The sequence below is a fragment of the Carcharhinus amblyrhynchos genome, chromosome 9 (assembly GCF_965287045.1).
Source record: "Carcharhinus amblyrhynchos chromosome 9, sCarAmb.v2.hapA, whole genome shotgun sequence".
Taxonomy (NCBI): domain Eukaryota; kingdom Metazoa; phylum Chordata; class Chondrichthyes; order Carcharhiniformes; family Carcharhinidae; genus Carcharhinus; species Carcharhinus amblyrhynchos.
This window is the reverse complement of record NC_137332.1, coordinates 102,676,175-102,734,052: the sequence shown is the minus strand read 5'-3', so window position 1 is coordinate 102,734,052 and position 57,878 is coordinate 102,676,175. Positions and strand designations below refer to the sequence as shown.

The 57,878-nt window shown below is 47.8% G+C and overlaps 4 protein-coding genes across 4 annotated transcripts; 2 read left to right on the top strand and 2 right to left on the bottom strand.

The window, feature by feature from the left end:
- The first annotated feature begins 1,070 nt into the window (after positions 1-1,070).
- LOC145348512 (histone H2B 7-like) lies at positions 1,071-1,919 on the top strand. Its single transcript, XM_080196701.1, has one exon. It carries the CDS (start codon positions 1,089-1,091, stop codon positions 1,464-1,466), a length of 378 nt encoding a protein of 125 aa, XP_080052827.1. The 5' UTR covers positions 1,071-1,088; the 3' UTR covers positions 1,467-1,919.
- An 18,130-nt stretch (positions 1,920-20,049) lies between these two features.
- On the bottom strand, positions 20,050-20,460 carry LOC145348511 (histone H3-like). Its single transcript, XM_080196700.1, has one exon. It carries the CDS (start codon positions 20,458-20,460, stop codon positions 20,050-20,052), a length of 411 nt encoding a protein of 136 aa, XP_080052826.1.
- A 4,748-nt stretch (positions 20,461-25,208) lies between these two features.
- LOC145348510 (zinc-binding protein A33-like) lies at positions 25,209-34,637 on the top strand. Its single transcript, XM_080196699.1, has 6 exons — positions 25,209-25,806; positions 27,323-27,418; positions 28,459-28,692; positions 30,277-30,299; positions 30,396-30,511; positions 33,025-34,637. The coding sequence occupies exons 1-6, from the start codon at positions 25,390-25,392 to the stop codon at positions 33,633-33,635; spliced, it is 1,497 nt and encodes a 498-aa protein (XP_080052825.1). The 5' UTR covers positions 25,209-25,389; the 3' UTR covers positions 33,636-34,637.
- Positions 34,638-46,239: 11,602 nt separating this feature from the next.
- On the bottom strand, positions 46,240-55,904 carry LOC145348152 (zinc-binding protein A33-like). The gene is made up of 6 exons (XM_080196326.1): positions 55,375-55,904; positions 53,912-54,007; positions 53,571-53,804; positions 52,366-52,388; positions 52,133-52,251; positions 46,240-47,039 (listed from the first exon to the last, which is right to left on the bottom strand). Exons 1-6 carry the CDS (start codon positions 55,798-55,800, stop codon positions 46,483-46,485), a joined length of 1,455 nt encoding a protein of 484 aa, XP_080052452.1. The 5' UTR covers positions 55,801-55,904; the 3' UTR covers positions 46,240-46,482.
- Positions 55,905-57,878: the final 1,974 nt, after the last annotated feature.

The window sequence follows — 57,878 nt, the reverse complement described above, 5'->3', positions numbered from 1 at the left end:
CTCCTCCAGCCTCTGAAATATCTTTGCTCCTCTCACTCTGCTATATAAAAAGATTGTGGGCCACAAAATAACTAGGGGCATAGATTTACAGTAAGGATCAGGAGATTTAAGAAGCATAGACGAGCATTTGAAACACCTTTGTTTACAAGGCTATGGATCAAGTATTAGAAAATGGAATTAGAATAGATAAGTGGTTGATGAGTGGTGTAGACATGATGGGCCTAAAGGTCTCTTTTTCTGTTCTGTAAAACCCCATGCCTCTTGCCTCTCCCCAACATTACTCGCTCCACCATTGGTAGCCACACCTTCAATTCACACCTTGACTCCACAGCTCTGGAATTGCCACCCTCCACCTCCCTGCCTTGCTTTGCTCCTACTTAAGACAAGGCTGTTGGTCATCTCGCCTTAATATTTCCTGAACATATCAAAAATGTCATTTTTTGTTTTATGATGCTCCTGTCCCATTACTTCAAAGGTGCTATATAAATAGAATACACATCTGCCAGTTCTGATGGAAGTCTTGGTGTTTCCAGGATTTCGTATTTTATTTTTAAAAATTCTAATTAATCCCTTGAAAGTAAGTAAATAAAAGATGGCAAAAAGATCAAATGAAACTAACCTCTTCAGTCCCTCGGCATAAAAGCGAATTACTATGAATGCTGGAATCTGAAACCAAAAGAGAACATGCTGGAAAATCTCAACAGGTCTGGCAGCATCTGTAAGGAGAAGAAGGTTAATGTTTCGAGTCCAGATGACCCTTTGTCAAAGCTTTGATGAGATTTTCCAGCATGTTCTCTTTTGTCTTCAATGCCTCTCCCTGACAGGGAGGTCTGGCATGGCTGAGCAATGGCACTTGGTTCAAATGTAACCTTTCCCAGTGTATCAGTTTGTGATGGAGGGAAAACGTAACCGGCTTTAATCCTAAGGGACAGCCAATCAGGCAGTGGCCTGGCCGGTGGCCAATCCGAAATAATGGATGTTTCCTTATCCCTCATTTGCATGGCTGGGTCTATATAAAGCGGCGCGGCGAGCTGCACAGTATCAGTCCCGCCGTTAGTCGGACAGGAGTCAGGACGGCGGCTGTAGCGATGCCGGAGGGCGGGACCAAGGTGATCGCCAAGAAGGGGGCGAAGAAGGCGGCCTCGAAATCGCACCACAAGGGCGACAAGAAGCGCAAGCGGGCTCGCAGGGAAAGCTACGGTATCTATGTGTACAAGGTGCTGAAGCAGGTGCATCCAGACACCGGTATTTCTTCCAAGGCCATGAGCATCATGAATTCCTTCGTCAATGATGTGTTCGACCGCATCGCCTGCGAGGCTTCCCGCCTGGCGCACTACAGCCGGCGCCACACCATGTCTTCCCGGGAGATCCAGACCGCCGTGCGCCTGTTGGTGCCCGGCGAATTGGCCAAACACGCAGTCTCTGAGGGTACAAAGGCGGTCACCAAGTACACCAGCTCCAAGTGAAGCGGGACAGGCCAGCAGCCAGGTCAAACAACGGCTCTTTTCAGAGCCAATATCACCCATTTTGCGCTCGGGAGAGCTCGAACCAATATCTATATCATCGTGCATGTAGAATATTTTTGCTGTATCGAATTCCGAATTGTGGCAAATGCAGCACAATCGGTCAAGTTTAACTGCCCTGAAGCTCGGACAGGGCAGCACCTATCAGCCCTGACCCTCAGGCAGGGCAGCACCCCCTCCACCCTGACCCTCAGGCAGGGCAGCACCCCCTCCACCCTGACCCTCAGGGCAGCACTTCCCTCAACCCGGACCCTCAGACAGGGCAGCACCACCTCAGCATTGATCCTCAAAGTGCAGTTCCCCTCTTCAGCCCTGAGTCTTGGACAGGGCAGCACTCCCTCAACCCGGACCCTTGGATAGGGCAGCACCATCTCAGCCCTGACCCTCAAACAGGGCAACACCCCCTCAGCATTGACCCTCAGACAGGGCAACACCCCCACCCCCCCAGTATTGACCCTCAGACGGTGCAGCACCTCCTCAGCCCTGAACCTCTGATATGGCAGAACCCTCTCAGCCCTGAACTTTATACAGTGCAGCACTGTCTCCACACTGACCCTCAGACAGGGCAGCACCCTCTCAGCCCTGAACCTCATACAGGGCAGCACCCCCTCAGCATTGGCCCTAGGTTAGGACAGACCCCCTCAGTCTGGGCAGAACCACCTCAGCTCTGAACCACAGACAGTGCAACACCCCCTCAGCTTTGACCCTCAGACAGGGCAACACCTAGTCAACCCCAAGGGCAGCTCTGACCCATTGCCACGGCAGCACCCTGTTCGCGATGACACACCGACTGCAACAGCCAAAATAATCCTGCCTTTACTGTAGGGACAGAACTGTAACTTCAGAGAAAAGATGTTGGTTAATATTTTACCTTCACGCAGTTACCACATTCAACTTCCCAGTTTCATACTATCACACCAATTTAAGACTACACTAGAACAGCATGCCAAATGATTAGCCAAATATTGTTGTGGAGAAAGTGAGGGAAACTATTCGGCTCCCAGATAATTTGAAAAGCGCCTTGGATGTGTTCCTTTTGTTTTCACAGAATGTTTGCTACTTTTAGCAAGTACTAGCAGTCTTGCGTTTCTCTGAATAACTAAGTCACCGATTTCTGTTGTAATTCTGGTAAATCTTCCTGCCTGTGCTGTCCCAGAACTGGATGTCAAGATCCAATGGATTTTCTGGTCCCTGCGCAATGAACAGAGTTGTGGCTGAGTGCCAAATTATCCATCCTCGCTTGTAGCAGGGAGTGAGGAGCTGGAAAATTCCAGCCCCCGCCACCCCCCTCCCCCAGGTGTACCTAACCTGGAAGAGAAATTAGGCAAGATTTCTTTACATGTGAGGGATGATAAAAATTTGAACCTTTGCTTAGCTGGAGATTATGAACTTGTGGAGCCAAGGCAAGTGGATGGATTTGCAGATCAAATACCTCACTGAATACCAGAACTGTGAAGATCCTGTTTCAGCGGGAAAGGTGTGAACATCAGAAATTCAGCCTGATTTTGGACCTGATCGTAACCTCAAATCTGCATCTCGTCTATTCCCAGTCGTCTGTTCCGCCTGCCCCCTTGATGGATAGTTAAACCAATCCACCTCTGCTGTAAAAATATTCAGGCTCGTGACTCCACTGCTTTCCAGGAAGAGCGTTCCGGAGACTCAGTACTGAGTGAAAAATAAATCACCTTATCTCTGTTTTAAATGGACGATTACTTATTTTTAAACAGTGACCCCAGCCACGCATCCCCCCCCCTCCCCAGTTCTAGATCCTCAGACAAGAGGAAATGACCTTTCCATCTCCACCCTGTCAAACACCCCTCAGAGTCTTAACAAGTTAACTATTTGAGCAAGCTTTTGGACAAATGACATTGCGTTGTATGTCCTTAAGTGGCTGGGTGCTAAGTTGTGAATTGAGACATTGTACCTCGTTACTCAGATCAATGGGAGGTTAAGGGAGGTAAGGGTTGGTGCAGACTCGATGGGCCGAATGGCCTCCTACTGCACTGCAGGGACTCTATGAAGTTCTAGAATGAGAACCAGACATCCTAGAGAGGTGGAATAATAAAAGGCATCTTCACATTAAGTGTGCAACTCCTGCTCTCTTAAAGACACGCGCACACATTGGCCGAGATGAAAAGATGGGATATTATTTCACTGAATGGTAGTGGAAGAGGGTTGAATGTATGCTAGCACTTTGAATATCCCCCCTCCCAGTCAAAATGGGGGGTGGGAAGGGGGAGTTAGGGGGTGTTCCAACTACATGTTTCTTTGTGTATTTGCAAACCTCACACCCATTTTCAGCAATCTGAGTGCCAGGAAGAGTTTCAGAGTTCAAACGGATCTGGAGCATTGAAGACCTTTTAAAACTTTGAATGGAAACATCAGGATAGAGGTTGGTTTTTTTAGAGGGTTGTTTTTCAAACTGGAGGCCTGTGACCAGCAGTGTGTCTCAGGGATCAGTACTGGGTCCACTGTTACTTGTCATTTATATTAATGATTTGGATGAGAATACAGGAGGCATAGTTAGTAAGTTTGCAGATGACACCATGATTGGTGGCGTAGTGGACAGTGAAGAAAGTTGTCTCCAATTACAATGGGATCTTGATCAATTGGGCCAGTGGACTGACAAATGGCAGATGGAGTTTAATTTTGATAAATACGAGGTGATGCATTTTGGTAGATTGAAGCAGGGCAGGACTTACTCAGTTATGGTAGGGCATTGGGGGGATTTACAGAACAAAGAGATCTAGGGGTCCAGTTCATAGCTCCTTGAAAGTGGAGTCACAGATGGACAGAATGGTGAAGAAGGCATTCGGCATGCTTGGTTTCATCGGTCATAACATTGAATACAGGAGTTGGGACGTTTTGCTGAAGTTGTACAAGACATTGGTAAGGCCACACTTGGAATACTGTGTACAGTTCTTATTATAGAAAGGATATTATTAAATTAGAAAGAGTGCAGAAGAGATTTATTAGGATGCGACTGGGACTTGATTTCAGTTACAAGGAGAAGCAGGATAGACTGGGACTTTTTTCACTGGAGCATAGAAGGCTGAGGGGGTGATCTTATGGAGGTCTATAAAATAATGAGGAGCATAGAACAGCTATAGCCAATATCTTTTCCAAAGGTAGGGGCTTCTAAAACTAGAGGGCATAGGTTTAAGGTAAGATGGGAGAGGTACAAAAGTTTCCAGAGGGCAATTTTTTCACACACAGGGTGGTGAGTGCATGGAACAAGTGGCCAGAGGTAATAGTAGAGGTGGGTGCAAAATTGTCTTTTAATAAGCATTTAGACAGTTACATGAATAAAATGGGTATAGAGAGATATGGGCCAAATGTAGACAATTAGGACTAGCTTAGGGGTTAAAAAAAGGGCAGCATGGACAAGTTGGGCCGAAGGGCCTGTCTCCATTCTGTAAACCTCTATGATTCTATAGATGCAAACTGGTGCAGTTAGTGAAGGTATCTTTCACAGCAACATTCAAGGGCCAAAGCTGAAAACACCATGTAAGAAATGAATAAGTCTTGTTACTTTTTGTAAATAGACAACTGTCGTAATTTTAGGAAGTTAACTTAGTAAGATTCAGTGTAGACATAAAGGGAGATTAAAAGGTGATGGAATTTGAATACAGGTCACCAGTTTGTAATGAACGATGGAGATGTATTCTTGGGGTCGTCCTGTTGCCTGAGACAACCAACCCTGTGCAAAATCTACTCCAACTGCAGTCTATGGGGGTTGATGTCAAGGAAGATCTCCAGGTGGTGAAAAGCCAGCAAGCTTTGCTTTTTGTTTTGGAGGCCTCCAAGTTCATCTTCCCATTCAGGGTCTGCTCCGTGGAGCAGGATGAAACGTGCTCATGTTTCTTCTTCTACAAGGTGCATGGAGAAACCTCTGATCAGCAGCCTGAAGGAAGGAGACGGCTCAGTAAGGTCATCACAGTCTGACATGCTGAGGATCTGCAAATCCTTCTATTCTGGACTGTATGACCTGAAGCCACAGACAGCATGGCCTCCCAGTCTTTCCTGTCATCTATCATGGAGGTTGTAGACGACAGCGAGCGGGAGAGCCTGGACAGAGCGTTATCTCTGGATGAGTTGACAAAGGCAGTCGAGTTCTTTCAGAGGGGTAAAACTCCCAGAAGCGATGAGAGTATGCTTCTGGAAGGCAGCATGTCAGAATCCATGAGGAAAGACATCATTACCCTCATCTACAAGCAGAAGGGGGAAAGGGAAAAGAAATTAGAAATTGGCGACCCATTTCACTGAACATGGATACAAAATTCTGGCCAAGGTCATTGCCAACCGGGTTAAGTCTGCTATGGGGTCAGTGATCCATCCTGATCAAACCTGTGCTGTATCCGGCAGGAAGATCTCTGATAGCCTCGCACTACTCAGGGATACGTTTGCCTATGTGCAGGACAGGCAGGTAGATACCTACCTCATCAGCCTAGACCAGGAGAGGCGTTTTGACAGAATATCGCACAGCTACACGATGGATGTGCTCTCCAAAATAGGCTTTGGGGAGGGAATCCACAATTGGATCCAACTGCTCTACACAGACATGTGTAGGTGGGGAATGGGGAACATTTAAATGGGAAGGGTACACGTATTTTAGCTGGGAGGTTAGCTGGAGTGTTTCGGCAGGGTTTGAACTAATATGGAGGAGGGGTGGGGAGGAGACAGACAGCTCAGGCACTGGGAATGGGAGTGAGTTGGGTGACAGGGTAAGTCTAGATGAGAGGAAAATCTCCCAGGAGAATGAGGATCCGAGTGGACCTGGGGGTCTTCAGTGCATCTGTTTTAATGTGAGGAGTGTGACGGGTAAGACAGATGAACTTAAGGCCTTGATGTTCGCGAGGAATTTAGATGTGGTGGCAGTGACGGAGACATGGTTAAAGGAAGGGCAGGACTGGCAGCTAAATATTCCTGGGTATAAGTGTTTTAGGCGTGATAGGGGAAGGTCGAAAAGAGGAGGGGGAGTGCGCTCTTAGTTAGGGAGCAGATCACAGCAATGCAGAGGGAGGATAACATGGAAGGGTTGGAAATTGAGTCTCTGTGGGTGGAGTTGAGGAATAGGAAGGGAGCCATTACTATGCTAGGAGTGCACTATAGGCCGCCCGATAGTCCGCGGGCAGTGGAAGAGGGTATATGTAGAGACATTTTGGACAAGTGTAGGAAGAACAGGGTTGTTGTAATGGGAGATTTTAATCTCCCTGGGGTGGATTGGAAGGTGCCTAGAGCTGAGGGTTCGGATGGGGAGGAATTCGTAAGATGTGTATTGGAAGGGTCCTTGGAGCAGTATGTAGATAGCCCGACTAGAGAGGGGGCTATACTGGATTTAGTTCTGGGCAATGAGCCGGGTCAGGTGGTTGAGGTTGCAGTGGGTGACCATGTGGCTAATAGTGACCACAACTCCGTCTACTTTAGGATACGAATGGAAAAAGATGAGTGCTGTCCTAAGGGGAGGGTGCTAAATTGGGGGAAGGCTAGATTTACCAGATTAGGCAAGAGCTTAGGGATACAGACTGGGATAGGCTGTTGGAGGGCAAGTCCACGTTAGGCTTGTGGGAGTCTTTCAAGGGAAAACTGCAATGGGTGCAGGAAAGGCATGTGCCGGTTAGGAGGAAGGATGGGAAAGGTAGGATTAGAGAGCCGTGGATTACTTGAGATATAGAAGACCTGGTTAGGAAGAAACGAGAGGCGTATGTCAGGTCTAAGCAGCTGGGAATGGAGAGAGTGTTGGAGGAGTATAGAGAGAGTAGGAGGGATCTCAGAAGGGGAGTTAGGAGGGTAAAAAGGGGGCATGAAATGGCTTTGGCAGGTAGGATTAAGGAAAATCCAAAGGCGTTTTACTCCTATGTTAGGAGCAAAAGGGTGGCTAGGGGAAAAATCAGTCCTCTCAGGGACAGACAAGGGGAATTGTGCTTGGAGTCTGAGGGAATGGGGGAGATCCTGAATGAATACTTTGCGTCGGTATTCACGAAGGAGAGGGGCTTGATGTCTGGTACGGTCATCGAGGGAGCAGTAGACCAATTGAAGGATCTATCGATTACGAGGGAAGAAGTATTAGGGCTTTTAGGTAGCATTAAAATTGATAAATCTCCAGGGCCCGATGGCATTTATCCTAGGCTGCTTAGGGAGGCGAGGGATGAGATTGTTGGGCCTCTGACGCAAATCTTTGTCTCTTCTTTGGACACAGGTGAGGTCCCAGAGGACTGGAGGATAGCGAACATGGTACAGTTGTTTAAAAAGGGTAGGAGGGATAACTCGGGTAACTATAGGCCGGTGAGTTTAACTTCATGGTAGGCAAGTTGATGGAAAGGATTCTTAGGAATAGGATGTATAAGCACTTAGAGTATTGCGATCTGATTAAGGATACGCAGCATGGCTTTGTAAAGGGGAGGTCTTGCCTTATGAATCTGGTAGAATTTTTTGAGGAGGTGACAAAAACGGTCGACGAAGGATGTGCCGTTGATGTCGTCTATATGGATTTCAGTGAGGTGTTTGTCAAAGTCCCTCATGGTAGGTTGGTAGAAAAGATTAAGGCTCATGGGATACGTGGCCAGGTATCTAGATGGGTTGAGAACTGGCTTGCAAAGAGGAGACAGAGCGTAATAGTGGAGGGGTCCTTTCCTAGCTGGAGGTCTGTCACTAGTGGTGTGCCGCAGGGCTCAGTACTGGGACCTCTTCTCTTTGTAGTGTATATAAATGACTTGGAAGAGGGAGTAAGTGGTGTGATCAGCAAATTTGCTGATGACACCAAGATGGCTGGATTGGCGGGCAGTGAGGAGCAGTGTCTGGCAATACAACGGGATATTGATAGGCTGGTATATTGGGCAGATACATGGCAAATGGAGTTTAATCCGGATAAATGTGAGGTGATGCATTTTGGCCGGAATAATGTAGGGGGGAGTTATATGATAAAGGGTAAGCCCATAAGGAGTATGGAATCGCAGCGAGACCTGGGGGTGCAAGTGCACAAGTCTTTGAAGGTGGCAGTACAAGTGGAGAAGGTTGTGAAGAAAGCGTATGATATGTTAGCCTTTATAGGAAGGGGTATAGAATATAAGAGCTGGAGTTTAATGTTGCAGTTGTATAGAACGTTGGTTAGGCTGCATTTGGAGTACTGTGTCCAGTTCTGGTCGCCTTACTACCGGAAGGACGTGGAGACTCTGGTGAGATTGCAGAGGAGGTTTACCAGGATGTTGCCTGGTATGGAAGGACTGGGTTATGAGGAAAGATTGAAGAAATTGTGGCTCTTTTCCCTTGAAAGACGGCGACTGAGGGAGGGATCTAATAGAGGTATATAAGATTATGAAGGGTATAGATAAACAGAGGTAAGCTATTTCCTATGGTAGAGAGACATAGTACAAGGGGCCATGGGCTTAAGGTGAGGGGCGAGATGTGTAACACAGATATTAGAGGGAAGTTTTTCACACAGAGGGTAGTGGGGGTATGGAATGCTCTGCCAAGTAAGGTGGTGGAGGCAAGCACCCTAGAGATGTTTAAGAGTAACTTAGACAGGCACATGAGTGGGTTGGAGATGGGTGGATATAGGAGATGTTTTAAATAAGGTTCATTAGCATTGGGGGGGGGCGTCCCTGGTAAGGTAAATGGATATGGTATGATAATAATGTTTTTTCTCTTTTTCATTCACAGGTTTTAAGTCAGTCCGCCTTGTTGCCCAACGAGGGGCATACACGCGATGGGTCGTACTTGGGCTTCTCTTGGTTGTTTGAGATTGGCCTAGAGCTTCATGTTGTTAGTGTGTGCTTAAACTGGACCAGATGCTGGGCAAGACAACAGCTCAGTGACTATCACTGTTTGCTGTGCAGACACATGGCTTTGAGCCGGTTTGCGCATTCTCCCCGTGCTTGCGTGGGTTTTCTCCGGGTGCTCCGGTTTCCTCCCACACCCCAAAGATGTGCTATTAGGCTGATTGGCAGTAATAAATTGTCCCTAAATTAGTTTCCCTCAATGTGGATGACCATAAAACAATAGATAAGAGTCATGGGTGGAGGGGGGGACTGGTGGTGTTAAAATGGCGGTGCGGGCCCGTTGGGCCGAAGGGCCTGTTTCCCAGGCTGTTTTGTTCTTTGCTTTTGTTCTTTGACATCAGTCACTCGGTTTCAATCAATGGGTGAGAATCAGATAGGTTTCAGGTCTGGACTCAGGCAGTCCTGCCTTCTGTCCTCCGTCCTTTTTATGTGTTGCATTGAACCCTTTGCCAAGTCCATCACAACAGACCCAGGATTCAAAGGGGTGACAATCCCAGGCAGCGGAGGCACACAGGTCAAAGCCTCCCTGTACACGGATGTGGCTGTCTTCGTTTGGACCCGTCTGCTCGCGGGCTCCTCCAAGTCTGTGAGCAGTTTGAGCTGGCCTTGGGAGCCAAAGTCAACCGGGGCAAGAGCGAGGCCATGTTTTTCAGGAACTGGGCTGACAGGTCAGGCCAGACTACCTTAAGGTGCTGGGGATATAGTTTGGATTGGAGGGGGTATGCACTAAAAACTGGGAAGAGCGCATCACCAAAGCAAGGCAGAAATTGGTCTTGTGGGAGCAACATCCTCTCTCTAGCACCGGAACAAACCTGGTGATCCGATGTGAGGTGCTGGCTGTGTTGTTGTATGTGGTGTGGATCTGGCCCATCCCCAAATCCTGCATAGCAGCAGTGACGCAGGCCATCTGCAAATTTATCTGGAGATCAAAGATAGATTGAGTCTGGAGGGAAGCGATGCACAAATCTCTGGAGAACGGAGGGAAAAATGTTCCCAATGCCACCCTCATCCCAATGGCCACCTTTGTGTGTGGCTACATCAAGCTGTGTGCCGATCCTCGGTACCCTAACACTACTTTTTGAGATTCTACCTATCCCAGGTGTTAATAAGAACATAAGAACATAAGAAATAGGAGCAGGAGTAGGCCATCTAGCCCTTCGAGCCTGCCCCGCCATTCAATAAGATCATGGCTGATCTGTCGTGGCTCAGTTCCACTTTCCCGCCCTCTCCCCATAACCCTTAATCCCCTCTCTTATCAAGAACCCATCAACCCGCTTCTTAAAAATATTTAGTGAGGCAGCCTCCACCACTTCAACGGGCAGAGAATTCCAGAGATTCACCACCCTTTGAGTGAAGAAGTTCCTCCTCAACTCCGTTCTAAACCGCCTCCCCTTTATCTTGAGGCTGTGACCCCTAGTCCTACTGTCTTTTTTGAGCGGGAAGAGTCTCTCCACCTCTATCCTATCCATCCCATTCATCATCTTATACGTCTCAATGAGATCTCCCCTCATTCTTCTAAACTCTAACGAGTACAAGCCTAGTTTATTCAGCCTCTCCTCATAGCTCAACCCCCTCAACTCCGGTATCAGCCTAGTAAACCTCCTCTGCACTCCCTCCAAGGCCAAAATATCCTTGCGCAGGTGCGGCGCCCAAAACTGCACATAGTACTCCAGCTGCGGCCTCACCAATGCCCTATACAGCTGCAGCAAGACCTCCCTACTTTTATACTCAATCCCCCTCGCTATGAAGGCCAGCATCCCATTCGCCTTCCTGACCACCTGCTGCACCTTGCGGAGGATCGGTCTGGCCACCCTGCTGCGGAACATTCCAAGTAACTGGACCGTACCTCAGCATCTATCCTGCGTGGAGAAATTCTTCCAGATCAAGCAGTGGTCAATGCGAAATGTCCTTGAGGCCCTGAAGGAAAAGGAGATGGTGGATCCTATTGGACGGTTCCCCGAGCAGACTGTCAGTGTCACCTGGCAGAATGCCTCAGCACCAGAACTCTCAAACAAGCACCAAGACCTGGCTTGGCTGGTGGTGAGAAGGGCACTCCCCATCAGATCCTTCATGCACGCTCGAAGGATCAACACCATCGCCTCCGCAGCTGCTCTGAATGGCTTCCTTTTGCACTGTAGGATTCTATGATTAAGGAATCATTGAATAATGCAGATGGAGGTTTCCAAGACTTTGCAAGAGGAAAGATTGAGGGGTGAAGTGTTGCGGAGTAGAGGGTACTCCAGCTTGTGTGTATTTGAAGGGTCTCATGTTTTATCTGCATGGTCTGTCTCTTTGCACAGTTTTTCGGTATCCTTTGCAGTAAGGGGGTAAAAAGTAAAGTCACCATAGTCCCAGGTGACCAAAGGTGACTCTGCCCGTTGAGGGAGACAGCTGACTGGGGGTGAATTAACCGGGCGAGGGGAAAGGTTCAGGAGGCTACAGAATCCCCACAGTGCAGGAAGTGGTCATTTGGCCCATCGAGTCTGCACTGACTCTCTGACAAAGCATCTTACACAGACTCATCCTTCCTATCCACGTAAAATTTCCCATGGCTAATCCATCAAACCTACTTGGGACACTGAAGGGGCAATTTAACAAAGAACAAAGAAAATTACAGCACAGGGTCAGGCCCTTCGGCCCTCCAAGTCTGCCCCAACCTCTTGGAGAGAGATTTAATTGATGACGAACTTAAAACACAGCATCAGAGTCTTCTTCATTTTGAATCAGTGTCAACTCTTAATCCCCAGTCACTTTTAAAAGCTATTTGCTGGGATATGTGAGGCACTGGCCAGGGCCAGCATTTATTGCCCAACCCCAACTGCCCCTCCAGGTGGTGGTGGTGAGCCACCTTCTTCAACCACTGCACTCCTTCTGGTTCCCTAAATCCGTGGGCAAGGTCTTTGAGAATTCCAGGAAACAGTTCAAATTTCAATTAGCAAAAATAACTGGTGGCATCAAAGCTGTTTGTAATGACTTCCAGTGAGATTGGCTTCTTGGAGTATGAGCTCCCTGATTGAGATAATGATTGCCTGCCCAATCAGTTTAAGTTTATTTATCAGTGTCACATGTATGTAGGCTTACATTAACACTGCAATGAAATTACAGGGTTGATTGACCATGATAAATTGACTTACTGTCAGGGGATTCACAGGCCAAACATGTGGGGTTATGGGAATTTCTGTGAAAATCCTCAGTCACCACACTCCAGCATCTGTTTGGGTACACCGAGGGAGAACTTAGCATGGCCAATGCACCTAACCAGCACATCTTTCGGACTGTGGGAGGAAACCAGAGCACCCAGAGGGAACCCACGGAGACACAGGCAGAACGTGCAGACTCCGCAAAGTCAGTGTCCTTAGCTGGGAATCGAACCCAGATCCCTGGCACTGCAAGGCAGATGTTCTAACCACTGTGCCCCCTCCCAAGGGAATCTCACTTGTGTGTAAATATAGGGGTGCAAGGTCTACTGGACTCTGGATTCTGAGCTTGTACCTGAAGCACTCTAAGTGTGGAATAGAGTTTGCAAAAAAAAAAGGGAATCTGGTGAAGGGGTGTTGGCCTCCGAGGAGTAATTTCAGTTTTTTTTATTTCAAATAATGGATTTGACAGATGGGTTCAACACGAAGCATGTTCTTGTTTCGTGTTTAAGGGATGTACAAGGAATAAGAACTTGTACCCATGACCGCATACATATATGTTAGCAGCATTGCAAGGCACCCGCATTAAGAGTTACACCCATTCTCTAAGACTTTAATTGCAAAATAGCAGGCGGATTTTCCAGCCTTACGCACATCCCAAAACAATAATTCCCGCCCGAGGTCATCGAATCTCTAAAATGGTCTGTCGAATTTTCTGTCCCACCCACTACAGTTCCCGTGGCGGGTGGGATGGGAAAATGCTGCTCAATGTGTTTCAGTATAACCAATTTGTATGGTTTGGTTAGGAGTCACTTACGGAGCCTTGCTTGCAGTGCTTCGTACTCTGAAATAAAAGAACGCAGAGAATTTATTTAATCAACATTCATGTTCAGTGAAACACTCTGAAAAGCTTGACGGGAGCTTTTAAGTTTTACAAAACATTGTGAGATATTGCTGCTGTATTCAAAGAACAGTTTGAAAATTTGGGTTTCAGCATCAGAAGCTTAGAGTCCTACAGTTAGAAGGAGACCATTCGGCCCATTGAGGCTGTACCAACCACAATCCCACCCAGGCCCTATCCTCATAACCTCATGCATTTCCCCTAGCTATTTCCCCTGACACTAAGGGACAATTTATCATGGCCAATCCACCTAAACCCGCACATCTTTGGACTGTGGGAGGAAAATGGAGGAAACACACACAGACACGTGAAGAATGTGCAAACTCCATACAGAGAATGACCCAACCCGGGTATTGAACCCGGGTCCCTGGTGTTGTGAGGCAGCAGAGCTAATCACTGCGCCACCGTGCCGCCTGTGTATTAACTGCCTATAAGAAATTCTGTTCAAGTTCCTGCACTTTATCTTAAAGATGGGATATTTTAATTGCTAAATATTAGACTTACAATGGATTGTAGGTTGCTGCTTGAGTTCTGAAAGATAAGATGGGTACAGTTAGTTAGTGATATAAGCTGCCCCTTTTGGTGTTGTACATGACTACGTCTATGCTGGGTATGTTTTAGTGATGTGCATTCTTACTTTATCGCCTCTGAGGCAGTAATTCTGACAGGACCAGAACAAAACAGTTCCAACATCACTCACAACGTGAGTAATTTATCAGTTCTTTAGAAGAGTCCAATAGATTAAGAGTTCTGGCGCCACAGATGCTGCCAGACCTGCTGAATTTATCCAGCATTTTCTGCTTACATTTCAGATTTCCAGCACCTGCATTATTTAGCTTTCATATAATTCATGAGTGTCTTTATTAGTACAATGGTGAGCTACTTGCTATTAGACATTGTAAACACACGTAAAGACTGTAAAGATTTAATTACCTGTTAAGACTTGCATTCCAACCATTATCTTGTAATTGAGTTTGTGTCTATGTGCGTCCTGTTTGTGAACCCAAATTCTCCACTCACCTGATGAAGGGGCAGTGTTCCGAAAACTGGTGCTACCAAATAAACCTGTTGGCCTTTGACCTGGTGTTGTGAGACTTCTTACTGTGCTGGAGTCATGTTAAAGTCTATTTATTGGTATCATGAGTAGGCTTACATTAAAACTGCAATTAAGTTACTGTAAAAATCTCCTAGTCGCCACAGTCCAGCTCCTGTTCGGCTACTGTTTGTGGGAGAGAGACTCAAAGAAATCACTCAACGCTCAGAGTTGCTCCTCTCATCAAATGGTTTATTTTCACCGGCTGCAGTCACATGATTTCAGGAATAATGGTCGGTTATATCAAATTGAATTGGTCCGGATTACCGTGCCCACAATATTGAGTCATGTCCCCTAAGGATTTAGCAATGGCCCTCATCCTTTCGTGTTGCTTCTATTTTCTGCAGGACCGGCAAGTGATATTACCCCAAGCAGGGGGCTGGTAGTAGTTGTAGACCTACTATTGTGTGTGAAATGATTCAAATCCAAGGCTGTATATTAACATTCAGTCCCCACTCCCACAATCTCAGGGAGTCAGAGTGGGCACTGGAGTAGTAGGAGGGGAGAAACAAACATACAGGGACAGTGCCGCTGCATCCGTCTCCTCACATTATCCTCATACTCCGAGTCCCTTCTTGGGCAGTTGGGAATGGGCCAAGCCCAGGTGCACGTGTAATTCCAAAAACACATTCACCCTTTTTCTGCACTACCCTGTGGTCCACAACTGGTGATGCCATCAGAAGTACATTTGACACACATGCGATCTGTGCCCGGATAAACTTGTAACCAAGCGTTAAAGTAAATCCTATCTTTAGCCCAGTCTTTTCCTGTCGGAATGCAGATTCCGTCAGTGAAGTTGTACAACGCTCCGTAGCCCATGGGATTCCGGCCCACAAAGGAGTGTTCCATTTGAAGGATCGGGTCGACATCATTCAGGGAGGGGTGTTTCTGAAGAGAGTCCCCAGGACGATAAGTCCACATAGCTGAAGTATCCATTTGCATTCCATGACCTATGGGTTTAAAACAAAAGGAGCCTGGGTCACCATGCAGTAGAAATTGGTGCTATTAATTTAACTCCCTCCATGCGAGCTGACATCTTGGGGATAAAAGAGGAGAATTCAATTTAGGTTAGGGAAGTCTTAACATTTCTATCTCTTCAGGTGCCTCCGGCAAGCAGTCCCTTGGTTGAATCCAGGATATTGCCCATTTAAAAATAACATACACCCCATATAAAAGGAAAATAAATGTGAACGCCCAATTGCAATGTGTTGGAGAGCACTAACCCACACCTGGTTCAGCATGTAGGCGGTTTCCCATATCAGGACCATGGCGGGCTCAGCCATTATCGTTTGGATTATAACTCTTCAGTTTTCATATCAATACAAGCACAAGAGTCACTGGTCATAATGGTCCATTTGGGTGTAAACCTCGCTTGTTCAGGGGTCACTCTCACTAATACTCTGTCCCTGCTGCTGAGCAAGTACAGCTGCCTACATTCCACCATGTCCCTCACAGAAAGTGTGGAATTGTTTGGTGATATCAGGCAATCCCAAAGCTGGGGCTGTCACAAAGCCTGCTTCAAATCTGAAAAAGCCTGTACTTCTGCATCTCCCCCTCTACCTTCTCTGACTAGCCCTTCCTCCCTTAAATTAAATCCTGTAAGGGCTTCACCACTTGGGCATAATCTTGCCCAAAATTACATCACAGGATCAGGCCCTTCGGCCCTCCAAGTCTGCCCCGACTACAAAAGCTAAAAAGTCTTAAATACTTGTTTTACCCCTTTTCTGGTGAAAAGCCTTTATACAATCTTTTTCCCCCCTGAATACTCATACCTAAGAACATCTTTGAAACACAAATCAAATCTTTCAATTTGATCCCAGGCCATAACTTATTTTAATTGATTGTTCTTGTCCTAAGTAACATCATTTTATTAAGGTCAGAGTCATCCCAAACTCAGAAAACAGTGTTGTGGGCTTTCAATTGCCCATTAGTGTCTGTCTAATCTCTTCTTTCTTTTAAGGAAACTTTGTTCCTTCATCTATAGCTATCCCTAAACTGTATTCTACTTCTAGAATCCCTTTAAATGTCTTTCTTTTATCCAATGAATCTCACTTTTGATTCTGTCCTCTGTTTACTATCAGCTCTTCTATAACACATCTTTTATTACCCTGTTCATTTTCTTTTCTTATTTATTCCACTGAATTATTTCCCTCATCGATAATTATATTAATCTGTCAATTTGGTGTTATAGGTGGGCTCTCCCTTTTAGCCCATCTGGCATCTAATACAGTTTTCAACCTTCCCATTTTCAAAATTTCAACAGGGTAAATTCTGAACACAAAGCATGAACACATGCTTTGTGTTCTGAACTACTACTCCAGTTTTGTGGTTATTTCATTAACTTTGAGTATCCATGTAACACATTTTAACTAGAATGCATTATAGAAGTATAATAATTCCCATCATTAAACATGCACTCTCATTCTACCTAATGTAACTACCTTTTCAGTTAGATTTTTGATTTTATGTCTTAAAATTACTGCAAATCTTATAATGCAAATATCCCTCCATCCTGTCTGGGATAGAATGGATTAATTCTCTGCTTGTCTCAGCAGGGATTGAGTAAATTCACTCAGATGGACATCATCATTTCAAACACTCTGAAATAATTCTTTCCATTTATCTTTTCATTGTCAGTTCTATCAAAAATACATTTTCAAATTTAACAAAAAGCCTGATCCAGATAATCCAAAAGACGATTTATTTTTTATCACTTTTAAATATCTCTACTAAATTAAGACTTTTACACTTTCATACAATCTCTCCAGTTTAAGCTCAAAATTTGCATGATCAATTATCTCTGCAGCTCTGCCTCTGTAACCAACAAAGGGAAATACAAAATCAAATCTACTGCGTGCCGAAATGGTTAACCCTCCTTACAACTTTTCAGACATAATGTAATGCCACCTTTCCCACACGGCAGAGCTCAAATCTCTGTCCGATTCTCCTATTTCTCCTATTTCTTACGTTCTTATGTTCTTATCTTGAGGGGAATTGCTTGATAGAGCAGACGTAGCACGGTTTCGTTAAGGGGAAGTCGTGTCTGACAAATTTACTGGAGTTCTATGAGGATGTGTCTAGGGCGGTGGATAGAGGAGAGCCGGTGGATGTGGTCTTTCTTGATTTTCAGAAGGCGTTCAACAAGGTACCTCACAAGAGGTTATTGCAGAAGGTCAGGGGACATGGAGTTGGGGGTAGGGTGCTGGCGTGGATATATGATTGGTTGTCAAATAGGAGGCAGAGAGTGGGGGTCAACGGGTGCTATTCGGATTGGCGGTTGGTGACTAGTGGAGTGCCCCAGGGGTCGGTGCTGGGGCCTCAGCTTTTTACCATTTATAGAGATGATCTGGAGGAGGGAACCGAGTGTATGGTGTCGAAATTTACTGATGACACCAAGATTGGTGGAACGGCAAATTGCGCGGAGGGTGTGGAGAGTCTACAGAAGGATCTAGATAGGCTGGGCAAATGGGCCAGGAACTGGCAAATGGAATTTAATGTTGGCAAGTGTGAGGTGGTCCACTTTGGTAGGAATAATGGTAGGAAGGATTATTACTTACGTGGAGAAAAACTGCAGCAGGCGACGGTGCAGAGGGACCTCGGGGTCCTTGTGCATAAGTCGAAAAAACCCAGCCTGCAGGTGCAGCAGGTGGTCAGGAAGGCGAATGGGATGCTGGCCTTCATAGCGAGGGGGATTGAATATAAAAGTAGGGAGGTCTTGCTGCGGCTGTATAGGGCATTGGTGAGGCCGCAGCTGGAGTACTGTGTGCAGTTTTGGGCGCCGTACTTACGCAAGGATATTTTGGCCTTGGAGGGAGTGCAGAGAAGGTTTACTAGGCTGATGCCGGAGTTGAGGGGGTTGAGCTATGAGGAGAGGCTGAATAAACTAGGCTTGTACTCGTTAGAGTTTAGAAGAATGAGGGGAGATCTCATTGAGACGTATAAGATGATGAATGGGATGGATAGGATAGAGGTGGAGAGGCTCTTCCCGCTCAGAAAGGACAGTAGGACTAGGGGGCACAGCATCAAAATAAAGGGGGGGCCGTTTAGAACGGAGTTGAGGAGGAACTTCTTCACTCAAAGGGTGGTGAATCTCTGGAATTCTCTGCCCGTTGAAGTGGTGGAGGCTGCCTCGCTAAATATTTTTAAGACGCGGGTTGATGGGTTTTCGATAAGCGAGGGGATTAAGGGGTATGGGGAGACGGCGGGACTGTGGAACTGAGCCACGACAGATCAGCCATGATCTTATTGAATGGCGGGGCAGGCTCGAAGGGCTAGATGGCCTACTCCTGCTCCTATTTCTTATGTTCTTATTCCTAAACTTGAAAAGACCGTGACCACCAAGACTAAGGAATCCTGACCCTGCCTCAAGTGTAAAATTTCAACTGGGGGGAAAGCAATTTATTAAACTCGCACAGAGAAGCTTTGATTCACTTTGACCTGCACCACATGATGTTCTAGATCGCACAATTACATCCTCTCACCAAAACCCAGGAATGGCGGTGATTCGATTCGCACCCAAAACGAGCGCAACGGTGATTTAAATGTACTTGCACGCATTTAAATTGAATTCATGAACTGCCCGCCCAACTTCATCAGCAGTTCCCCCTTTACCACCGCGTTTGCCAATCCAGGACCGTGCTGTAATGGGCCTGCTGAATAAAAGTCTGAATCAGGCGTTTCGTCAGTGAGGGTTGGCGAGGAGGTAAGTGCATGGTGTCCGCTGGCTCTTCGCTACTCACAGGTGTCCTGTTACTGCAGCCATTTTCTGTCTTGTGGCAAGTGTGTTGTGGGGGGGAGGGGTGTGGTTGAGGGGGGCTGTTGCTGTGCATGGTCTCCGATGTTTGTCTTGCTGGACCTGGGTCTCAGCACTGACTTCGGGTCTTGCAGTGCTGCTGGGTCCGAGCATTGCAACTCACCTCAGGCTGAAGGATGTGCACAAAGCCACTTGCAGATAGCACTGCTCAGCCTCTCAACATTACCAGGGCTGTGACTGTGTGCAGCATGTGTCTGGAGGGATTGGGGGGCATGGGGGTCTGTGATTGGGTGGAGCATGTGTCTGGGGGGATTGGGTGGCATGGGGTGGGGCCGCGATCGTCGATGTGCTAAGGGCAAGCATCATTTCACAGTGGATAGCACTACTTCATCACATCTTCAGAGACCTGGTTTCGATTCCCGACTTAATCACTGTATGCGTGGGTTTCCTCCCCCAGTCCAAAATGTGCAAGTTAGGATGATTGGCTGTGCTAAAACGTGTAGGTTAGAGGGTGGAATATGGGGGTGGGGGCCTGATGTGATTGTGTTCCGTACGGACTCGGACAGCCTTTCTGCGCTGTAGGGTTTTATAAACTGGAATGTCATGAACTGTTACATGCCTTGTTTTTGCAGTTCGTAATTGTTTTGCAAAGGCTAATTTCAGTTTTTGAATGAATATAAATTTGGAAGCACCCCAATGATTTTGGATATGGTGTAAACGTTAATTTACAAATTAGATCTGCCTAGATATTTGGTGAATGAACGAACACTTATGAAGGTGTTTCTTTTAGCTCTTATCGCGGGTGTGGTGGCCCTTAAAAGAGCCGTTGCTGTGAATAGATTAAGTTTTATTTGGGAGTTTAGCTTATGCTCGCTCCCCGCGGATGCGCCGGGCCAGGTGGATGTCTTTGGGCATGATGGTGACCCGCTTAGCGTGGATGGCGCACAAGTTGGTATCCTCAAAGAGCCCCACCAGGTAAGCCTCGCTGGCCTCCTGGAGAGCCATGACAGCTGAACTCTGGAAGCGCAGGTCAGTTTTGAAATCCTGGGCGATCTCCCGCACCAGGCGCTGGAAGGGCAATTTGCGGATCAGCAGCTCGGTGGATTTCTGGTAGCGGCGGATCTCCCGCAACGCCACGGTACCAGGGCGGTAGCGGTGCGGCTTCTTCACGCCGCCAGTGGCGGGAGCGCTCTTACGGGCTGCCTTGGTGGCCAGCTGCTTGCGGGGAGCTTTCCCGCCGGTGGATTTGCGCGCTGTCTGCTTGGTCCTCGCCATCCTTCCTCTCACCTTCCCTTTCTCACTACCGAAACTACAGCTGGAGCTGCCGGCGCTGCTCCTTTTATAGAGCGCAGCCCGCCGCCGGCTGCCGCCACAACCTCGCTGATTGGTCAGCTGGAAGCGGCATCTGATTGGTCCGTCAAGCCCTGCCAGCCGATTGGTTTAAGCTTACATTCAGCGAACGAATATGATTGGCTGCTTCCGCGCGATCTGATTGGATCGTTTTCAATCCCGGAAGTGAACTTTTCCCAGCCCGGGAAATTCAAAACCCCAAAGGGAAACTGCTGGAAAATCCCAGCAGGTCTGGGAGCATCTGTAAGGAGAGAAAAGAGTTTCGAGTGCAAATCCTTCTACGCCGGACTGTATGACCTGAAGCCGACAGACAGCACGGCCTCCCAGTCTTTCCTGTCGTCTATCACGCAGGTCTTAGACGACGGTGAGCGGGACAGCCTGGAGAGACCGGTATCTCTGGAAGAGCTGACCAAGGCCGTCGAGTCCTTGCAGAAGGGTAAAACTCCCGGAAGCGACGGCTTACCGGCGGAGTTTTACTCGGCGTTGTGGGACTTGATGGGCCCGGACCTCCTGGAAGGATACGAGACTATGCTTCTGGAGGGCAGGATGTCAGAATCCATGAGGAAAGGCATCATTACCCTCATCTACAAGCAGAAGGGGGAGAGGGAAGAAATTCGGAATTGGCGACCCATTTCACTATTGAACGTGGATTACAAAATTCTGGCCAAGGTCATCGCCAACCGGGTCAAGTCTGCTCTGGGGTCAGTAATCCATCCTGATCAAACCTGTGCTGTACCCGGCAGGAAGATCTCTGACAGCCTGGCGCTACTCAGGGATACGATCGCCTACGTGCAGGACAGGCAGGTGGATACGTGCCTCATCAGCCTTGACCAAGAGAAGGCGTTTGACAGAATATCACACAGCTACATGATGGACGTGCTCTCCAAAATGGGTTTTGGGGAGGGAATCCGCAATTGGATCCGGCTGCTCTACACAGACATCAGTAGCGCAGTCTCAGTCAACGGGTGGGAAACAGATAGCTTCCAAATCAGGTCTGGAGTCAGACAGGGCTGCCCTCTCTCCTCCGTCCTTTTTGTGTGTTGCATTGAACCCTTTGCCCAGGCCCTCAGAAGCGACCCAGGCATCAAAGGGGTGACAATCCCAGGCAGCGGAGGCACGCAGGTCAAAGCCTCCCTGTACATGGATGACGTGGCTGTCTTCTGCTCGGACCCATCGTCTGTTCGCAGGCTCCTCCAGGTCTGCGAGCAGTTCGAGCTGGCCTCGGGAGCCAAAGTCAACCAGGGAAAGAGCGAGGCCATGTTCTTTGGGAACTGGGCCGACAAATCCTTCGTCCCCTTCACCGTCAGGGCAGAGTACCTGAAGGTGGTGGGGATATGGCTCGGAGCGGCAGGGGCATGCATCAAAATCTGGGAGGAGCGCATCGCGAAAGCCAGGCAGAAACTCGGCTTGTGGGAGCAACGCTCGCTCTCCATAACAGGGAAAAACCTGGTGATCCGGTGCGAGGTGCTGTCTGTGTTGTTGTACGTGGCGCAGGTGTGGCCTATCCCCAAATCCTGCGCTGCAGCAGTGACGCAGGCCATCTTCAAGTTTATCTGGAGATCAAAGATGGATTGCGTCCGGAGGGAGGCGATGCACAAATCTCCAGAGAACGGAGGGAAAGACGTTCCCAACGCCGCCCTCATCCTGATGGCCACCTTTGTGTGCGGCTGCATCAAGCTGTGCGTAGATCCTCGGTACACCAACAGCAAGTGCCACTACTTTTTGAGGTTCTACCTGTCCCGAGTGTTGCGAAGGACGGGTCTGGCCACACTGCCACGGAATGCTCCGAGTAGTTGGACGGTACCGCAGCACCTGTCCTTCGTGGAGAAATTTTTCCGCAAACACACCTTTGACCACAAGGCGATTAAGCAGTGGTCAGCGCGTAACGTCCTTGGGGCCCTGAGAGAAAAGCAGATGGCGGATCCTGTCGGATGTTCCCTGAGCAGACTGTCAGCGTCATCTGGCAGAACGCCTCATCACCAGAACTCACAAACAAGCACCAAGATCTGGCTTGGCTGGTGGTGAGAAGGGCACTCCCCGTCAGATCCTTTATGCACGCTCGAGGCCTCAACAGCACCGCACATTGCCCTCGAAGCGGCTGCGGGGCTGACGAGACGGTCGCACACCTCCTTGTGGAATGTGCCTTTGCAAAGAATGTCTGGAGCGAGATGCAGTGGTACTTGTCGAGGTTCGTCCCGAGCAGCTCGGTGACGCAGGACTCTGTGCTCTATGGGCTGTTTCCGGGGACGCACACCGAGACAAATATCAACTGCTGCTGGAAGGTCATCAACTCGGTGAAGGACGCACTTTGGTCCGCCCGATATTTGCTGATCTTCCAGTTGAAAGAACTGTCCTCGACCGAGTGTTGCAGACTGGCACATTCCAAGGTCCAGGACTACGTGCTGAGGGACGGGCTGAAGCTTGGGGCAGCCGCCGCAAAGGCACAATGGGGAAAGGCCACACTGTAAGGCCTTTTAACGGAGGCAGACCGAGGGCCCAGGAACTGCAGAATACCCTCGACCTGCGTAACTGTGTGCCAATCTGAGCACTAAAGGCACACAATAATCTTTTGAGGCGTGTATATAGTTTTTAAGTATTGAAATGTAATCATCGTAATTAGTACAAATATGTAAATATTGAGACATGGACATAGGTTTTCAAGTACTGAAATGTAGTCACTGTAGTTTGGACAGATCTGCAAAAATGTTTTGATTCCGCATTGCTTTGCTACTCGAAGCCCTGTACATTGTAATAGATTACTTGAGATTTTTATGAATAAAGTATATTTTTGGGAAAAAAAAGAGTTTCGAGTCCAGATGAGCCTTTATCAAAGCTGTATTTACCAAGAAAAGATTCCAGCATCCACAGTAATTTGCTTTTATCCGGGAAATTCAAAATTCCTTCCCTTTTCTCAGTTTTTTTCATTCGCCAAACTTTCTTTATCTTTGTCCCAAATAAGTGTCCGGTGAAATTCTGATGCCTCGGCCCAACTGACTGGCCAATCTCAGGAATTATAGAATCCCTACCGAAGCCATTCAGCCCATTGAGCCCGCACCAACAACAATCCCACTCAGGCCCTATTCCACAACCCCATATATTTACCCCCTGACACTGAGAGGCAATTTATCATGGCCAATCATTATAACCCATATATCTTTGGACTGTGGGAGGGAACTAGAGCACCCGGAGGGAACCCATGCAGACACCGGGGAGAATGTGCAAACCCCATACGGACAGTGACCTGAGGCCAGAATTGAACCCAACTCCCTGGAGGTGTGAGGCAGCAGTGCTAACCACTGTGCCACCGTGCCGCACTTCATGAGGCAGGGGGAGGGAGTGGTGGTTGTGGTTTCCTTCAATTGTATTTGTTTGGAGTTTCTCACCAGACATCCTGGTTACAGTCAGAAGATGAGTTCTTTTTGTGCTGTCCTGTTGTAATTATTTGAACATTTGTGCAATTTATTTTTAATTTATGACACTGACAATGTGAGTATTTGTTTCCTTTGATGCACATTTCATGAACTCAGTGTTTGTCATCCTGAAACTTCCTGTTGTAGGCTGATGTGTATCAGTATCACTGTCTCCTGCTGGGATACAGTATCACTGTCTCCTGCTGGGGTACAGTATCATGGACTCCTGCTAGGATATTAGAATCATTGTCTCCTGTTGGGGTACAGTATCATTGCCTCTTGCTGGGGTAAGTGTCACTGACGTCTGCTGGGGTACAGTATCACTGAGCCCTGCTGGGGTACAGTATACTGAGTCTTGCAGGGGATCTGTATCACTGTCTCCTGCTGGGGTACAGTATCAGTGACTTATGCTGGGGTACAGCATCACCAACTCCTGCTGGGGTACAGTATCACTGAATCATACTGGGGTACAGCATTCCTGACTTCTGCTGGAGTATAGTATCACTGTCTGCTGCTGGAATATAGTACCACTGTCTCCTGCTGGGGTACAGTGTCACTGACTCCTGCTTGGGTGCAGAATCATTGAATCCTGCTGGGCTACAGCGTCACTACGTCCTGCTGGGGTACAGTATCTTTGTCTCCTGCCAGTGTACAATATCACTGACTCATGCTGAGAGACAGTATCACTGACATCTTGCTGGGGTACAGTATCGCTGTTGCCTGTTAAAGTATAGTTTCACTGACTCCTGCTGGGCTACAGTATCCCCGACTCCTGCTGGGCTACAGTATCCCCGACTCCTGCTGGGCTACAGTATCCCCGTCTCCTGCTGGGCTACAGTATCCCCGTCTCCTGCTGGGCTACAGTATCCCCGTCTCCTGCTGGGCTACAGTATCCCCGTCTCCTGCTGGGCTACAGTATCCCCGTCTCCTGCTGGGCTACAGTATCCCCGTCTCCTGCTGGAGCACGCAGTCACTGTTGGTGCAGTGTGTTATTTGATGTGCTTGTGGCTGCGATTTACTTGAACTCTGGGCAGCATGGGTGCAATGTGTTATGTGAACTGTTTACCCTGCTGCTGCTGTGCGCTGTCTGGACCGTAGGGAGTGGCGTTGTTTTTTGTCCCGAGAGTGTCTCGGTGCCGTGTGATCTCTGAATTAACACGGTCCATTTGCAGGGAAGCAGTGTTGGGTGATTGCTCACACACGCTGGTCAGCCACTCACTGCCTGGTCCGACTGCTCAGGGACCACACCTCGCAGGCAGAGCGTTGGCCCCTCCGAACACACCTCCTCCCTCCCGATATTGCCCTTTCCACCTGTAACTGTGAGTCACAGCCTTACCCAGAGATCGTACACAAGGAAGTTGCAGCAAAGCAGGCCAGCCCAGGCAGGAGGGCAAAGTCATCTCTTAAAGCTCTCGATCCAGGCAGTGACCCGACAGCCGGTGATATGGAGACGGATCCAAGGCAGAGGGCAGAGAGCTGGAAAGAGGAATTGGTTTGTGCCGTCTGCCTGGAGTTGTTTGCAGACCCGGTCACTCTGGAGTGTGGCCACAATTATTGCCGCTCCTGCATCGTCGGCTGCTGGGAAATGCAGGAGTCCAACTTTTGCCCCGAGTGTTTGGACGTGTTTCCAGAATTAAACCTCAAGACCAACCGGGCTCTCGCCAAACTGGCGGAGAAAGCCCGGAACCGAGACCGACAGCGCAGGAGAAAAAGCCGGAAAATCTACTGCGACCTGCACCAGGAAGAACTGAAACTCTTCTGTGAAACTGACAAGAAACTCATCTGTGGTATCTGCCGGGACGGCAGGCAACACAAGTACCACAGTTTCATCCCACTCAACGAGGCTGTAGAGATTTACAAGGTGAATTTAATTATAGGCGCACAGAGCGGGACTGTGTTCACCTTGGACAGGACACTGACTGGAACTCAACTCAAGAGTATCGTGTTCAGTTCTGGGCACCGCGCTTCAGAAAGGATGTCAAGGCATCAGAGAGACAGACAGTCAGAGAGACTGAGAGAATGACAGAGCGATAGACTAAGAGAGACTGAGAGAACGAGAGAGAGATAATAGACGAGAGAGAGAGATAGAAATGAGAGAGAGAGTGGGAGAGAATGAGAGGCAGAGAAAGACTGAGAGAGAGACGGACAGATAGAGATAGTCAGAGAGAGAGAGGGGAGGGATACAGAGGGTCAGTGACAGAGAGAGACAGTGAGAGTGACAGAGAGACAATGAAGGGGAGAGTGACACACACACACACACACACACACACAGTAAAAGTGACAGAGAGAGACAGCAAGCATGACAGAGGGACAATGAAGAGGCGAGTAACAGAGAGACAGAGAGAGCGAGAAGGAGAGACAGAGAGGGGGAGAGAGAGGGAATTTAGCAAACATTCAGGAGAGCAGTTGAAGCGATGAGGAATTTCAGTCGGATGGATAGATTGGAGCAGTTGGAAGTGTTTTCCTTGTAGAAGAGAAGATTGAGAGACCATTTGATTGAGGTGGTTAAAATTGTCAGGGGGTCTGGACAGAGTGGGCAGGAAGAAGCTGTTTCCATTGGCAGAAGAATCAAGAATGAAATGGCACATTACAGGAAAAAGAAGTGATGGAGATGGGTGGATACGGTAACCTGGTCCCGGCAATTCTTTCAGGGCCAAGTAACCAGGCTGGATCCAATGGAGAGACAGTGCGGGAAGCCAAGGCAATCGGGAGTGAGGGTGCCTGTCCCAGGATGACGGGGAAGCATGAGGTAGCATTGCTGCCTCACAGTGCCAGGCATCCTGGTTCGATTCCCGGCTTGGATCACCGTCTGCATGTTCTCCTCGTGTCTGTGTGGGTTTCCTTTGGGTGCTCCAGTTTCCTCCCACAATCCGAAAGACATAGGTGCATGATCCATGCTAACTTTCCCTCAGTGCACCTGTGCCGGAGTGTGGCAACTAGGGGATTTTCACAGTAACCTCATTGTGGTGTTAATGTAAGCCTATTTGTCACTAATAAATAAATTTTAAAAACATTGAACTTATACTACAGCGGAGAAACTTCTTTTCTCACAGTGACTGGTTAGGATCTGGAACGGTTAGGTGCCCAAGTGTGTGATTTTGGGCATGTTTGATCATTTCAGTGGAACTTAGCTTATTATCTGAATAGGGAAAATATGCAGGGTTACGGGAAGAAGGTTGGAGAATGGCATCAGGTAAAGCACTCCTTTGGGGAGCCGGCACAGACATAATGGGCTGAATGTCCTCTGTCTATGCTGTGATCATTCTGTGACAGGCAGGGCTAGCTTTGACATTGCTGATCTCACCCCTCATCCCCACTACAACCCTCCAGCTTTGTGCAATGTTAAAAACGTACCTCTGTTAATTTCTCCTTCGCAGGATAATCTGAAGTTATCCTTGGATTCTGCTGCTAAGAGGAAGGCCACTGTGCTGGAGGCTAAATTTAACCAGAAGCAGAAGATCTCCCAAGTGCGGGTAAGGTGCTGATTTTGTTTTTGAACCTCCATTGCGTTCGCATTTTTTGCAATTGATTTGTGGAACATGGGTGTCACTATCTGGCCAGGATTTGTTGCCTGTTCCTATTTGCCTGAGAACAGTTAAGAGTCATCCACAATACTGTGGTCTGGAGTCACATGTAGAGTCATACCGTCATAGAGGTTTACAGCATGGAAACAGGCCCTTTGGCCCAGCTTGTTCATGCCGCCTCTTTTTCTTTTAACCACTAAGCTTGTCCGTATTGTCTGCATTTGGCCCATATCCCTGGAAAGCCATCTTACACATGTAACTGTCTAAATGCTTTTTAAAAGACAAAACTGTACCCGCCTCTACTACTACCTCTGGCAGCTTGTTCCAGACACTCTCCACTCTCTGTGTGAAAACAATTCCCCTCTGGACCCTTTTGTATTGCTCTCCTCTCAACTTAAACCTATGCCCTCTAATTTTAGACTCCGCTACCTTGGGAAAAGATATTGACTATGTAGGCCAGACCAGGTAAGGATGGCAGATTTCCTTCCCTAAAGGACACTCATGAACCAGATGGGATTTTCCAACAATCACAATGGTTTCATGGTCATCAGTAGATTCTTAATTCTAGATATTTTAAAAATTGAAATTCCACAATTGGCTGTGATGGGTTTTGAACCCAGGTCCCTAGAACATGAGCTGAGTTTCTAGATTAATAGTTGAGCAATAATACCATGAGGCCATCACCTGCTCTATGTTGCATCCATTCTAGGGATGTGGACTTTGCTGGCTGGGTCCAGCATTTACTACCCATCCCTAATTTCCCCATGAGAAGGTGGTGGTGAGTGGCTATCCTGAACCTGCTGTGGTCCATGTGGTGTAGGTGCACCCACAGTGCTGTTAGGGAGGGAGTCCCAGGATTTTTGACCTCAGCGACAGTGAGGGAGTGGTCAATGAGATCCTGAGTCAGGATGGTGGATGGTTTGGGAGGACCGGACTTCCCGATGGTGGTATTCCCATTGATGATGCTGTTCCACATTCTCACCGTGCAGGAACAGTCCCGCAGTCTGCAGATCCACATCAGGTACGAGTTTGCTAAAATGCACCGGATTCTGAATGAAAAGGAGCAGCGTTTAAGCAGAGACCTGCGGGAGCGGGAGGAGAAGATCTTAGAAGACATGCGTGAGAATCTGCGGGGGATTCAGGAAGTTCTGGATTCTATCGAGCGGGTGCTGGCGGAGTTTCAGGCTAAACTGGATCAACCAGACATATTAAACATTCTTAAGGTAAAGTGAGCAATTTAACTTTAGTGCAATGGGAACCGGCTGTGTGAAATTAACTGGTATCAAAGTATTTATTTTCATTCATGGGTGTTACTGGATAGATGCCCTTCCCTGAATGCAATCATGCAACCACTTAAATATATAACAGTGGACCCACTGAAACTTACAAAATTGTTACAGAGCATGTTGTGCTAATGTGGATAAGATGTTTCCCTGGCTAGTGGAGTGGTAGGAAGGGGAATTTAGAACTAGGGGACAGAGTCAACCAAATTGCTGTGGCTCTGAAGTCACATGTAGGCCAGACAGGGTAAAGACGGCAGATTTCCTTCCCTAAAGGACATTAGTGAACAAGATGGGTTTTTAATAACAATTCACAATAGTTTCATGGTCATCATTAGACTTTTAGTTCGAGATCTTTATTGAATTCAATATGGCACAGCAGCACAGTGATTAGCGCTGCTGCCTCACAATGCCAGGGACCCAGGTTCAATTCCAGCCTTGGGTCACCATCTGTGCGGAGTTTGCACATTCTCCCCATGTCTGTGTGGGGAGAATGTGCTCCTGGGTGCTCTGGTTTCCTGCCACACTCCAAAATGTGCAGGTTAAGTGGATTGACCATGCTAAATTGTCCCTTAGTGTCAGGAGGATTAGCAGGGTAAATATGTGAGGCGATGGGGATAGGGCCTGGGTGGAATTATTGTTGGTGCCGGCTCAATGGGTCAAATGGCCTCCATTCACCATCTGTCATGATGGGATTTGAACCCGAGTCCGCAGAACATTACCCTGGGTCTCTGGATCAGTTCAAGGGGCAATTAGGGAAGGGCAATAAATGCTGACCCAGCCAGCGACATCTTCATCCTATGAATAATATTTTAAAAGATAATTGAACGGCAGAGCAGGTCCGATGGGCTGAATGGCCTATTTCTGTTCCAATGATGTTTGTGATGTATATTGGTGTGCTGCTATCCAGCCTGTGAATTCTTTCCCATGATTTCCCAAAGTGATGAGTGTGTGTGTGAGAGTGTGTATATGAGTTTGTGTGTGTGTGAATGAGAGAGTGAGTGTGAGAGTGTGTGAGTTTGGAGGGGGGGGGGAGGTGGCGGTGGTGGTGGTGGGGGTGATCAGTGATGGTAACACCACTGGTTATCAAAGGGAGATGGTTAGATTTTCTCTTGTTGGAGATGGCCATTGCCTGGCACTTGTCTGGTGTGAAAGTTACTTGCCACTTGTCAGCCCAAGCCTGGATATTGTCCTGGTTTTGCTGCGTTTGGACGCAGAGGGAGAACAGAGTTAACATTTTTGGTGCGATCTTAATGGATGTTCACGCCATGCTCCCGCTGCAGCGAGGTCAGAGAATTTGGCATCCAGACAAATCTCCATTCACTGCAGCGGGATGGGAAAATCCCTCCAGCATGAATAGCTGTAACATTCCGACCTTTGAGTCTAATGTGACTCTACCCTGAGACTATTTCCAGGTCTGTTTCAAATTGGCGAAATTCCGGATATGGGTTTATATGGAATTTTCTGGGTTCTTAGTCCGTCTTAAACTGACTGATAAATGTAGACGTGTATCTGTTTTTATTTCAGGAGGAAGGCTGCTGGAACACCAGGTACGATGTTTCATTCCTTGTTTCAAATAATGAAAAACACACCAGACTTTAAAAAAAAGGCAATGTTTCTGCAATGACCAACATTTGTGTTTGCAGTTTCAGTGAAAAACGTGAGTCTATGGCGTTGGTGGACAAGGAACTCCCACTGGGGATATTCAGAGGCCCCTTGCAATATATAGCGTGGAAAGAAATGATGGATTCCATCAGCCCCGGTACAGAGATTTAAATATTCTCAATTGCCTCCTTAAGGAGAGATGTTGATATTAGTGATAATAGCTTACTGTGTCGCACCGTGATCATATAATGGTTAATATGCTGCGTTGTGGGCCACAACAGCCTTGGTTCAAATCTACATCACAGCATTGATCGTATACATTGTTTTAGGGCGGCACGGTGGCACAGTGGTTAGCACTGCTGCCTCAGTGCCAGGGACCAGGGTTCAATTCCTGGCTTGGGTCACTGTCTGTGTGGAGTCTGCATGTTCTTCCTGTGTCTGCGTGAGTTTCCTCCGGGTGCTCCAGGTTCCTCCCACAGTCTGAAAGACGTGCTGGTTAGGTGCATTGGCCGTGCTAAATTCTCCCTCAGTGTACCTGAACAGACGCCAGAGTTTGGCAGCTAGGGGATTTCACAATAACTTCATTGCAGTGTTAATGTAAGCCTACTTGTGAAACTAATAAATTATAAATGATCTTATTTATAATATCACTGGACTAGAAACCCTGCAGGTTAGGCTAGGGCGACACGGTGGCACAGTGGTTAGCACTGCTGCTTCATAGCACCAGGGACCCTAGTTCGATTCCAAACTTGGCTGACTGTCTGTGTGGAGTTTGCACATTCTTCCCGTGTCTGCATGGGTTTCCTTCAGGTGCTTTTGGTTTCCTCCCACAGTCTGAAAGATGTACAGATTCAGTGGATTGGCCATGCTAACTTGGCCCCTTAGTGTCCCAAATGTATAAGTTCGATGATAAATGTGTGGATTAGGATGGGGGGAATGAGTCTGGATCCAACATGTCCTGGAATCAAGGAAAGAAGACTTTGTCAGGGAGTTGGTGCAGAGTCGAGGGGCCGAACGGTCTCTTTGGCGCTGTAGATTCTATAATTATATGGTTCTAATGCCCTGGTACATGGACTTAAACCACTTTGAAACAGCTAAATTCAATGAATTCAAAGTGGGGGAGGGGGAGTGGGGGCAAGTGGATTTTAATGCAGGAAATGCGAGTTTATTTTTGGGCCTTGAAAAGGATAACATTAGTGAAAAAGTTGGAGGTTCAAAGACATTAGCGGGTTGGGAAGGTGGGGTGGTGTGGGGGTTGTCGGGGGGGGCGGTGTGGGGGTTGTCGGGGGGGGGGGGTGTACCGATCTTGTGACAATTCAATTAACCAATTCAAATAAATCAAATAAACTGAGGGGAGAGTCAGAGGGGCACCATCCAAACCATAAAGAAAATCACAATTGAAACATTAAACCAAAGTGTGATCAGAAGGGTCAGTAAGGCATCCCAGTCTCTACAAACATCAATGGCTGGTCTCCGCATGCCCCCCCCCTCCAGGGACACCCGGCCGCGATTGTAGCTGCGGCGGGGGCGGGCTGGGTGGCGGTGGGGTAGACAGTCAGGTCAGATAACCCCCTCGGTATAGGTCAGTCAGGTCAGATAGCCTGGACCTGTTTATGGCGAGTTTGACCAGGTCTGGGAGCAGGTTCGTGAGGAGGTCCCTCCACTTTCCCCATTCCCCCCTCCACTGCTGGTGCCCATAGATCAGAAGCGTGGGACGAAGTTCAATCAAATCTGTAATGAAAGACTTTTTAAGAAATCAAAAAGGCCAACCTTACCTGGTCTGCCCTTCATTTGACCCACAGTAATATGGTTGACTCTTATCTGCTCCTATGAAATGTCCCGAGTGAGACACTCAGTTCAAGGGCAATTAGGGACGGGTAACAAATACTGACCCAGCCAGAGACGCCCACATCCCATGAATGAGTCAAAATAGCTTCCACAAGGCTGGATGGTCCACTCATGATTTGGTGAAAGTTTCTCATAATGTTGGGTCCATCTTAGAAGGGAGATGACTTGATGAGTTTGCAGAATCTCAGAATTGTTACGGTGCAGAAGGAAGCCATTCAGCCCATCGTGTTTGCACTGGCTCTACAAATGAGCATCATGACTTAGTGCCGTTCTCCTACCTTTCCCCCCAACACCGCCCCACCCCCCCGTGGCCCCTGTGCATTGTTTCAATTCCAATAATGATATAATACCCTCTCGAATGCCTGGATTGAACCCGCCTCCACCACACTGCCAGGCAGCGCACTCCAGACCCCAATCACTCGCTGTGTGGAACAGTTCTTTCTCACATTACGTTTACTCCTTTTGAAATTCTCTTTACATCTGTGTCCTCTCGTTCTCGGTCCTTTTACGAGCTCGAACAGTTTCTCCCGATCCACTCTGTTCAGCCCCCTCATGATTTTGAACATCTCTATCAAATTTCCTCTTAGCCTTCTTCTTTCCAAGGAAAACAGTCCTGACCTCTCCAATCTATTCTTGTAACTGAAGTTTCTCATCCCTGGAATCATTCTTGTAAACCTTTGCCCTCTCTCCAATGCATTCACATAGTGCAGCACTCAGAACTGTACACAATACTCCAGCTGAGGTCTAACTAGTGTTTCAGTAGATGTCAGTGAATAAAGTGATTTGTTCTGATTTTTAAACAAATATCTTTTGCTCCCTCAGTGCCAGCCGCTCTGACTCTGAATCCAAAGACAGCCAACCCCTGGCTCATCCTGTCCGAGAACCTGTCCAGTGTCAAGATTGGGGAGCAACGGCAAATGCTGGAAGACACACCCCAGAGGTTTGACCGCTGCGCCTGCGTCCTGGGAGCGGAGGGATTCACATCAGGGAGACACTACTGGGAGGTGGAGGTGGGGGACAAAACCGAGTGGGACCTGGGGGTGGCCAAAAGGTCCTGCGCCAGGAAAGGAAGGATCAAACGGATGCCCGAGGATGGCTACTGGAGACTGAGCCTGCGGACTGGGGGCGAATACAAGGCCTTCAGCACACCTCCCACCCACCTGACCCTGAGTGTGAGCCCCCGAAAAATCGGGGTGTACCTGGACTACGAGGGAGGGCAGGTTTCGTTCTACGATGCAGGCGACATGTCCCATCTCCACACTTTCACTGATGCTTTTGACGAAAAACTCTACCCCTACTTCTGTCCCTGCCTGAGTGACGGAGGGAAGAACACAGGGCGAATGAAAATCTGCCACTTTAACCAAGATCCGGAACAGGAATTCTTCAGGACTCCTTCGATGGTATCTTCCAGCGTTGGAACCTCTACCACATAGAAGGACAAGTGTTATATACTTGTCTGTTTTAGCTCAGCCTGGAGTCTGCCATAGTAATGTACACATGGAAGTGATGCACTGTGATGTAGAGTAGGAAGTTGGTGTGGGAAAGACCACCCACAATAAAGTTACATTCGAGTGCTCTGGAATGTCAATCTCCAAAACTGGCGATGAGGATAAATGGACATGCACTTGCTTAACCACTTGGAAGATGAGGTTTAAGCAAAGAAAAGACAGAAGTCAGGAAATCTTTCACATATACTTTGCTGTCTATGGGGAAAATCAGTTGGCTAATGTGGCCCTGAGTAAAAGATACTCTGAAAACAGAGCTGGCTAGTAAATGACAGCTCAAATTTATGTCTTGTGCAAATAAGAAAACTGAGGTAGCAGCCAAAAACGTATACTCATAAATATGATAGGGCATTTCAGCATCACTGGAGCTTTTAATGAGATTATTTTCACCGGTGACAAAATAGATGAAGATATTATGGCGCCTACTTTCCAGAGTGTGGTGAGAGGTACAATGTTCAATTTCCCTCCATAGTCATGTGCAACCAGATAAACCTGGCACTGTAAAACGTACCAGCAAATTGTGGGAATTTTACCATCACATTTTTGCAAAAATTCCTGGTGATAGCAGAGCATTTTACATTCTATAAAAGAAATGAAGAGGAGGAAGAATCAATCACACAATTTGTTGCAGTGCTTAAGAATGCAGAATACTGTGAATTTGGAGACATGCATAATGATACCATCAGTGACGGACTTGTTTGTGGTCTATGGAACAAAGCAACACAAAAATGTCTTGTTAATTAAGAATAATCTCACTCTGCAGAAAGCCTTTGAAATCACTGTTTCTATGGAGCTGGCTGCAAAGGAAGCCCAGCAATTGACTTCATCCACTCGGTTGCACACAATGTCTGCTGAATCGATATCCTAAGCCACCAAGGCCTGTACATGTTACTGGTGTGCAAAGCTGGGGCATTCTGCTGCTGAGTGCTGGTGTAAAGACATGAAGTGGGGTGGGGGGGGGGGTGATTTTACTACTTTGCCACACCCCTCGATGGGCAGGATGAGCTGGCAAAGCCACGTTAGAGGTGGGAAATCAGTTTCATGCCCGGTTTCTTGCCCCTTGTGATCTTATCGGCACAGGATAACTGGCTCATTCATTTCTGGCAAGAGGCTGAATATGTTATTTAAACATATTTAAATCTTCACTTAAGTGTAATTGACGAGCTCAGGATACAATCGTCTGGGCTCACTTGCCTTTGTAGCCTCGCTGGGAAATGTTCCTTCCGGTTAGGATCACGCATCGGACCCCCACGAACAGGGACCAGTTGTGATGAGCTTGCTGGTAGAACAAGAGGCCATTGAGGCCTGCCCAGGAGGTTGAGGGTGTGGGTGCCCCTTGAGACAGTGCCAGCCTGGCATCCTGGCAGTGCCACTTGGCACCCTGGCACTACCCCACTGGGCATTCGGTTGGGGGGGCCTGCTGCCACTCTTTATTGTGATCAGTGGGGGAGAGGGGCAATTGGCTTGGGCGGTGGAGGAGACAATTTTCCAGGTGGTATGGTGCTCACAGTTGGCAGCGGGTCCCTGCAATTGCTGGTAGGGAGGGGAGGCTGGGTCAAGACCAGCTGCAGCAGCAGAGGCCTGACAGGTCTCTCTCACAGACCGACCAGGCTTCAGCTGGTTGCCATTGCACGTGTGCAGCCACAGAGGTCTGGACTTGTGCAATAGCACCCTCTGCTGGTAAAGCTGGCTTGCAGGTGTTTTAAGCCCAGCCCCTTCCCAGACAGGAGAGGAATGGTTTAACCTATTCTTTCATGCACTGATTGCATAAAATTCTAGAGTTGAACCTGCCCAAATAATGAATGAGAAACTCTCCCAGTTAGAATCTTTTAGGTAAGATCGTCCCCGGAATGTCAAAGCTGTGGGGACCAAAAGGACATATAGGGGGCGATTTTACCAATGCACTGTGCCCATTTTTGGGTGTGATGTGCTGGTAAATTGGGGCGTAAAGCACTTAGCAAAAACCAGCACCATTTTATGAGCGCCGGATTTCCAGCACAGTCAGCCTCTTGCCGGAAATGAGTGACAGGCAGATCAATGTATTTAAATTTATTTTAATGCTGTTTTACATCTGCTTAGTGAGCTTGGCGCTGAATTGTCCAGGCTTGGCCCTCTTGCCAGAAAAGATTCTTGCTGGCGAGGAATAGACATGTTCCCCATGAACGGGGAGTAGTCGACTTGGCCTTGCCGGTGGAACTGGAGGCCATTGAGACCCTCCCCCGAGTAGGCCAAGGGCAAGTGGGGGGTGCATCTTGGGCAGTGCCAGACTGGCATCTGGGCAATACCATCAGGGCTGAGCCAGGGGCTAGGCCAAGGGGGAGGGGTCAATGGGGGACAGGCCAGTGGAGGGAGGGGCCAATGTGGGGAAGGACTAATGGGGAGAGGAGCTAATGAGGGAAGGAGCCCGCTGCCACTCTGCAGTGATCGCTGGGGAGAGGGTGGCGGGTCTGCGATTGGTGAGGGGAGGGGTCTGTGATTGGTTTGGGCTGCGGGGTTTCAGCAAGGACTCACATCACGGGCCACAGGCCCCTACGATTGTAGAAGGAGGGGGGAGCTGCTTCAGGCTGCCTGCAGTAGCAGGGGCCTGACAGCTCTGTCTTTGTCTGTCAGACCTCTGCTACTGCTAATGCGCATGTGCAGCACCGCAGGCCTGCACATACGCACTACCTCCCTCTGCAGGCTTTTGGGGGCATTTAGCCCTTCCCACAGGCTTCTGCAGTGAGCAACAGGCTCGCTCAGAGTTTTGCTGCCAGAGTGTGTATGGGGCTTTTGGGGGTGGGAGGCGGTGGTTGGGGGGGGGGGGGGGGGGGGGGTGGAGGGGGGGAGGTGGGGGGGGGAGGTGGTGTGGTGGTAGGGGGGGGTGTGGTAGGGGGGTGGTGGAGGAGGGGGGGGTGGTGGAGGAGGGGGGGGTGGTGGAGGGGGGGGGGTGGCTGGGAGGGTGGGGGGGGGTGGCTGGGAGGGTGGGGGGGGTGGTTGGGAGGGTGGGGGGGGGTGGTTGAGGTGGGGGGGTGGTTGGGGGGGAGGGCTGGGGGGGTGGGGGCACGGCGGGGTGCCTGAAAACATATCCAGAAGATGGATTTGAATCTCAGATTCAAGCCCGCCCAACAAAACAAAATGATAAACTCTCCCCACAGAGTGTCCCAGCAGTATTCTCTACTTTTGTGTCAGATCATTACCAGCTGTGCCATTAGTACTGCATCCCTGCAAAGTTTTCCTTGGACCGGATTTTAATATTTAAGTATGTCAGTAATGGCATATGTTAGTAAAAGAAAAACCTTGTGAAAACCAGTGAATTGTCTGCTCTTCCTTTGGTCCATTGTCTGCCTAACATGTTGCATCGTCTCCCTCCTGGAACCAGCTGTGAGCCTATGTGTCGGAGAGGAGGAAAATAAATGTAGGCCTTTGGATGGAATAGGGCAATGGGGGCAGGGAAGGTGAGGGGAAGGTGTTGAAATTGGTCTTTACAGTCCAGATAAACAGATGATCATGAGTCGCTAGCCATGTCCCTGGCACCATATCTCATCCTCGTTTTGAAAACTGCTACCTTGGAAGAATGTATAATGGCTGATTGTCTAAGGAACGGGATATTGGAGGCAATCCAGAGAAGGTTCACTCGGTTGATCCCTGGTGTGGAAGGATTTTCTATGAGGAGAGGTTGAGTAGGTTGGGCCCAATACTCACTGGAGTTTAGAAGAACGAGAGGTGACCTTATTGAGACATATCGGATTCTCAGGGGGTTTGAAAGGATAGATGCTGAAAGGTTCCAAAGAACAACACAGCATGGGAAACAGGCCCTTCAGCCCAATGAGCCCGCGCCGCCATTTTAACATTGTGAGTGCCCTCTTCTACCTATGACCTTGTTGTTGTTTCCTTTCCCCTTGTGGGAGAGTTTAGGATCAGAGGGCATAATCTCAGAGTAAGTGGTCACTCATTGAAGACAGGGATGAGGAGGAATTATTTCTCTCAAAAGGTAGTGAACCTGAAATTCTTTACTGCCTACGCTGTGTCCTTAACTATGTTCAAGGCTGAGATAGAGAGATTTTTAATCAGCAAGAGAATTGAGAGTTATGGCGATAAAGTGGGAAAATGGAGATGGGCGTTATCGCATCAAATCAGTCCTAATCTAATTGAGTGGGAGCAGACTCAATGGGCCGAATGTCCTGCTTCTGCTGCCCTCTCCCCCCCTGCATCCCCCCCGACCCCCCAGAGAGAACAAAAGGATCATTTGTTTCATTAAGGGGCCCTTTAGTTTTGTCATTGTATTCTCTAATAGGCTATGTTCTTGGGTGCTGAAGTTTGTGTCCTGGTTTAATGCCATGTACAGTCTCTGCAAGAGTCTTATCACATTTGTCCATTTGTTCCAAACCCCCACCCCTCCACCCCTCCACCCCATCCCTCGCTATGGTTACGTTCCAATTCCTTCATTTTCAAGACAGCAGTGTGAAAAGAAACGGACAAGTCAACAACTTGAGGCAGCATGGCAGCACAGTGGCTAGCACTGCTGCCTCATGGTGCTAGGGACCCAAGTTTGATTCTTGGCTTGGGTCACTGTCTGTGTGGAGTTTGCACGTTCTTCTGCGTGGGTCCCTCTGGGTGCTCTGGTTTCCTCCCATGGTTCAAAAATGTGTAGGTTAGGGGATTGGAGGGTAAATATGTGGAGTTATGAGAATAGGGCCTGGGTGGGGTGCTCTGTCTGAAGAAATTCCTCCTCATCTGTGTTTTAAAGGATCGTCCTGTAGCCTGAGGTTGTGCCCTGTGGTTTTAGTTTTACTTACTAGTGGAAATATCCTCTCCATGTCCACTCTATCCATGCCTTGCAGTATCCTGTAAGTTTCAATAAGATACCCCCTTATCCTTCTAAACTCCAATGGGTGCAGAGGTGACCATCCACCAGCAGAGGGTGGCACTGTATCATTTTCATTACAGGATTGAGACACTGGTTTGAAGAAGTGAGGCTTTGACCCAGACGCAAAAGATCAAAAGCCCCCCCCCCCACCATTGTAGCAGTCAGCTGCTTCTGAAACAACTTTATTTCACTCCCAGTAACGCATCAGATCCGTTCTTTCTCCCTGTTAATAACTTTCCCTTTTACAGATGGTTCGGGCCCTCCAGCCAGCTCTGTCATTGGATAAGAGCGTGGCTGAGCCAATTGTGGCCTCAGCTCCACTTTCCTGAGTATGAGGAGGACCCAGTGGCACAGTGGTACTGTCACTGGACTAGGTATCCAGGGTAATCGTCTGGAGACCTGCGTTCGAATCCCACCATGGTAGATGGTGAAATTTGAGTTCAACGAAAATTACATAAGAAATAGGAGCAGGAGTAGGCCATCCAGCCCTTCGAGCCTGCCCCACCATTCAGTAAGATCATGGCTGATCTGTCGTGGCTCAGTTCCACATTCCCGCCCTCTCCCCATAACCCTTAATCCCCTCGCTTATCATAAACCCATCAACCCGCGTCTTAAAAATATTTAGCGAGGCAGCCTCCACCACTTCAACGGGCAGAGAATTCCAGAGATTCACCACCCTTTGAGTGAAGAAGTTCCTCCTCAACTCCGTTCTAAACCGCCCCCTCCTTTATCTTGAGGCTGTGCCCCCTAGTCCTACTGTCTTTTTTGAGCGGGAAGAGTCTCTCCACCTCTATCCTATCCATCCCATTCATCATCTTATATGTCTCAATGAGATCTCCCCTCATTCTTCTAAACTCTAACGAGTACAAGCCTAGTTTATTCAGCCTCTCCTCATAGCTCAACCCCCTCAACTCCGGTATCAGCCTAGTGAACCTCCTCTGCACTCCCTCCAAAGCCAAAATATCCTTGCGTAAGTACGGCGACCAAAACTGCACACAGGACTCCAGCTGCGGCCTCACCAATGTCCTATACAGCCGCAGCAAGACCTCCCTACTTTTATATTCAATCCCCCTCGCTATGAAGGCCAGCATCCCATTCGCCTTCCTGACCACCTGCTGCACCTGCAAGCTGGGTTTTTGCGACTCATGCACAAGGATCCCGAGGTCCCTCTGCACCGTCGCCTGCTGCAGTTTTTCGCCCCGTAAGTAATAGTCCTTCCTACCATTATTCCTACCAAAGTGGACCACCTCGCACTTGCCAACATTAAATTCCATTTGCCAATTCCTGGCCCATTCGCCCAGCCTATCTAGATCCTTCTGCAGACTCTCCACACCCTCCGCACAATTTGCCGTTCCACCAATCTTGGTGTCATCAGCAAATTTCGACACCCTGCACTCGGTTCCCTCCTCCAGATCATCTATATAAATGGTAAATAGCTGAGGCCCCAGCACCGACCCCTGGGGCACTCCACTAGTCACCAACCGCCAATCCGAGCCCCAGCACCGACCCCTGGGGCACTCCACTAGTCACCAACCACCAATCCGAATAGCACCCATTAACCCCCACTCTCTGTCTCCTATTTGACAACCAATCCTCTATCCACGCTAACACCCTACCCCCAACTCCATGCCCCCTTACCTTCTGGAATAACCTCTTGTGAGGTACCTTGTCAAACGCCTTCTGAAAATCAAGAAAGACCACATCCACCGGCTCTTTAGTCTAATGATAATGAAACCGTCATGGGTTGGTAAATCTGCCATCCTTACCAGGTCTGGCCTATGTGTCACTCTGAAATGTCCCAGCAAGTCACTCTGTTCAAGTGCAATGCTGTTAGGGATGGGTGATAAGGGCTGGCCCAGCCAGTGATGCCCACACCTAATGGTTAGCACTGCTGCTTCGTATCTCCAGGGACCTGGGTTTGATTCCCAGCTTGGGTCACTGTCTGTGTGGAGTTTGCATGTTCCCCCTGTATCTGTATAGGTTTCCTCTGGGTGCTCCGGTTTCCTCCCACCATCCAAAGACGTGTATGTTATTTTTAAAGTTTATTTATTAGTCACAAGTCGTCTTACATTAACACTGCAATGAAATTACAGTGAAATTCCCTTAGTTGCCACACTGTGGCACCTGTTCAGGTCAATGTACCCAACCAGAAAGTCTTTCAGACTGTGGGAGGAAACTGGAGCACCCAGTGGAAACCCATGCAGACATGGGGAGAAAAACTCCATACAGACAGTGACCCAAGCAGGAATCAAACCCAGGTTCCTGCCGCTGTGAGGCAGCAGTGCTAACCGTTGTGCCACCATGGGTTAGGTGCATTGGCCATGTTAAATTGACCCTCAGTGTCTTGGAACGCGTAGCTTAGAGGGATTAAGGGGTAAATATGTGGGATTACGAGGATAGGACTGGGTGGGATTGTGGTCAGTGCAGACTCAATGGGCGAAATGGCCACTTTCTGCACTGTAGGGATTCTATGATTCTTCTACGATTTTTGATTTTCATTTATTATTGTCACATGTCCTAACACAGTGAAAAGTATTGTTTCTGCACACTATACAGACAAAACATGCCGTTCATAGAGAAGGAAATGAGAGAGCGTAGAATGTAGTGTTACAGTCATAGCCAGGGTGTAGAGAAAGGTCAACTTAATGCAAGGTTTGTTCCATTCAAAAGTCTGGCAGCAGCATGGGAAGAAACTGTTCTTGAGTCGGTTGGTATGTGATTTCAGACTTTTGTATCTTTTTCCCGATGGAAGAAGGTGGAAGAGAGAATGTCAGGGTGATTGGGGTCCTTAATTATGCTGGCTGCTTTGACAAGGCAGCGGGAAGTGTAGGCAGAGTCAATGGATGGGAGGCTGGTTTGTTATGATTCTATGAATAACTAAAAAAGACTCTTTCCCTCCCTTGTCAATCACAAATCTATCTCACACAGCCTTAAAAATATTCATTGGACCATAAACTAACGACTCCCTGAGAGGTGGGGTCAGGAAGAAAAATCTCAGCCACCCTGATTCGTACATCATCATCATCTATAGTGTACATGTCCTTCCCACCTCTGCAACCTCTCAGGATTCCACCCAGAGAAAATTACACACAAATCATTGAACATCAATATTTATCATGATTAGAATATGAAGCATGATTCTGCGCCCACCTCCCCGCACCCACCCCGGCCGCCCATCTCTCTCTCCAGCCCCACCATGAGGTCATTGGTCCCAAACCTCTCCACTTACATTGTCCCATCAAAATTCCCAGGACAGATATTGCAAGAGGTTAGAAAGAGAAACAGTCTTCCTGATCTCTGCACAGGGCAGCTACAGCATGGGATTGTACACAAGCCTTCCACACTGTCCCCATCAAACACTCCCAGGGCAGATACAGCACAGGGTTCGATACAGAGTAAAGCTCCCTCCACACTGTCCCCATCAAACACTCGAAGGACAGGTATAGTATGGGATTACATATAGCGTAAATCTCCCTCTACACTGTCCCCATCAAACGCTCCCAGGACAGGTTCAGCACAGGATTAGATACAGAGTAAAGCTCCCTCTACACTGTCCCCATCAAACACTCTCAAGACAATTTAGAGCTCAATTAAAAGGGAAAGAGAGAGGTGGAAAGGCATTCTCAGCAAGAGTAACTTTTATCTCAACTCGAAACTTCTTTTGGGAGTGTTTGGTTAACTTGGGTCACTCGTACACACGGGTCAGCCTCCAGACTCAGTCACCGAACAGGATGTCCCTCCCATCAGCCAGCACATTGAGACAGGGGAAACAGCCCCTCAGGGCCTCAATTGGCACGAAGGTGGTCTCGGCCTTGCCCGCCTCCCTGTAAAATGGCTGAGGGATCAGGTGAGCAATAGCCCAGTGGAAGCTGTCTGAGAAATTTCACTCAAACAAAAAATTGATTAAAAAGGCACTGAATTTGAGCCAATAGATCCAAGGGAAGTGAAAGCTTTCTGGTTGTTTTGGAAAGCAAAATGGCCGCCCTTGTCTCCCTCTGGTAGACATTTGACGGCTTTATTGGAGTTGATATATAAAATCATGAGGGGCAGAGAAAGAGTGACAGCAGAGTGTTCAATTATCAGGGAGTGTTGATCGAATGTCATGAATGCAAGGATTAGATAGAGGGTGGTGAGAACTGGAACTCACTGTCGGAAAGGTTGGTTGAGGCAAGAACCCTTATCGCAGACTTGGAACCTGTTGGACATGCGGTGCCAGCTGGTGTGAAAGGAGGAGGGCTGGAATCTTCCGTACACATCTGCCACTGGAATTTTCCCAGTGCCACTGAAAGTGAGCGTTTTGGTTAGAACACCAAATTTTTCACCCTCTCTTGAGACACATCCCACAACGGGTGAGGCCGGAGGGTCCCGTTCCATGGGGGTGAGCTGTGTGCGAATGATAGACTAGTCACAGCAACATAGCAAGAGGGACGTTCGTCACAGCAATTTTGTCCATCCCATCTCACACGAACTCCCCTCCATCTGTTATATCCCCACACCCGTGGCTCTGCAAATATCATCTCCTCAGCTCTCTGGCCAATTTCAGAGCAGACGATTGAATCTGCCTCCACCACACTCTCAGGCACTGTGTCCCAGATCCTGACCCCTCACTGTGTGAAAACATTTTCTTCCTAGAATCCCTACAGTGTTGAAGGAGGCCATTTGGCCTATCAAGTCTGCACCGACAACAATCCCACCCAGGCCCTATCTCTACAACCCCCTCCACCCCCATATTTATCCTGCTAGTCCCCCTGACACTAAGGGGCATGGCCAATCCACCTAACCTGCACATCTTTGGACTGTGGGAAGAAACCGGAGCACCCGGAGGTAACCCACGCAGACATGGGGAGAATGTGCAAACTCCACTCAGACAGTGACCCAAGGCTGGAATCGAACTCGGGTCTCTGGTGCTGTGAGGCAGCCGTACTAACCACCATGGCACCATGCTTCCTGTGGCATTTCGTTCTCCCACAATTCCCAGAAATTGGGATCCTCTGGCTCTCAGTTCTTCGGGAACAGTTTTTCTCTCTATCTGTCCTGTTCAGCAATTACCTCCCTGATTTTGAACGCTTCCATCAAATCTCCCCTCTAACCCTCTCTCTCTAAGGTGAACAAGCCCAGCTTTTCCAATCTCATCATCCACTGTTATGAAGGAAAACTAAATTCCATGGAATTATCCACAGGAATACTGGACTTTAAAAACACTCGAGCTTTATATTTAACAATGGACACTGACCCTCAGGATGGCTGAGAGTGGGCAGTTAGTCACTGGCTGCAGGGGCCTTCTCTAAGGGACAACGGAACCCCCCCTCCCCATGTTTCTAGACAAGTTACTTCTAAAAGCATCACAAAACTGATTACCAGTTGGGATGTACAAAGAGGCTAGGTTAAAAGCTCGATGAGAGAGCTGCCGAGGTCCTGCCTGCCTATATCTGCCCTGCTGGTCTGTGTGCGTGTGCGTGTCTGTGCTACGAGGAAAAACACTGAAGGTGCGTGTCACACTACCAGAAGCAAAAAGGAAATAGCCATCTTTTGCAGGAATATCTAAAACATCACTCTCTAACTATGGAAATCAAACAGCCAACAAAAAAGGGTCACAACTAGGATTAGGAACTAGCAGAAGAGATCCTATGGACAGCTATTGAAACAAAAAATACTCATCAATACAGAATTAAAAGATAGACTCAAACCTGAATGGGGAACCATTCGTACAAGTAAACCCTCTTAACTGTCTGTATTCCTGGATAAACAAAGGTACTGTTTGGGGGATTAATATTTGAATCAATAAATAAAGATATATAAATATGGTTTTAGATGGGTTTAATTTTTCTGAGCCTATAACCAGATTCATGCTGGACAAAGATGTCTGTAGGTGTAGGGGTTGGTTAGGTTCCAACGATGTTTCTATTGTGCTTAGAGAGGGCTAAGGTATGAAGAAAAAATATAGTTGCTAGATGTTGCTTAGCGTCTTTTGTCCATCCCTAACTGCCCTTCATCTCCTTGAACCATTGCAGTCCCAATGGTGTAGGTACATCCACTGTGCTGCTAGGGAAGGAATTCTAGGACTGTGACCCAGCAACAGTGAAGGAACGGCCGATGTATTTCCAAGTCAGGACGGTGAGTAACTTGGAGACAAAGCTCCAGGTGGTAGCGTTCCCAAGTATCTGCTGCTTTTGTCCTTCTCGATGGTAGTGGTCATTGGTTTGGAAGATGCTGCCTAAGGAACCTTGATGAGTTCCTGCAGTGCATCTTGTAGGTGGTACAGATGGCTACCACTGTTTGTCAATGGTGGAGGGAGTGAATGTTTGTGGAAGGGGTGCCAATCAAGCAGGTTGCTTTGTTCTGGATGGTGTTGAGCTTCTTGAGTGTTGTTGAAGCTGCTCCCATCCAGGCAAGTGGAGACTATTCCATCACACTCCTGACTTGTGCCTTGTAGATGGTGGACAGGATTTGGGGAGTCGGGAGGTGAGTTACTCGCCGCAGGATTTCCAGCTTCTGACCTGCTCTGGTAGCCATGACATGGCTAATCCAGTTCAGTTTCTTGTCAATGAACATGCAATGACTCTGTTTAAGGCAATTTATACATTCAGGCAATTTCCATATTTATCCCAAAAATAATGACAGCTTCAACAGGTAGCAACTGGTGTTTATTAAAGTCTGGCGTAATGTTAAAATTTGCCTGATCTGAGTAACCTGTACCTAACATTCTAATTTCAGCATCTTGACATTGCTGCTTTCAGTGGAGATTATGAGACCGATTTTCCGACCCTGCTATGCTGCTGGAATAGAGTAGCAGGGCGGGAAATTTAAACAGGGAGACCCCAAACAGATTAGGTCAGGATTTTCCTGGCCCATTCGGTACCAATACAATCAGGCTCGCGCTGGGGAATGGCATGAGGCTGATTACAATATTCGTTGCCTCAATATAATCTATTTAGTGAGTCCAGGATAATAATCATTGAATCCCTACAGTGCAGAATGAGACTCTTTGGCCCATCGAGACTGCACCATTCACAATCCCACCCAGGCCCAATCCTCATAACCCCATGCATTTACCCTAGCTATTCTCCATGACACTAAGGGGCAATTTAGCACAGCCAATCCTAACCCATGGCATGATAGCACAGTGGTTAGCCCTGCTGATTCACAGCACCAGGGACCTGGGTTCAATTCCCAGCTTGGGTCACTGTCTGTGCAGAGTTTGCACATTCTCCCCATGTCTGCGTGGGTTTCCCCCGGTGATCCAGTTTACTCCCACATTCTGAAAGATGTGCTGGTTAGGAGCATTGACCCGAACAGGCGCCAGAGTGTGGCGACCAGGGGAATTTCATAGTAACTTCATTGCAGTGTTAGTATAAGCCTTACTTGTGACTAATAAATAAACTTTTTATTTTGTTTTGGGCTGTGGGAGGAAACCGGAACACCTGGAGGAAACAAATGCACAAACCGAGAGAATGTGCAAACTCCACACAGACAGTGACCCGAGGCTGGAATTGAACCCGGGTTTTGGGCGCTGTGAGGCAGCAGTGCTAACCACTGTGCCACTCCTCTGGGTTCTGATGTTTCTGACTTCACTGATGGAGGTCTACACCAGCTGGGATCATGTATTATCCCCAGCAACACGGCCAGGCCTGATGACCCCGCATGTGGAACCATATACCATTGAGACCCCCCCCCTGCCCCCCAGGGAGGTCAAGGCAGGTGCGGAGGGGCACATTGCCCCTTGGGCAGTACCATCCGTTTTCCCCATCCATTGGGCACTTAGAGTTTCTTTTGGAAAAATCATGCCCTATGTTAAATCCCAAGACAATATTCTGCCTTTGCAACACAGACCCGTGACAACTTGCCGTTCCTGTGAGATTATTCCTTCATGTCAAACCTTAAAAACAAATTGCTGGACAGCTTCATGGAAATGCGATTTATCGTATGGGTTTACTCTGACCAGAGACCTCTGACTGGGCAGATCTTCAGTGCTTCTGAGTTTTGATCTGCATCATTCAGTCCTGGGCTAAAGTAAGGGAAGAGTTTCTCCGTGAAAGCGTAGGTGAAAGTGTGGAGATGGGCCATGTTGTCTGCATTGTAAAATGACACCTGCCCCCCTTCATAGTCCAGGTAAACCCCCACCATCCGAGGTTTGGAAGCTAGGGTCAGGTGGGTGGGAGATGATGTACAGGCCAGGTATTCCGCGCCATTGGCCAGCCACATGATCCAATATCCGTCCTCAGGGGCCGCGGTGATGTCACCTTTCCTATTGGCGGTCTCGCTAACCACCCCCACGTCCCACTCGGTCTTCTCCCCCACCTCCACCTCCCAGTAATGTCTCCCCGAGGTGAACCCCTCCGACCCCAGGATGCTGACGCACTGATCGAACCTCTCGGGGCTGTCAGAGAGATCCTGCCATTTGTCTCCCGGTTTGACGCTGGTGCGGTCCTCGGACACGATGAGCCAGGGATTCGCGGTGTTCGGATCCAGAGTCAGGGAGGCCGGAGCTGAGAGGGGGAAAACGAAAATGAATGATCTGAATTAGTGAATAATCTCTCCAGGCATAAGGGGCGGCACAGTGGTTAGCACTGCTGCCTCACAGCGCCAGGGACCTGGGTTCGATTCCCAGTTTGGGTAGCTGTCTGTGCAGAGTCTGCACATTCTCCACATACCTGCGTGGGTTTCCTCCCACAGTCCGAAAGACGTGCTGGTTAGCTGCATTGGCCGTGCTAAATTCTCCCGCAATGTACCCGAACAGGCACCGGAGTGTGGCAACTAGGGGATTTTCACAGTAACTTCATTGCAGTGTTAATGTAAGTCTACTTGTGACACTAATAAATGCACTAAGCTTTAATAACAGTTTTTTTTCCTCTCACAGGAGGTGGCTGAGTTAGCGCTTGTTACCCACTTATTGTTTATTGTCCTTGAGAATAAGCCACCTTCTTGAACCGCTGCTTTCCATGAGGTGTTGGTACACCCACAGTTGGAGTACCGGAGACCAAAAGCTTGAGCTCACGGGCTTTTAGCAATTCTTCACATAAGAACATAACAAATAGGAGGAGGAGGAGGCCATTCGGATCTTTGAGCTTGTTCCATCATTCAATTGAAGCAGATCAGCTTCAATTCCACCTTCCTTCATTGTCCCCGTATCCGTCTATTCCCTTAGGAGCAAAAAAAACTACCAACCTCCTTCTTGGACATACTCATTTAAGACAGATTTGAGGAAGAATTTCTTCTCTCAAAGACAGGTGAATCTTTGGAATTCTATATCCCGGGAAGCTGTGAAGATCAAGTCCTTCAACATTTTCAAGGCTGAGATTGATACGCGTGGTACGGTGGCACAACGGTTAGCACTGCTGCCTCACAGTGACAGGGACCCGGGTTCGATTCCCAACTTGGGTCACTGTCTTTGCGGAGTCTGCATGTTCTCCCCGTGTCCACGTGGGTTTTCTCCGGGTGCTCTGGTTTCCTCCCACCCTCCAAAGATATGCGAGTTAGGTGAACTGGCATACAAAATTGCACCTTAGTGTCAGCGGAACTAGCTAGGGAAAATGCATTGGGTAGTGGGGATAGGACCTGGGTGGGACCGTGGTCAGTACCGACTCACGGGCCAAATGGCCTCCTTCTGTACAGTAGGAATTCCATGATTCTAAATCAGAAGATGAATTAAGATTTATGGAAAGAAGACCGCAAAGTGGATTCATGAGTATTTGATTAACCATGATCTTATGAAATGATAGAGCCAGTTTGAAGGACTGAATGGCCTCCTCCTGTTCCTATTTCTTATGGTCTAATCATTTGCTGCATTAAAAAAAGTTCCTTTTCAAACTGCCTTTAGTTCGTCCACCAGTCACCTTAACTCAGTGTCCTGGGGGGTTCTTAATCCTTCTGTCAATGGGAACAGTTTCCCCCCAGACCCCTCACCGTGCCCTACATGACTGTAAGTTGTGCAGCAAAGGACGAGGTATTCAGCAGTCCATAGAGAGAATAAAGGGTGTGAATGGCCAAACAGCAGAGAAACTGTAAGCTGTGAGAGATGGAGTTGTTGGTTGGGAAGAGGGAGATGGATGGGACAACAGTAAAATTTAGAAAAGGGGAGCAAAGGGGGGGAAAAAAAGGGGTCAGGGAAAGGGGATAGAGTAAGGGGAAAGAATGGGGGGGGAGGGGGAATAAGAAAAATAAAGAAAGACAATAAAGAAATAAAAGGTAGAGAACAGTAAAAAATTAAATAAAATAGAATGAAAACAAAGAGAGTCGAGGTTGGGTACAGCAAATCACCAGTTGTTGGATTCGATGTTGGGAATGGAAGATTGTAAAGTGCCTAGCCAGAAGATGAGACCCTTCTGCAATTGGTAGGTGACGTGAGTGATGGGAGAGGTGTTGGGTCTACTGGAGGAGTGGACTAGGTTATCCCAGAGGGAACAGTCTCCTCAGAAATACTGACAGAGGGAGTGAAGGGAAAATGTGTTTGGTGGTGGCATCACTCTGGAGTAGGCTAAAATGGGAAGGACTATGTTTTTGCCCCTTTGTTTCAGGGGGATTAGTGGGGTAAAAATGTGGAGTTACAGGGATAGGGCCTAGTGGGATTGCTGTTGGTGTAGGCTCGATAGGACGAGTGGCATTCTTCTGCACCATAGGGATTCTATGATTCCTCAGGGATTTCTCCGCCCACACTCCAAGGATGTGCAGGTTTGGTGGATTGACCATGTTGAACTAGTGTCCCGAGATGCGCAGGGGTGGCATGGTGGCACAGTAGTTAGCACTGATGCAGGTTTGATTCCTGGCTTGGGTAACTGTGCGGAGTTTGCACATTCTCCCTACGTCTGCATGGGTTTCCTCCCACAGTCTGAAAGACGTGCTGGATAGGTGCATTGGCCATGCTAAATTCTCCCTCATGTACCTAAACAGTTGCCGAAGTGCGGCAACTAGGGGATTTTCACAATAACTTCATTGCAGTGTTAACGTAAGCCAACTTGTTGCACTAATAAATAAACTTTAAACATTAGGTTGTAAATGTGTGGGATTACAGAGATAGGACGGTGAATGTGTCTTGGAATCAAGGAAAGAAGACTTTGTTAGAGAGTCAGTGCAGACTAGAGGGCCGAATGGTCTCTTCTACACTGCAGAGATTCTATAAAATTATATGTTAACTTTCCCATTAGGGTCCGAGGAATTGTAGATTTGATTTGATTTATTATCATTGTCACATGCATTGGGATTATAGTGGAAAGTATTGTTTCTTGTTCACCATACAAAATATACCACTCATGGAGTGCATGGGGGGAGGAAAGGAGATGGTGCAGAATATAGTGTTATAGTCACAGGGTGTAGCGAGAGATCAACTTAATGTGAGGTAAGTCCATTCAAAAGTCTGTTGGCAGCAGGGAAGAAGCTGTTGTTCCGTTGGGGTTGGTACGTGATTTCAGACTTTTGTATCTTTTCCACGATGGAAGAAGGTGGAAGAGAGATGGATTAGTCATGGTAAATGTGTGGGGTTCTGGGGATAGGCGAGGGGAGAACGCCAAGGTAAGATACTCTGTCAGACTCAATGGGCCGAATGGCGTCTTCTGCACTGTAGGGATTTTATGTTTGTATGGGTACTTGCCCAACATGTTCCAAAACAAGTTAGAGAAAATGATTAAATCATTGTATATTAATAGAACCGTTATCAACTTCAAGTGATAAAAACAAAAGACATATTTACTCTTTGACTGGACGCAGAGGCAGCACACAGCTCACACCGTCAATGTTACGCTCACTTGCCCTTGTTACGCATCAGTATCACTTTGGTCATATTGGTAAGAAAGAAAAGTATGCAGATGGAAATCTGACAACACTGTGCATGCGCAACGGTCAACAAACTGTCCGCTGTGCTGCACTCAGAATCTTGGTGTGCTGTTTGCAATTCACAGGGCCACAAGTTGCCAACCACCACTTTATAGACTGGTCAGAGCACAGGAGGAAGCCATTCAATCCATTGTGCCTGTGCTGTCTCACAGCGCCAGGGACCAGGGTTCGATTCCAAGTTTGGGTCACTGTCTGTGCGGAATCTGTACGTTCTCTCCACGTCTGTGTGAATTTCCTTCAGGTGCTTCAGTTTCCTCCCACAATCCGAAAGATGTGCTGGTTAGGGTGCATTGGCCATGCTAAGTTCTCCCTCAATGTACCTGAACAGGCATCCGAGTGTGGTGACTAGGAGATTTTCACAGTAACTTTATTGCATTATTAGCGTAAGCCTACTTGTGACAGTAATAAATAAAACAAATAAATGTAGAGAAGCTGAATATTATTGCACTGTGTGATGGCCATGTTGAAATGTTTGCAGATATCTTATTAATTACCTATATTTTATTCCAAAAAAACTTTCCTGAACCAGGACAGGATCGAGGGGGAGATTTCCTGTATCAATATGAAACAAAAGCTGCTGAATTTAATAGTTTGAATAAAATAGTTTTGTTCAAAAAGCGTGCTTTCCATATTTGGTGTTTTAAATATTTTGATCATGTTGTCTAGTGCTTTTTTTCCTACAAGACAAAAATGTTTTTCATCAGAATTGTGGTCAGAGAGCAGACTACAACAACGATTACAGCAACAGAAACAATGACAATTTTAGCTGTCAGAGCAACTGTGACAATGACCATCATGCATGCTGGGATTTTTGGTCAAGTTATGATCAAAAACAATTGCAGGTCATTAAGTGGCTGCAAGCTATGACCTGGCCTGTGACCTGACATCCTGTGTTGACCAAATAAGGATAATTGTTTGGGCCAAGCTAGACATGTCAGAGTCATTGTTAGCACTTATGGGTTAAGGCTTTGTGACTTACATGCCATTCAAACTAAGCATTTTGGAGTTGTTTGTGAGTAACTCCATTGGCCTGATCGAACCATGTAATAGGTTTCTGATTACACCATTGGCTGAGTGCCAGGGAACTTTCTGGAAGAATATGAGAAGTTCAGGATGAAGAGATGCGTCTGAGCCTTTGTCTTTGGCGATAACTCGGAGACCAACCATTGCAAGTGAGCCCTGAAGGAACATCTTCAGAGAAGATAAAGACCTTGTGGAGGAATCACCTTGGCCAGCTTGCTCAAGAAACTGGGTAGCATTCATTTCAGTTAAAGGGTTAGGGTTTCAGTTAAAAAGTTGGGAGTTTCAGATAAGAGTTAGGGTTGAAGTGTAAGAATTCAAGTGTTGTACGTTTGGTGCCTAAAGTGTTAAATAAACAAAAATTTAAGAGAATTTGAGTCTTGTAGCTAAACTAAATACCTGGAAAGTATCACAGAATGTCATCAGTGCAGCAGGACGCCATTCAGCCCATTGTGCCTGCACTAACAACAACCCCACCCAGGCCCGATTCCTGTAACCGCATGTTTGTACCCTGCTAATCCCCGTAACATTAAGAAGCAATATAGCACAGTCATTGCAGCTAATCCACACATCTTTGGACTGTGGGAGGAAACCCACGCAGACACAGGGAGAATGTGCAAACTCCACAGTGACCCAAGCTGGGAAATGAACCCAGGTCCCTGGCAGCAGTGCTAACCACCCCTAAAATAGTTTAAGTTTAGAGTCTAATAACAGAATTATAGAATAGGTTTACCTGGGCTGATGCTGTCTATCATCTCTCTCCAGATTATATACTGCAACGGACCTTTGTACGCACCCAGAGTCAGATCTTCATCTACAAACGGCAGTGCAGAGTATTCCTTGCACTCAATGCTGGAAAATGATTTAAAACGAAATATTGGGACACAGTGGTTGCAGCACAAGCGAATTAAATAGCCACGTCTAATGTAATCTTTATCATTTAAAAGAAGTCAGAATATGTCTCACCCATTCTTCCGAGAAGCTTCCACCTAAACAATAACAAAAGTAATGAGTTCAGGCTGGGTGACAGAAATCCCAAAAATCCCACCGAAAACCCCACTACACGATGAAAACGAGATACAAGCGCTAGGAATGGGAACAGGAGTAGCCCTCTCGACCTCGCGAGCCTGCTTTGCCATGTAACAAGATTGTAGCCTGGACTCCACTTCATTGCCCCTTCCCCCACCCACCATAATCCTTGACTCCTTTGTCAATCAAACATCTGCCTGTTGTAGCCTTGAATATAATCAATGGCCCAGCTCTCCACTGCCCTCTTGTGGTGAAGAACTCCAAAGAAAGACAAAATTCTTCCTCGCCTCCAAGTTGCACATGAAAGTTCATACCAGGGATCAACCCAGTGAACTTTCTCTGGGCATCGCCAATGTCAGTGGGTAGCATAGTGTTAGCACTGCTGCCTCACAGCCCAGGGACCCGTTTTCGATTCCCGGCTTGGGTCACTGTCTGTGTGGAGTTTGCACGTTCTCCCTGAGTCTGTGTGGGTTTCCTCCAGATGCTCTGGTTTCCTCCCACACTCCAAAGATTTGCAGGTTAGGTAGATTAGCCATGCTAAATTGCCCCTTAGGTTCAAAGATGTAGAGGATAAGGGGATTAGTAAATACAGAGGGTTACAGGGATAGAGCGGAAGGGTGGACCTGGTAAGATGCTCTTTCAGATAGTTGGTGCACTGTAGGGATTGTATGGATCCCTTCTCTCATTTAAATCTATCCCATCTTCCACCTAATACACATTAACAAAAGGTCTTGCGTTTATATATTTTTAAATTTTTTCAGTGGACTTGTGGGGGGGTGGTTTCATGGCTAAGCCAACACTTTTTATCACCACCTTACCTGCACATGTTTGGAGTGTGGGATAAAACTGGAGCACCTAGAGGAAACCCGTGCAGACACGGGGAGAACATGCAAACTCCACACAGTGACCCGAGCTCGGAATTGAACCCGGGTCCCTGGAGCTGTAAAGCAGCAGCGCTAACCACTGTGCCGCTCCAAACTGTTTTAGTTCCCTCTCTCTCCCCCCACAAGTGCTGCCTGAGCTGTAGAGCATTTCTATGTTTTATTTTCGATCAGGACTTTCTACTTTACCGTGAATCGCTTCCCCCCCCACTCCCCGACAACTATCTTGTGGACTTCAGTCAAATTAAACAAGCACCTTACCTTCAGAAAAGCAATCGTGTCTTCTTGACTCATGCGTTCCTGTAAGTCTGACAGTTCTCGCTCAACACAGTCCAACTCCTGTTGGATCACATGGAGGTTTTTCTCCATTGCATCCAGAATCCTTGTCTCGTTTTCCCCGAGGTCTCCGAGTAAGCACTGCTCTTTCTCGGTGAGAATCTGGTGCATTCTGGCGAACTCGGCAGTGACGTGGGCTTTCAGCCTGCTTGAATGCTCCTACCGAGTGAAATGCAGCACCTAGTTAGCGGCACCGTCAGCAAAAGGGACAAAATCTGCCACAATCCCAGTAAAATCAGCAAGGTGGGGCGGGGGGAGAACCTTACCTTAACTTTGGAAATCTGCTGCTTTTGCTTCAGTTTTGCCTTCAGAACTTGCAGCTTCCTCCTGGCGGCCCAATTCAGTGATAATTTCAATCTCCCCTGGAATCAGAGAGTCAATGCCGAGATTAAATGGAAGACTGAGGAAGCAAAAAAAAAACTTATGCGGTCAAGGAGTTTTACAGCACAAAAAGAGGACCTGCATTCATATAGCACCACTCCTGACATCAGGTCATCTCCAAGCCTCTTACAACCAATGAAATGCTTTCCGTTGATGTGTGGTCAGCCAATGAAATGCTTTCTATTGATGCGTCACTGTTGTAATGTAGGAAAGATGCCTGCCAATTTACACACAGCACACCCCAACACACAGCAACTGGCTTAAAGGGAGAACTGTGGTGTAGTGATATGAGAAATTTCTCAAGCTATTGCCCTAAGGATGTGGGTTCTAATCCCTTCACGGCAGCTGCTGCAATTCATAGTAAATCGATAAATCTGCTCTCAATAATGGTGACTGTGAAACATTTCTTTCCATAGAATCCCTACGAAAGGAGACCATTCGGCCCATCAGGTCTGCACTGACTTTTCGAAACAGCATCTTACCAGGTCCACACCTCTCTGCCCTATCTCCACAGCCAATCCATCTAACCTAGTCACCTTTGGACACTAAGGAGCGATTCAGCATGGCCAATCCGCCTAACCTGCACATCTTTAGAGAGTGGGAGGAAACTGGAGCACTCGGAGGAAACCCATGCAGACATGGGGAGAAAGGTGCACACTTCACACAGACAGTCACCCAACGCCAGAATTGAACCCAAGGCACTGGTTATGCTGCCCTGATCATCAACTGTTTCACAAACATGCATGAAGGAAGGAAATCTGCCACGCTTTCGCTGGTCTGTCTTAAACATGACTCCAGATCCCCAGCAATGTGGTTGACCCTTAACTGCCCCTCTGGAATGGCTGAGCGAGACACTCAATGAAGCGCAGTTAAGGATGGTCAACAAACACTGGCATTTGCAAGTGACGCCCACATCCCAGGAATGAATATGTTCTTAAGTTTTACTTTCATTTTGTGTCACAAGTAGGCTTAATTAACACTGCAACGAAGTTGTGAAAATCTCCTAGTCGCCACATTCTGGTGCCTGTTCGGATTCACTGAGGGAGAATTCAGTGTGGCCAATGCACCTAACCAGCACGTCTTTCATACTGTGGTAGGAAACCCACACAGATACGGGGAGAACGTGCAGACTCTGCACAGACAGTGACCCAAGGCAGGAATCGAACCTGGGTCCCTGGCACTGTGAGGCATATTTTGAAATGTCCATTTTGACATGTTTTGTAATTAATTTCCTTTGAGATATTTTATCAAAGCAAATTTTCACAAACGAAGTTTCCAGCATTCCCTGTTTTTGTTTATTTATTTTGCTTTCCCTGATCAAAGTCGTCTTTGTGTTTTTTTTTGTTACCTGATATATCTCTACAGCTTCGTCCAGCAGTAGGAAGCTGTGGTGCCTGTGGCTGCTGGAGTCTCTACACAGCAGGCAGCTGAGCTTGCCGTCAGTTTCACAAAGCAGTTTCAGCTCCTCCTCGCTGTGCTCCGGGCAGCGAGCTCTTCCGCCCTTCCCAGCCCCGCCGTCCGGGCTCACACTCAGCTCCCTCGCCTTCTCAGCCAGGGCGGCCAGCGAGCGGCTGGCCCTCAGGCTGCCCCGCGGGGAGACGGCTCGGCACTGCGGGCAGGACTCTCGCTGCTGCTGCTGCTGCTTGGCCCAGCTCCGGCTGATGCAGGAGCGGCAGAAGTCGTGGCCACAAGCCAGCACCACCGGATCGCTGAGGAACTCCAGGCAGATGGAGCATTTCAGCTCCTCGCTCAGACTCTCCAGCTGACTCGCCATGCAGACTTGAACTTTAAATGCGTGAGGCCCTTTCAAAAAGCCCCTGCGCAAAATTAAACAAACACAGGAAAACAGTTCAAAACAAAATCCTCCCCCTATCCAACTTCCTGGTGTGTCACTCTGTTCACGCAGCACTAAAGATGACGTTACATTGATGTCCCTCCCATTCTCCATAGCCTTGTATCAATCCCTAACTAATCCCACTCTTCTCTCCATAACCCTCTAACAATTCTAAATTAACCCCACTTTCTCTGCTCTCTCCCTGTAACTCTATCAATCACAAACCAGTCCTACTGCCTCACTCCTTCCTCAGTCGGTAACAATGTGGGGAAATGGTGGTATTGTCCCTGTATGAGCAATCCAGAGGCTGAAGCAAATGCTCAATGTCACAGCTTCCTACCCCACCACAGCAGCTGTTGGAATTTAAATTCAATTAATAACTCTGGAATTATAAATTTAGTCAGTAATAGTGACCATTAATTACTTTCAAATACCATCTGGTCCATTGATGTCCTTTTAGGGAGGGAAATCTGCCATGCTTATGCGGTCTGGCCTACACGTCACTCCAGATCCACAATAATGTGGTTGACTCTTAACTACCCTCTGACAACGGCCAAGCAAACTACTCAGTTCAAGGTTCCACGTAGTCACCCAAAGATGGAACTGAACCATGGTTCATGGTGCGATGAGGCAGTAATGCTAACCACGGCACCTCTCCGTAGCCCAGCATCAATCCCAAAATAATTCTACTGCCCACAGTCTCCTCACAGTGCCTGATTAATTCCAAATTAACCAAACTGTTCTGCTCTCTTCCCATTGCTCTGCATCAATCCCAAGTTAATCCAACTGCCTCCCACTCTTCCCATAATCCTACCTCAATTTCCCCCACAATTCTATGTAAATCTCCAAATAATCCCATTGCCCCACTGTCTCTCTCCATACTCCTGTATCAATCCCAAAAGAATACCACTGCTCCACTCTCTCCATCGCTTCGTACCTAGTCCAAACTAACCCCATACTTTCTCTCTCTCTCCCATAACCTCATAGCAATCCCAGACTAATCACACTGTGGCAGCAAGGCATCACAGTGGTTAGCACTGCTGCCCCACAGCACCAGGGACATAAGAACATAAGAAATAGGAGCAGGAGTAGGCCATCTGGCCCTTCGAGCCTGCCCCGCCATTCAATAAGATCATGGTTGATCTGTCGTGGCTCAGTTCCACATTCCCGCCCTCTCCCCATAACCCTTAATCCCCTCTCTTATCAAAAACCCATCAACCCGCATCTTAAAAATATTTAGCGAGGTAGCCTCCACCACTTCAATGGGCAGAGAATTCCAGAGATTCACCACCCTTTGAGTGAAGAAGTTCTTCCTCAACTCCGTTCTAAACCGCCCCCCCTTTATCTTGAGGCTGTGCCCCCTAGCCCTACTGTCCTTTATGAGCGGGAAGAGTCTCTCCACCTCTATCCTATCCATCCCATTCATCATCTTATACGTCTCAATGAGATCTCCCCTCATTCTTCTAAACTCTAACGAGTACAAGCCTAGTTTATTCATCCTCTCCTCATAGCTCAACCCCCTCAACTCCGGCATCAGCCTAGTAAACCTCCTCTGCACTCCCTCTAAGGCCAAAATATCCTTGCGTAAGTACGGCGCCCAAAACTGCACACAGTACTCCAGCTGCAGCCTCACCAATGCCCTATGTAGCCGCAGCAAGACCTCCCTACTTTTATATTCAATCCCCCTCGCTATGAAGGCCAGCATCCCATTCGCCTTCCTGACCACCTGCTGCACCTGCAAGCTGGGTTTTTGCGACTCATGCACAAGGACCCCGAAATCCCTCTGCACCGTCGCATGCTGCAGTTTTTCTCCACGTAAGTAATAATCCTTCCTACCATTATTCCTACCAAAGTGGACCACCTCGCACTTGCCAACATTAAATTCCATTTGCCAATTCCTGGCCCATTCGCCCAGCCTATCTAGATCCTTCTGCAGACTCTCCACACCCTCCGCGCATCCCATGTCCCACACCCTCCCATGTCATCACCTGGGTTCAATTCCCAATTTGGGATCACTG

Bases quoted from the DNA above. Each gene is read 5' to 3' on its own strand.
- LOC145348512 (XM_080196701.1), top strand. From the start codon at position 1,089: ATGCCGGAGGGCGGGACCAAGGTGATCGCCAAGAAGGGGGCGAAGAAG.
- LOC145348511 (XM_080196700.1), bottom strand. From the start codon at position 20,460: ATGGCGAGGACCAAGCAGACAGCGCGCAAATCCACCGGCGGGAAAGCT.
- LOC145348510 (XM_080196699.1), top strand. From the start codon at position 25,390: ATGGAGACGGATCCAAGGCAGAGGGCAGAGAGCTGGAAAGAGGAATTG. The intron at 25,807-27,322 runs GTGAATTTAATT...TCTCCTTCGCAG, and splicing joins AGGCTGTAGAGATTTACAAG to GATAATCTGAAGTTATCCTT. The intron at 27,419-28,458 runs GTAAGGTGCTGA...CTCACCGTGCAG, and splicing joins AGAAGATCTCCCAAGTGCGG to GAACAGTCCCGCAGTCTGCA.
- LOC145348152 (XM_080196326.1), bottom strand. From the start codon at position 55,800: ATGGCGAGTCAGCTGGAGAGTCTGAGCGAGGAGCTGAAATGCTCCATC. The intron at 53,805-53,911 runs GTAAGGTTCTCC...TTCACTCGGTAG, and splicing joins AGCAGATTTCCAAAGTTAAG to GAGCATTCAAGCAGGCTGAA. The intron at 52,389-53,570 runs GTAAGGTGCTTG...GTTATTGTTTAG, and splicing joins ACACGATTGCTTTTCTGAAG to GTGGAAGCTTCTCGGAAGAA.